The sequence below is a fragment of the Dendrobates tinctorius genome, unplaced genomic scaffold (genome assembly GCF_039654945.1).
Source record: "Dendrobates tinctorius isolate UK_male_01 unplaced genomic scaffold, ASM3965494v1 ptg000144l, whole genome shotgun sequence".
In the NCBI taxonomy this organism is placed as follows: Eukaryota; Metazoa; Chordata; class Amphibia; order Anura; family Dendrobatidae; genus Dendrobates; species Dendrobates tinctorius.
The window spans coordinates 7,129,143-7,190,787 of NW_027361811.1; the positions used below are offsets into that span (position 1 = coordinate 7,129,143).

The following is a 61,645-nucleotide window of genomic DNA, read 5'->3' on the forward strand; positions in this document are numbered from 1 at the left end:
TCCTAGGAAAGACACATGATCAGGGATTCTAGACATGACGCGAAGATCACAGAAGGCAAAGCAGAAACACAGGCATCTTGCAGCTTAGCAGACATGAGGTGAGTGTGCACACCGCTCCAGGGTCATGAGGTAAAACAGACATGGCGGACATAACGGACATGGCGAGCATGACACCACCGATGTTATTACAGCAACGAGTTATGTAATAATACGCAACACAATCCGGTTCCAATGGGTGTCGCGGTCCAGTAAGGGGCCTCACATTTTCTACTGAAGCCGTCCTGCTTCATATATCTCTGTGACAATTACCAGCGCCAGACAGGACCGCGACACCCACTGCACCAGACCGCGCACCCTGGCAAGTATAATATAAATTGTCGGGCCATTATCTACAGCATTACAGAATGCATTACAGAATGCTATAGATAAGCACATGGCAGGGACAACAGCTGATAGGTGTACAAATAGTTGTCGTATTCACTTTTAATAGAACCACAAACCGAATCCCAACCCTATCCCTAATCCCAACACTAATGACTACCATAAACATTCTTGCAATCCTTAAAAAATGACATTGGGGGTCCCCCTATATTTCATATTCACAAAGGCTACGCAGACAGCTGCGGGCTGATATTACGAGCAAAGGAAGGTGTTAATATCCATCTCCCCTTTACCAAGGCGATGAATATCAGCCCAAAGCTGTCTGTGTAGCCTTTATGGCTATAAAATATAGGGTGACCCCACAAACAAAGACTTGTGATTCACAATATATTTCATAGGCAGAAAGGCTATGCAGACAGCTACGTGATGATCTGCATAGCCAGCCTCGGAAGGGGCTTTGTATTGCCCCCCGGATGTAAATATCAGCCCGCATCCGCCAAAGAAAGGCCGCATCTATAAATGCGTCAATTCTTGCGCCTAGCCACTCTCTTCCCACTCCCGTGTAGCGGCGGGATATGGGATAATATAGGGGTTAATGTCACCTTTTACTGTTAGGTGACATTAAGCCCGGTTAATTATGGAGAAGCGTCAATAAGACGCAGATCCATTTTAATTCAAAAAGTGTGAAAAGGACCAAAAAAAAACAAACCTTTTAATAAAATAAAGACAAAGGTTTTATTAAACGGCCAGAAAGACTTAGCAAAAACCTGCAGTAAGATATTTACAGCCTTGGAAGGGGTTAATATTCATGTCCCCTTTCCCAGGCTATGAATAGCATGCTGCAGCTGTCTGCGTACCCTTTCTGGCCTGAAAAATCAGGGGAGCAGACAAAAAAAAATGATGTGGGGTGCCCCTATATTTTATGGCCAGAAAGACTAAGCAGACAGCTGAAGTTTGATATTTTGTCACGGGGGCTTAGTTCAACTAAGGCTGAAATACCCGGGGCCCCTGTGGTGTCCCTTTACTAGGGGAAACCCTGTCTGACCCTCAACCCAGGGTTTTTGCTGAAGGTGCAAATGCCTGAGCCTCCGACCTTTCCTTATCTCCTGCTCAGCCCTGCACTTAACCCTCCACCCTCCACCCAGTGAGAAGTCACCACCAAAGCTCCCACACAAATAATGACAGACAGGGAGAACTTAAACTGCACTGCGCCGCACACACACAGGAATAAACAGTAATGTGAACAGGGCACAACTAAACACAAATAAGGGAAGGAGAAAGGATAACGACGGATCATACGACACCAGATATGAATCTCTCTCTCTTGAACACCTCCACTCCAGACCGGAACCACTTGGTATGAAACACAAGCTATAATCGGCGACGCCCATAGGCCAGCATGACTATTTAAAGACCGTGGGCGTGACTAACCATCCAACCTGGTCTCCAGCAGGATTAACCCCCGAGAGCCTGAAGATCAGGCCGGCGCCACTGAGGCTATAGTGGCTGGAGGTGGAACTACCTCTGCCTGCCGGATGCTGTGGTGTGAACAGCGTCCGACATGACAGTACCCCGTCTTCTACGAGGGACCCCAGGGCCCTCAAGACTCATAGGACCCGGCTTGTCCGGATGACGACGGTGAAAAGAACTGACCAGCCGATCCGCATGTATGTCTGAGGCTGGAACCCAAGACCTCTCCTCTGGACCATACCCCCGCCAGTGCACCAAATACTGAAGAGTACGGCGTACTACTCGAGAGTCCACTACCTTGGCGACCTCGAACTCTAACTCGCCATCCACCATGACTGGAGGTGGCATCGGCGTCGTGTCCACCAAGCCTACCACCTTTTTCAATAAAGCCCTGTGAAACACGTTGTGTATCTTGTACACCGCGGGAAGTTCCAACCGATAAGCTACTGGGTTAATGATGGCAGAAATCCTAAAAGGCCCAATAAACCTTGGACCCAGTTTTAAAGAAGGGATTTTGAGTTTTATGTTCTTCGTAGCTAACCACACCCATTCACCCACACACAGGTCCGGACCTGGCATGCGTCTACTGTCAGCCACCCGTTTGTACCTGGCACTCATGCTCAACAAACGCTGTTTCACCCGCCTCCAGACTGATGACAATTGGGCTCCTAGCTGATCCTCCTCCGGGACACCCCCGGAGTCACCTGTAACACCTGCCTAACATGCTGCAAATGCCTGAGCCTCCGACCTTTCCTTATCTCCTGCTCAGCCCTGCACTTAACCCTCCACCCTCCACCCAGTGAGAAGTCACCACCAAAGCTCCCACACAAATAATGACAGACAGGGAGAACTTAAACTGCACTGCGCCGCACACACACAGGAATAAACAGTAATGTGAACAGGGCACAACTAAACACAAATAAGGGAAGGAGAAAGGATAACGACGGATCATACGACACCAGATATGAATCTCTCTCTCTTGAACACCTCCACTCCAGACCGGAACCACTTGGTATGAAACACAAGCTATAATCGGCGACGCCCATAGGCCAGCATGACTATTTAAAGACCGTGGGCGTGACTAACCATCCAACCTGGTCTCCAGCAGGATTAACCCCCGAGAGCCTGAAGATCAGGCCGGCGCCACTGAGGCTATAGTGGCTGGAGGTGGAACTACCTCTGCCTGCCGGATGCTGTGGTGTGAACAGCGTCCGACATGACAGTACCCCGTCTTCTACGAGGGACCCCAGGGCCCTCAAGACTCATAGGACCCGGCTTGTCCGGATGACGACGGTGAAAAGAACTGACCAGCCGATCCGCATGTATGTCTGAGGCTGGAACCCAAGACCTCTCTAATGGACAAACTGAGCGCAAATGTCACGGGGGCTTAGTTCAACTAAGGCTGAAATACCCGGGGCCCCTGTGGTGTCCCTTTACTAGGGGAAACCCTGTCTGACCCTCAACCCAGGGTTTTTGCTGAAGGTGCAAATGCCTGAGCCTCCGACCTTTCCTTATCTCCTGCTCAGCCCTGCACTTAACCCTCCACCCTCCACCCAGTGAGAAGTCACCACCAAAGCTCCCACACAAATAATGACAGACAGGGAGAACTTAAACTGCACTGCGCCGCACACACACAGGAATAAACAGTAATGTGAACAGGGCACAACTAAACACAAATAAGGGAAGGAGAAAGGATAACGACGGATCATACGACACCAGATATGAATCTCTCTCTCTTGAACACCTCCACTCCAGACCGGAACCACTTGGTATGAAACACAAGCTATAATCGGCGACGCCCATAGGCCAGCATGACTATTTAAAGACCGTGGGCGTGACTAACCATCCAACCTGGTCTCCAGCAGGATTAACCCCCGAGAGCCTGAAGATCAGGCCGGCGCCACTGAGGCTATAGTGGCTGGAGGTGGAACTACCTCTGCCTGCCGGATGCTGTGGTGTGAACAGCGTCCGACATGACAGTACCCCGTCTTCTACGAGGGACCCCAGGGCCCTCAAGACTCATAGGACCCGGCTTGTCCGGATGACGACGGTGAAAAGAACTGACCAGCCGATCCGCATGTATGTCTGAGGCTGGAACCCAAGACCTCTCTAATGGACAAACTGAGCGCAAATGTCACGGGGGCTTAGTTCAACTAAGGCTGAAATACCCGGGGCCCCTGTGGTGTCCCTTTACTAGGGGAAACCCTGTCTGACCCTCAACCCAGGGTTTTTGCTGAAGGTGCAAATGCCTGAGCCTCCGACCTTTCCTTATCTCCTGCTCAGCCCTGCACTTAACCCTCCACCCTCCACCCAGTGAGAAGTCACCACCAAAGCTCCCACACAAATAATGACAGACAGGGAGAACTTAAACTGCACTGCGCCGCACACACACAGGAATAAACAGTAATGTGAACAGGGCACAACTAAACACAAATAAGGGAAGGAGAAAGGATAACGACGGATCATACGACACCAGATATGAATCTCTCTCTCTTGAACACCTCCACTCCAGACCGGAACCACTTGGTATGAAACACAAGCTATAATCGGCGACGCCCATAGGCCAGCATGACTATTTAAAGACCGTGGGCGTGACTAACCATCCAACCTGGTCTCCAGCAGGATTAACCCCCGAGAGCCTGAAGATCAGGCCGGCGCCACTGAGGCTATAGTGGCTGGAGGTGGAACTACCTCTGCCTGCCGGATGCTGTGGTGTGAACAGCGTCCGACATGACATATTTATAGCCTTGGAAGGGGTTAATATCCATGTCCCCTTTCCCAGGCTATGAAAATCATCCCGCAGCTGTCTAAATATCAGGGTACCCCCACAAAAAAAATGACGTGGGATCCCCCTAAATTTTATGGCCAGAAAGAGTAAGCAGACAGCTGACGCCCGTTTCGATGGTTATCTTCCTCAGAAGGGGTGCTCATGTGTGTCAGGGGGATCCTGGGTGATACTTTACTCTGGTAAATATATTTTGTATGCATCAGTTTTCTTATTTGCAGCCATGAGGTGCACTTCTTCATACCTGGTCCTCTCTTTATATTCACATCATGTATTACAGGTTTAAGGGTTTTTCTTTTTTTCCCTTCCTGAGGAGACCAGATATGGGGGGAAAAAAACTAGCAATGCCAGCATATGATCAACTTTTTCTATGAGTATGATTTGTGTATTATGAACCAATATATGAAAATAAAATGTACCATTATGGATTTATTTAAACATTTTTGGAAATAATAGACATATTACTCAATAATACCTTTGCACCAAGCACTTTATGTATTTTTTCATATAAATCTCTTTTCATGTGCTTTCTCATGTGTTATAATTAATGTAGTTTTTTTACTTGATATTTACTGTCACCCAGTGTGTTTGTTCGTTTTTTGCTATTCCATTTCTGTATGGTTTCCCGTTTCTCATTTTATTATCATGTATTTATTTGAATAAAAATATAACTTTTCAACCTTCATTGGAGGACCTTTTCTCTTGTGGTTTTGCCCCTAAGGAATTTATCTAGATGTCTGGTGAGAACTTTCAATCCCAAAGTGTTTCACTAAACTTTATAATGCCCGTGCGTGAAAATAAAAAATCCTATTTTTCTCCCACAAAAATGATCTTTTAGTCCCCAATATTTAATTTTCCCAAGGGCAACAGGAGAAATTGGACCACAAAAGTTGTTGTCCAATTTCTCCTCAGTACACTGATACCCCATATGTGGGAAAAAATACTGTTTGGGCACACGTTGGGGCTCGGAAGGGAAGTAGTGAAGTTTTGGAATGGAGACTTTGATGGAATGGTCTGCGGACATTATGTTTTGTTTGCACAGCCCCTGATATTCCCAAACAGTATTAAAAAAAAACTTAAGTGACATCATTTTGGAAACTAGACCTCCAAGGAACTTATCTAGATATGCGCCCTTTTTGGAACTAATGTTTCCTGTAAATCTAAGTAAATTAGTAGTGCATGGAGGTGTAGTACAATTTGAAGCAATCTTTCTTACACAGGCCAGGATTTTCGGGGCAGATGTCGCATTGATAAATGGTGTCCTTGCGTATTCCCCTTTTGTAACACACTCGGCACCTTACCTTTTTTTCCAGTTTGCGGGACCACCCCCGGGAAATGCTGACCTGGTACAATACGTACACCTTCAGTTCCGGAAGTACTGGGGCCCGCTCCTTCCAGAGTGCCAAACATCAGGGCCTTAACCACTACCTCCTGAAACTGAAGGTACTATGAATCAGTGTGGCGTGCACATCGTAACAGCAGGAAAGCCTTGAGCATTGTCATTTGTATGATGTGCAAGGCCAGCTTTTTGTACCACACCCTGGCCTTTCGCAAAGCTCTGCATGGTTAGAGAAGTTGATCAGAGAGATTAACGCCTCCCATGTTTTTATTGTACCCCAGTACACAGTCCAGTTTGCTGACATGTGTAGAGGTACCTCGTACAGTGCTGAGGGTGCTGCCATCACCGTGCATGGTGATCAAGGACATCCCTCTTGTCCTTGATCATCAGTAGGTGGTCGCTACATTGGGATCTGCTGTCACCGCTTCTGAGCATCTGCCCAAGTAGCGTCTTCGGGAGGCCTCTCTGATTATTGCAGACAGTACCGCAGACTGCGGTACCTCATGCAGAGAATGATTTGAAGAGTGGCATGCTGGTATAAAAGTTATCGGTGTAGAGGTGATAACCTTTATCCAGCAGTGGGTGCACCAAATCCCACACAATTTTCCCACTCACTCCCAAGACAGGAAGACATTCAGGGGGTTCAATCCTGGTGTCCTTTCCTTCATAAACTCTAAACCTGTGGGTGTACCCTGAGGAACTCTCACACAGCTTATAGAGTTTGATTCAGTACCTGGCCCTCTTACTGGGCAGGTACTGACAGAATCTGAGCCTTCCCTTAAAATTAACTAAGGACTCATCCACGCAGATGTCCCTTTGGGGCATGTACACTTCAGCAAACTTTGTGTTGAAGTGTTCGATGATCGGCCGAACTGTGGACATAGTCAAAGTTGGGGTCATCTCATGGGGGACACTGTGCATTATCGGTATAATGCAGGAGTTTGCGGATGGCCTCAAAACGCATCCGGGCCATGACCATTCAGAACACTGGAGTGTTGTATAAAACATCAACATTCCAATATTGCCGAAGTTCTGACATCTTCAGGATCCCCATGTGGAGGACTAGGCCTCAAAACTGCATCATTTCAACTGCGTCTACAGGAGACCAGGTCAGGAATACTAAACAGTGTCCGGTACTTGATATGTAAATTCGAGGATGGACTAAGTCAAATATCAAAGGGAGTAGCTTAAAGCAAAACAACAAATCCATATTAGGTGGGAGTTAATGTGTTTGGTTTCTGGGCAGAATCATCTAACAGAATATCCAATCCTATTTCTCTAAGGCATCATCAAACACACATACAACGCCCCTCATTCATTTGAAAGTGTCACCATGTTTCTATTAAAATCTAAATTACAATCCTGGTGCGCCCTGCTATGTTGGCGCACGCCGCTCTGGCGAGTGGGAGCCAAAGCATCTCAGGCCGTGACAAGACCCAGCGCCCCGGCCGCAAGTCAAACCCCGCCCACGTGATCACATGGACGGGGCCGAGTCACAAGATCGGGACGCGGGACCGAAATTCACGGCCCAATATAATCTGAAAACACACCGACAGGTGCGTGCCCACAGCGGGCGCCACGGATTGTCTAAACCAGGCTGCAATATATCATTCTGCTAAATGGACGTAGCAAAAGGAAGCCTGAACCATTGAGCTATAAAACGTCAACACGCATCGAAAAACCTTTAGATGCCAAAATATATGGACCCATAGTAGGTAAATAGTGAACTTATAAGACAGTGTACAAACAACAAGTAAGAATAAACATCACTCTAATCTAAATAGTAACCACAAGAGTATTAGGCTTGGATACCCTATCATCAGAACAAGGTAGAGTGCAGATCCTAAATATATAACATACTATGCTTTATACAAAAATACCAAAAGACAATTTCCCAAATATTTCAATGGGTACCCAGTTTGCAAGGTTTTTCCAACAGGGATGGGGAGTAGATCACCAGACAAAAAGGAGAAATTAGTTCCGGACACAGCTTAGTATACCTGACCATTTAGAAACAATGTTAGCAAACTGCATTTTGTTATCTGGTCTGATTGGTGTGCCACCCCCAGAAGAAGGCTGTACGCCGAAACGTGCGTTGGGGCTGGCTCCATCACCCACAGGAGGTAATTATTTCTTTGCACTTTATTGGTTATTTGTGGATTGTTTCTATGTACTTCCTTTGGAAAACTGTGACACCATGGTGTGTCCCCCCCCTCTTTTTCTATTTAGCTTTATAGGAAGTTACTTATAGGATATATTTGTTATGTGCGGCCTCCATTTTGTCATAGTGTGGGTCATGGTGCTTTTTGTGGTTTCCCACTTTTTAAACCTTGTCTATGTTTTATGTGTGTTTTTTGAGAATAAAAATTAGACCTAGGGGCTGTCTCTTTTGAAGCACTCACATTATTTTTTAAAGATTCCAAAAGTAGTCAGAAATCCATTTAACCCTTTCAGAATACAACAGTTATTTGTTTTCATTCTATTACTTTGATGATATTGTGAGAATTGGCAGGAACATGGAATGCAGTGACGAGCAGGAGGCAGAGCAAGATTTAACGGGTTTATTACAGGGGATACTCCACGCGGGGAGAGGGTAAGAGGTATAGAGGGTAAGGCTCAGCATAGTAACAGAAAGAGAATAAATGTTCATATAACAGGTAAACTTGTCAGTCTGATGTTTCCGGATGATGAAGGCATGAAATCCCACGGTGGTGCCGCAAGTGACGCGTGAAGTCTCTGGCCTGGTCTTGTAGGAAAGTGAGGCACTGTCTCCTGACGGCAGCGGTGTATCCTGGCTCTCCTAGGCGCAGCCTCGCGGTCTCGGGCAGAAGCACACAATGCGGAGTAGTCTGTGGCGCTGCCGTGGAGTGACTGGGTTCAGAGGCGGGGGCCGAGGTTATGCTACCTGGCTCTGTGTGTTCCACCCGGTCAGAACTAAGTCACGTGTCAGCAACAGTCAGCGGAATGGGACGTCTTCTCTGTATCCGGGGTTGAGCCGGCACAGTCAGTAGGCGCGTGGGGTGGTAATACGCAGCACGGTCCTGTACTGTGGCATCGCTCTGCGGAGAGTGAATCAACCTTCTCCTGCTGCGCACTCTGTCTTCCCACCAAGAGTCCTGCACTGGCGCGAACCGTCCCTTTAAAGTCTGACCCGCCCCCTAAAGTCGAGTGCAAAGATCTGTCCTGGTCAGAAAGCTCTCCCCCCGGCAACAGTGGTGACAGCCCCAATAATTCTGGGCCTGACACGAGAGCGGTATCACTGGCCCGGTTCATAGCCCTACAATATAACCACAGCAGTTTAAATGAATTGTAAAAAGGAACACTGAAAATTCTCTCTGTTTTCATGAATAAGGAGGAATATTTTATTGTACAGTTTACTCCTTGTTGACATACGTTACCAGCCACTAGTGATGAGCGAGTATACTCGTTGCTCGGGTGGTCTCTGAGTATTTTGGCGAGCTCGGAGATTTAGTTTCTGCACCGTAGCAGCATGATTTGTGGCTGCTAGACAGCCTGAATACATGTGGGGATTGCCTGGCATTCCCCACAAATGTATTCAGCCTGTCTAGCAGCCACAAATCATGCAGCTGTGTCGACAAACACTAAATCTCCGAGCACGCCAAAACACTTGGAGCTCACCCGAGCAACGAGTATACTCGCTCATCACTCCCAGCCACCTCTGCAGTCTATTAGGGGTGCCCAGTTTCCTAAGAAGCAGCTATAGAGCTTCCAAGCACTGCTCTCAATCTGTCCAGCGTCGGCCTCTGATGCTGCGGAGGTAAAGCGGCCTCTGTTAGGAGCCCTGGCGAGCGCAGTGTTCAGACCAGTTACTCAGCCAACAGGCCAGCTCAGCAATCGTGAAGCCTGGAAGGCAGAATACTGGTGCGCTCCTAAAAACACATGACAAGCCATTCATTTTTTGGGTCACTGTAACCATATGGGGGATTATTTTTTGAGGGACAAGTTGTTTTCTTTAGAGCAAGCGCCGACAAACAGAATTTCGGTCCAAGTGCGATAGGACAAAGAATCAACTTGGACCAATGTTGGTCCATGGGGTCTTTTTCCATGGATAGACTGTCCGAGGTGGGGGGTGGGATCACCGCATACCTGAGTTTGAGCTGATATTCGGATTGCACCCCACCATGCAAGTCAGAGTCCATGGAAACCATCACACTGCACTGCAGTCTGATGACATCTGAGTGCAGGCCGATTTCTGATCACTGACACAATGTGCCCCATTCACATCATAGATTGCACTGAGATGTAGAAGAGTTTGTGTTGTGGCCAAAGTCGCGGTGTAGCCGCTGCCCTCCTGCACTATTGGGGGCGACATACATGGGGACAACCCCTGCTTCTTCCAGGGCTCCCTGTGCTGCATACAGCATGCCCTCTCAGTGCTGCGCGCAGAGCTTGGCGAGTACACGGCTTTATTTCAGGCTTCAGAGTTGGCACCGGTACATTCACCCCCTGCGCGTTGTGTAACAAGGACACCGAGCTCCGCCTACTGACGGCTGCGCAGGCGCACTGGCAGCTCACCGCCGGATGTACAACGTTCGTCCAATCCGCAGGGCGTTAGGGGGCGGAGTCTCAGTGAAGTCACCGCCTCCTCGGCTTGTCCTGTCTGTTATTGCTGGGAACTGAGACTCCTCCGGTTCATGGGGGAGAGGGCGAGAACGACAACAACATGTCCGCCTCGCTTGTGAGGGCGACCGTCAAGGCGGTCAGTAAAAGGAAGCTGCAGGCGACCCGGGCGGCTCTGACACTGGTGGGTAACGCGGCCTGTGAGGGAGCAGTGTCCCTCCAATATGTCTGTCATCCGCTCGTTATAATGTGTGAGGAGAGAACAGGCTGCCCGTTAAGAGCCTACCCTCTGTAAGGAGTCCTGTCGGCACTGCCTGTAGTGTGCTGGTTCCCCCTGGCACGGCCACTGCCTGTAGTGTGCTGGTTCCCCCTGGCACGGCCACTGCCTGTAGTGTGCTGGTTCCCCCTGGCACGGCCACTGCCTGTAGTGTGCTGGTTCCCCCTGGGCACCTCCTGGCACTGTCTGTAGTGTGCTGGTTCCCCCTGGGCACCTCCTGGCACTGCCTGTAGTGTGCTGGTTCCCCCTGGCACGGCCACTGCCTGTAGTGTGCTGGTTCCCCCTGGCACGGCCACTGCCTGTAGTGTGCTGGTTCCCCCTGGCACGGCCACTGCCTGTAGTGTGCTGGTTCCCTCTGGGCACCTCCTGGCACTGCCTGTAGTGTGCTGGTTCCCCCTGGCACGGCCACTGCCTGTAGTGTGCTGGTTCCCCCTGGCACGGCCACTGCCTGTAGTGTGCTGGTTCCCTCTGGGCACCTCCTGGCACTGCCTGTAGTGTGCTGGTTCTCCCTGGCACGGCCACTGCCTGTAGTGTGCTGGTTCCCCCTGGCACGGCCACTGCCTGTAGTGTGCTGGTTCCCCCTGGCACGGCCACTGCCTGTAGTGTGCTGGTTCCCCCTGGCACGGCCACTGCCTGTAGTGTGCTGGTTCCCTCTGGGCACCGCCTGTAGTGTGCTGGTTCCCCCTGGCCTCCTCCTGGCATGGCCACTGCCTGTAGTGTGCTGGGTCCCTCTGGGCACCCCCTGGCACGGCCACTACCTGTAGTGTGCTGGTTCCCCCTGGGCACCTCCTGGCACTGCCTGTAGTGTGCTGGTTCCCCCTGGCACGGCCACTGCCTGTAGTGTGCTGGTTCCCCCTGGGCACCTCCTGGCACTGCCTGTAGTGTGCTGGTTCCCCCTGGGCACCTCCTGGCACTGCCTGTAGTGTGCTGGTTCCCTCTGAGCACCCCCTGGCATGGCCACTGCCTGTAGTGTGCTGGGTCCCTCTGGGCACCCCCTGGCAAGGCCATTGCCTGTAGTGTGCAGGTTCCCCCTGGCACGGCTACTGCCTGTAATGTGCTGGCACCTCCTGGCACGGCCACTGCCTGTAGTATGCTGGTTCCCCCTGGGCACCGCCTGTAGTGTGCTGGTTCCCCCTGGCCTCCTCCTGGCATGGCCACTGCCTGTAGTGTGCTGGGTCCCTCTGGGCACCCCCTGGCACTGCCACTACCTGTAGTGTGCTGGTTCCCCCCTGGGCACCTCCTGGCACAGCCACTGCCTGTAGTATGCTGGTTCCCCCTGGGCACCTCCTGGCACTGCCTGTAGTGTGCTGGTTCCCCCTGGCCACCTCCTGGCATGGCCACTGCCTGTAGTGTGCTGGGTCCCTCTGGGCACCCCCTGGCACGGCCACTACCTGTAGTGTGCTGGTTCCCCCTGGCACGGCCACTGCCTGTAGTGTGCTGGTACCTCCTGGCAATGTCTGTAGTGTGCTGGTTCCCCCTGGGCACCTCCTGGCACTGCCTGCAGTGTGTTGGTTCCCTCTGGGCACCTCCTGGCATGGCCACTGCCTGTAGTGTGCTGGGTCCCTCTGGGCACCTCCTGGCACGGCCACTGCCTGTAGTGTGCTGGCACCTCCTGGCATGGCCACTCCCTGTAGTGTGCTGGCACCTCCTGGCACGGCCACTGCCTGTATTGTGCTGGTTCCCCCTGGCCATCTCCTGGCACTGCCTGTAGTGTGTTGGTTCCCTCTGAGCACCCCCTGGCACGGCCACTGCCTGTAGTGTGCTGGTTCCTCCTGGCACGGCCACTGCCTGTAGTGTGCTGGTTCCTCCTGGCACGGCCACTGCCTGTAGTGTGCTGGTTCCCTCTGGGCACCTCCTGGCACTGCCTGTAGTGTGCTGGTTCCCTCTGGGCACCTCCTGGCACTGCCTGTAGTGTGCTGGTTCCCCCTGGCCACCTCCTGGCACTGCCTGTAGTGTGTTGGTTCCCTCTGGGCACCTCTTGGCACGGCCACTGCCTGTAGTGTGCTGGGTCCCTCTGGGCACCTCCTGGCACGGCCACTGCCTGTAGTGTGCTGGTTCCCCCTGGCACGGCCACTGCCTGTAGTGTGCTGGTTCCCCCTGGCACGGCCACTGCCTGTAGTGTGCTGGTTCCCCCTGGCACGGCCACTGCCTGTAGTGTGCTGGTTCCCCCTGGGCACCTCCTGGCACTGCCTGTAGTGTGCTGGTTCCCCCTGGCCACCTCCTGGCACTGTCTGTAGTGTGCTGGTTCCCTCTGGGCACCTCTTGGCACGGCCACTGCCTGTAGTGTGCTGGTTCCCTCTGGGCACCTCTTGGCACGGCCACTGCCTGTAGTGTGCTGGTTCCCCCTGGCCACCTCCTGGCACTGCCTGTAGTGTGCTGGTTCCCCCTGGCCACCTCGTGGCACTGTCTAGTGTGCTGGTTCCCTCTGGGCACCTCCTGGCACAGCCACTGCCTGTAGTGTGCTAATTCTCCCTGGGCACCTTACAGATCAAAGATGCCAAAGCAAGTTTATCGGTCCCTGAAAAAAATCAGCACTCACATGTCATCCATGAGAATTTGTTTTGTTTCAAACAAGTTATGCAACACTGATGATTTATACGCTGATGACAACACTGACCCAAACACTGGTGGTATATACGCTGATGACACACTGACCCAAACACTGGTGGTATATACGCTGATGACACACTGACCCAAACACTGGTGGTATATACGCTGATGACACACTGACCCAAACACTGGTGGTATATACGCTGATGACACACTGACCCAAACACTGGTGGTATATACGCTGATGACACACTGACCCAAACACTGGTGGTATATACGCTGATGACACACTGACCCAAACACTGGTGGTATATACGCTGATGACACACTGACCCAAACACTGGTGGTATATACGCTGATGACACACTGACCCACACACTGGTGGTATATACGCTGATGACACACTGACCCAAACACTGCTGGTATATACGCTGATGACACACTGACCCAAACACTGGTGGTATATACGCTGATGACACACTGACCCAAACACTGCTGGTATATACGCTGATGACACACTGACCCAAACACTGCTGGTATATACGCTGATGACACACTGACCCAAACACTGCTGGTGTATACGCTGATGAAAATTGGTGTTCATTGTGTATGAGAAAGTCCCAGCAGTCTGAGGGAAGACAATGATGCTCTCCATTGTGTCTGGTGTTGAGGCTCTTCCCTATGTAAAGAACCATGTTGAGGCCAGTAATTTGTGCCACATAGGGCCGCCCTTCATCAAGACTCACATTTTGCATGCCAGACTTGATGAGCAAAATTCTCGCACCAAAAGTCTTGCACCAGCCTGTTAAGTGCATTTGTATTGAAATGTTTGCCACTTTTGTGGTGTAAATTTTGATGCATCTGATGGGATTTCCTTTTCATTAAATGGGTATTCCCATCTCCCTGATCCTATCCCAATATGTAGTATGTGTATAATTACTAATACTGGCAAATGCCTTCAATTAGAAATGTAGTATAGTTTTCCTGATTTGCTTTGCCACCTAACCCATGTGCAGGGCATTGCAGTAGCATAGATATCCAAGATTATGGCCACTGTTAACTAACTGTTACTATGTTAGTGGGCGTAACCATGTATCTAAGCCACTGCAATGCCCTGCACATGAGGTAAACAATATAGTGAATCAGAAGAACTATACTACATTTCTAATTGGAGGTATTTGTGATTATCATTTATAATTATTCCTATATATTACTATTGCTACATATTGGATAGGATCTTTACGATGGGAATACCCCTTAAAGAGTTGGCGGCTCTCGTGTAAATCATCAAAAAGCTACACAATTTTTCACAACCGAGTGGCAAAAAAACCCCTCATATTTGTCCAGTTTTTAGACCAGACAACTTATGTAAACTGTTTAAGTGCATGTGCAGAAATTTCTGCATCTGTTTAAGGGAAAACGCAGCCGCAAAAACATTGTGTTTTTGGTGCATTTTTGCCTGCTTTTTTTTCTCCGTGCATTCAATGGGTGAAAAACGCAGGGCAAAAATGCACAGAGAACTGACATGCTACTGATTTTCTGCACCAAATCTGAACGTCAAAAATACTTAACATGTGCATGACACGTCAGGTTTCTCATTCGCTTTGCTGTTATCAGGTTTTGCTTCAGTCTTTGTCACAAATTCGTTCAGGAAAAAAAAATCACCAAATTTGCAACATGTGCTCACCTCTCCACTGGAAGTATTGCCCCAATGCCAGCATCCCGTGCATTTCTATGGCCGGTACAATTACAGTGAATTCGATGTTTTATGCTGCCATTTTGATCCATGCTAGAGGTTGTCTGAGGTTTTAGAAAGTACAGGTATAAATAAACACTGGCGCTTCTACGGATCAGGTTCAAGAAATATGGTACAAGAACTCGGAATAGCTTAATGTGGAGAGCTGCAGGTGATAGAAAGACAGGTTCTGTACGTGCCTGTCACGAACTAGGTATACAAGAATAATGATATCACCGCGCTATTGGTTCTGAGAGTGGTAGAGATATATACTTCCTCCCAAAATCGTGGCTAAGGAAAGGTCCACTGGGACTCTGGGGTGAACTAGGTAGAAAGAATTGTATATAATTAAGGAGGGAGCCCAAAAAGTAGGCTTTATGGATAAGCGTACTTAGGCTAGTTTCACACTAGCGCTTTTGAGCGCAGCGACGGCCTGCGCACGGCTGCCACTAAGCCCCGCCCCCTGCCGCACCTCTGCCGGTAGCTCCGCCTACCGGCGCATGACGCTGCATGCGTCCTGCGTCCCCTATCTTTATCACTGGGGGCGTAGGCCGTGCGCAGTATGCTTTTGGCGGCGCATGAGTCCTTTTGATGGTGCGCCGTCCTGCGCCAAACGCAACCTGCTGCAGTTTTAGATTGCAGTTTGGGCACTCTGTCTCTGAAAGGTTCGCCATCACTGCTCTGAGTTTCACTTTTTGTAGTGAACTGAAATACATTAACATTTTGACATTTTAACTTAGTGAGAAGCACTTGTGTATATATTATGAAAACTAGGGGGCAGGTCAGTGAGGGATCACCTGTCAGCAGCCTTCTCTATGAATAGCTAATCAGAGCACCACTTGAACCCCCCCCCCCCACAGGCTGCCCCAGGACATGAGCATATAACTAACTCAAAACTGAAGATAAAGATTAAACATCAATAACAAGACAGTATAATGGCGCCAACCTGACAATGTCTGTTGGTTACTGTGCACAATCCGCAGTGCTAACAGGTTCCCTTTAAGCATCCCCCTTCTCTCTTGGCATCATTTGGACAGTGTAATTGAAGAATTCAGTGTATGTATTTTACATTTACTTCTATGTTTTTCTTGCTGTAACTAGTAAATCGTCCTTCCAGGATATTTTCCTACCTGATGCATAAGTGGGTTGGGTGGAATAGCAGACTACCAAACAAGTGTTTATCTGGGAGTTATTGAATAAGTATGAGCACCTTCATACTGGATATCCTTATCTCCCCTATAAACATACATGCTCAGACTTGCTGTCTGTGGAGCTTTACTTCAATTGGGAGAGGAAGATAAGCCTCTGCCAGACAAAGGATCAACTTGAAGGCCAGAGAGCCCAATCTGTTTCACTTAACTGTGTGTGTGTGTGTAATATACACTGCTCAAAAATAAAGGGAACACTTAAGCCCCCTTTACACACTGCGATATCGCTAGCAATATCGCTGTAAAGTCACCGATTTTGTGACGTTGCAGCGATATTGCTAGCGATATCGCTGCATGTGATACTTACCTCCGACTGGCTCCCCCGCTGGCTATCGCTGATCGTGCGAGAAGCTCCTGGACCATTCCTCGTTGGCCACTTCCTGCTGGGCTTCCTGTGGCGCCGACGAGCGACGCGTGGAGCCGGGCGGGAGGACGCAGGATCGCCGCGTCTGACAGGTAAGTAGCGATCCCCGTCCCCTGCGATGTCGCTGGTGAGATCTGCCTATGTGGCAGCTCACTAGCGACCACCTAGCGATGCACCAGCGATCCTGACCACGTCATATTGCTAGCTATATCGCTATGTCTGATATTCACCTCCGACCGCTCCCCCGCTGGTTATCGCTGATCGCGCGAGAACGTCCTGGACCTTTTCTCGTTGTCAGCTTCCTGCTGGGCTTCCTGTGGCAGCGACGTGTGGACGCGGGCGGGAGGACGTCAGGATCGCCTCGTCTGACAGGTAAGTAGCGACCGCTTCTATGTCACTGGTGAGATCTGCCTGTGTGTCAGCTCACTAGCGACCACTTAGTGATGCACCAGTGATCCTGACCGCGTCATATCGCTGGTCGGGATCGCTAGGGCATCTCTAAGTGTGACAGTACCTTTAGGAAGCAACACTGATTGACAGTCAATTTCACATACTGTTGTGAAAATGGAATAGACAACAGATGGAAATTATTGACAATTATCAAGACACCCTCAATAAAGGAGTGGTTCTGCAGGCGGGGACCACAGACCACATTTCAGTACCAATGCTTTCTGGCTGATGTTTTGGTCTCTTTTGAATGTTGATTGTGCTTTCAAACTCGTGGTAGCATGAGACGGATTCTACAACCCATGTGGCTCAGGCAGTGCAGCTGATCCAGGATGGCACATCAATGTGAGCTGTGGCAAGAAGGTTTGCTGTCAGCGTAGTGTCCAGAGGCTGGAGGTGCTACCAGGAGACAGGCCAGTACATGAGGAGACATGAAGGGGGGCCGTAGGAGGGCAACAACCCAGCAGCAGGACCGCTACCTCCACCTTTGTGAAAGGAAGAACAGGAGGAGCACTGCCAGAGCCCTGCAAAATGACCTCCAGCAGGCCACAAATGTGCATGTGTCTGCACAAACGGTTAGAAACCGACTCATGAGGATGGTCTGAATGCCCGACGTCCACAGATGGGGGATGTGCTCACAGCCCATCAAATCCACATCGTGTGCACATAGCCTCAGTCTTCAGTCTATGGCTCCATGTAAGATCTCGCCTCTTGGGGTAAGGATGATTCTGAGAAAGGTGAGGAATCAACCCATAACTACACGGGAGGACCTGGTCAATGACCTGAAGAGAGCTAGGGCCACTGTCTCAAACATTACCGTTAGTAACGCACTACCCCGTCATGGATTAAAATCCTGCAGGTCACGCAAGGTCACCCCGCTCACGCCAGCACATGTCCAGGCCCATTTGAAGTTCACCAATGACCATCTGGATAATCCAGAGGAGGCATGAGAGAAGGTCATGTGGTCAGATGAGACAAAAATAGAACTTTGGCAATCAGCTTCACTCGCTGTGTTTGGAGGAAGGGTGATGAGTACAACCCCAAGAACACAGTGAAGCATGGATGGGTAAACCTCATACTTTGTGAATGCTTTTCTGCAATGGGGACAGGATGACTGCACCGTATTGAAGGGGGGATGGATGGAGTCATATATTGCAAGATTTGGGCCAACAACCTTATTCCCTTAGTAAGAGCATTGAAGATGGGTCATGGCTGGGTCTTCCAGCACGACAAGGACCCGAAACACACAACCAGGGCAACTGATCAGCTACATATGAAGCATTTCAAGGTCCTGGAGTGGCCTAGCCAGTCTCAAGACCCGAACTCAATAGAAAATCTTTGGAAAGAGCTGAAATTCAATGTTGCCCAGTGACAGACCGGAAACATCTGGAGAAGGATATGTATGCAGCAGGGATTTTGACCCACTCCAGTGTGTGCAAACTTGGTCAAGAACTACAGGAAACGTCTGACCTCTGTAATTGCTGAAAAATGTTTCTGTACCAAATATTAAGTTCTATTTTCCTAATTTATCAAGTACTTACTTCTTGCAATAAGATGCAAATTAATTATGTAAAAATCATACAATTCGACTTTCTGAATTTCTTTTAGATCCTGCCTCACAGTTGAAGTGTACCTATGATAAAAAAAAATGACAGACCTCTCCATTCTTTGTAGGTGGAAAACTTGCAATATCGGCAGTGTATCAAATACTTATTGTCCCCACTGTATTCTTTACCATGTCTATGTGACCCTAGTCACAACCCACGGGCAGGCCGAGAATCAGCGCAGTCAGACGTTCCGGGGTCAATACTAAAAGATCACGTAGTAAACCAAGGGAAAATGCGAAGTCGTAAGTTAGGTCATATAGCAGAGAAATGGCAAAGGGGCAATAACAAACGGGTAGTTTGAACACTGTCTAAAGGTCCACAGCAGAAGAAGATCAGAACTTACAGCACAGGGTAGAGGCGAACAAACCAGCGAGCACCCTGGATACCAGCTTGCTCGCTGGTCCTGATCGCTGGTGAGTCTGCCTATGTGACAGCTCACCAGTGATCAGCTAACTATGTCCCAGTGATCCCATCCACGTCGGATCGTTGGTGGGATCGCTGGGACATTGAAGCGTGTAACGGGGCCTTAAGACTGTTTCACTTTTGTGTGACCAACAATAGTTACACTCGCATATGAGAAGCACATTTTACTAAGTGGTATATGTATTTAATACCTTCCTGACATGGGATATGTTGGTATAGGCGGCTTCATACTTGATAGGTGTCAGCTGTGTTATACAGCTAGAAACTGCTGCTATCAGAAGCCAAAGCTAGCTCCAATTGCTGCTGTTTAACCATTTAAATGGAGCATTTATGTGACTCAATCGTTCTTATGCCCATCTGTGGGCCTACTAAAGGCCTTTTGTTTGCCATTTTGGTACCTTTTTAATCCGTTGTGCAGTTTGTGGTGGCTATACTTTTACAGGTTTAGAAATGCAGCAGTACCATACAGTGGATATAAGCATTCTACACACCCCGTTAAAAATGCCAATTTTTTTGTTATGAAAAAAAAAAAAAAATTTTAAGAACTTTCGACTCATGCAATTCAACTGAAAAAATAAACTGAAATTTTACTGGGAAGTCGGGGCGGTCCTGGCCTGTCTGTACCTTGTGTCAACCGACCTTAATGTGAGTAAGGAGCCCTGACAGTGCAGTCATCTGTCCATAGGAAACTATATAAATAAATGCCAATCTCAGAAAGGGGGTCATGCCTCTGTACGAAGTACAAAACACTACAGCAAAAGTTGAGACCACGTCCAAATGGTCAGCTTGTCTGATATTTATTTATTTATTTATTTATTTTCCCTTTATAGGGATATTTTTGAGTAAGCCTGAGTTCACACGTCACGGTTTTTTCGCGTTTTCATGAAGGTTTTAAACGTGCGATTTTTGCAGCGAAAAATAAGCATCCCATGCACTCCAATGGGATTCCACAATGCTGTGCTAATGCTGTGTTTTTTTCCGCGGCGGAATCGCTTCGCATAAAGAAACACAGCATGCTCATTAATTTAGCGGAATCGCGGCGATTCCACCCACATAGGAATGCATTGTTCCGCTTCCCACGTGTGGCTGTACCCACCATGCGAAAAGTAAGCAGAACATTTGCGGATGGTACCCACTGTCCGGAGGAGAGGAGACCGTCCTCCGGGCTGTGGGTACCATATCCCTGTAAAAAATAGAAATAAAATAAATATTGTTATTCTCACCTTCCGGCATCCCGCGCAGCCTTCCCGCCTCTCTCCACGCTCCTGGCAGCTTCCGGTCCCAGTAATCCTTTGCGAGAATGATCGTGATGACGTTGCGGTCTCGCGGGAAATGACTGGCCCGGTAACAATAGGAAATTTTTCCTATTGGTTCATTTTGATTACTGTGATAGACAGACACTTTTTTTTTTGTGAACAAATGTTCATTTTTTTTCCTTCCACACTGCTTTAGTTCTCGTGAAGGGTTAATAAACTTGAATGCGTTTTTGAGCACCTTGAGGGGTGCAGTTTTTAAAAGACTGATGTCACTTTTTTGTATTTTCTGTTATATTGACGACCCCCCCCCCCCCCCCCAAACTCAGTTCAAATGTGAGGTGGTCCCTTAAAGAAAAAAAAAAAGCTTTTGTAAATTTTGTTGTAAAAATGAGAAATCGCTGGTCAACTCTTAGCCCTTATAACGTCCTAACAAAAAAAAAAAAAAGTTTCCAAAATTGTTCTGATGTAAAGTAGACATGTGGGAAATGTTGTGTTCAAAAGCACATCATACTTATGTCCAGAAAACGTTCTTATGCATTTCTTTCGATTGTATAGAAGGCAATGTGTATGCCTAAGTGGTAAATGGGTATAGGGCAGGTGCAATGGATTTTTGATGGATATAGGGAAGGTGCAATATGAGCTGGTTCTAGGAATGGTGCCTGCTTTCTAAGTGTTTGCATTTCATGAACATAGGGGTGCATGGTGGCTCAGTGGTTAGCACTGCAGCCTTGCAGCGCCGGGGTCCTTGGTTCAAATCCCACCAAGGACGACATCTGCAAGGAGTCTGTAAAGCGCTGTGGAATTAATAGTGCTATATAAATCAGTAAAATAAACATAGGAAATTCTTTCTACCTATGAGATATTATTTGGAAGCTTTAGCACCATCTGGTAGTCGGTCCATGTAATAGCAATTTTTATTTAATCTTAAATTATTATTATATTTATATATAATCTTTGAGAAGTCGTATCTTCTGTGGCACTGTGCACTTTAAAAATGTGATTTATGATACAAATTGGAGATTAATTATAGCACATAAGCACTTTTTGACATTTATATTTTGGACTGTAATAAAGCTTTGTTTTGTGATTTTGAAACTATCATCCTGCTGTGAATTGAATTTTGACAGATATGTTGTCATAAAAAGTCAATTGTGGACCCTATTTAAAACCTCCATTTTTCCTGTACCATCTTTTCCTGTTTTCTAAAAAAAAAAAAAAAAATTAGCAATGAATTAATTTCAACATTTTAAAAATATTTTTGTCACTTCAATTTTTTTGTTCCTCTAATCTGAGGTATACAACAAAAAATCGAGTGTATACTGTGGGAAATGTTACTTATTAACTATTTTGTGTGACATATAGCGCTCTTATTTAAGGGTGCAAAACTTAAGTTTGAAAACTTCAACATTTTTGCCAAATTTCCGTGTTGTGTTTTTTTTTTTTTTGTTTTTTTTTCATAAATAAATGCAAGTAATTGTGTTTCTACAGACGCCACCTGCTGTGAACAAAGTAAAGCAACTACTAAAAGAGAAGCCTGACCATGTAAGTAGGACAATGATTTGTCATCTATGTTTGATAATAGAATTTGGCAGACGGCAATTCGGGAACCTTATGTTGCCAATGGTATAGCATTTACTCAGGCGCCTCTCTGGAGATCATGACACATCCATGTGTTAAATACAGTCCACTGATGTGTATACTTCTTTATCTTCCCTGTAGTAAAGTTGTACAGTTGCTGATTATTCTCCAGGATATCACCGGCTTTTACCAATGGCTCATTGCAGCATGACACCCTGTGATCAGCTTCTTGGGAAACTTTTAGGCTATGTGCCCACGTTGCGTGTTAAAACGCACACTAAAAACCGGACTCCTTCCCAGAAATCGCGCGGTTTTTTCCTTGCGATTTCACCACGATTTTACCGCGATTCTGTTCGCGATTTTGCCGCGATTTTCTCAAGCACTTTCCAAGCGATTTGAAGCATCGCTTGGAAAGTGATTGACCGGTTGGTCACACTCGTCAAACAGTGTTTGACGAGTGTGAGCAGCTTTTTCCTATTGAGGCCACCTATGCGGCATCAATAGTAAAAGATAAAATGTTAAAAATGATAAAAAAAAATAAAAAATCGGGGTATATTTAGGCTGTGTGCACACGCTGCGGATTTTGCTGCGGTTCCGCAGCGGTTTTGGCCGCTGCGGACCCGCAGCAGTTTTTGCTGCGGTGTACAGTACAATGATTCCCTATGGGAATCAAAAACCGCAGTGCAGACGGTGTGGAATTTTCCGCGCGGATTATCTGCGGTTTTCAATCCGCAGAAAGAATTGACATGTCAATTCTTTCTGCGGATTCTCCTGCGGTTTGCCATCTCCTCCATTGAGGAGATGAAAAACCGCAGGGCAAAACCGCAGAGCAATCCGCAGGTAAAACCGCAGGTCTTTTGACCTGCGGTTTCACCTGCGGATTGTACAAAATCCGCGCGGATGAATCCGCACCTTTTCCGCAGCGTGTGCACACAGCCTTACCTTCCGACATCCCAGGCCACAGCGTTCCCAGTAATGCCTTGTGAGACCTGTGATGACATTGGTCTCGCGTTACTATAGCGATCTCGCGAGACTACGTCATCACAGGACCTTGCCGCAAGGCATTACTGGGAACGCTGTGGCCCGGGAATGCAGCACGGGACGTCGGAAGGTAAATATACCCCGATTTTTTTTTTTTATTTTTTATTCTTTTTTTTTTTTTTTTTACAGGGGTATGGTACCCAGGGCCTGGAGGACAGTCTCCTCTCCTCCACACCGTGGGTACCATCCGCACATGAGACGCTTAACTTCCCGCATGGTGGGCATAGCCACATGCGGGAAGTAAGCGATTCTCATGCATTCCTATGGGTGCGGAATCGCGGCAATTCTTTGTGATTCCGCACAAAAGAATGACCATGCTGCGATTTTTTTTTTTTTTCCGCGATGCGATTCCGCCTCGGAAAAAAGCGCAGCATTAGCACAGCATGTGCGGAATGCCATAGGAATGCATGGGGGGAGTTCTGTACACTATTTTTAAACGTTTTAATCGCAGCAAAAACGCTTAAAAATCGCATCGTGGGCACACAGCCTTGTGGATCCGCAGCGGATTTGGCTCTGCGGGTCCGCAGCAGATTCTGCTGTGTTGTACAATACATTTTATTTCCTATGGAAAAAAAAAACGCAGTGCACATGCTGCAGATTTGCTGCGGGTTACAATCCGCAGCATGTCAATTCTTTGTGTGGATTTCACTGCGGTTTCACACCTATCCATTATGAGGTGTGAAACCGCAGGCTAATCCGCAGATAAACCGCAAAATCCGCACAACCTAAAAACTACGTGTGCACTTACCCTCACAAGGACTGAAATACAAATCTTACAAAATTTCTTCCTAAAGGACTTTACATTAGCTCAGCTCCTCCTTCTCTGAAACATTTATCCGGGTCCACTTTTGAAACGTTGCCAAATGTGTCACTGAAACTAAACTGAACAACCCCTTTAACAAGTGGTGTTTTTTGTGTGACAGGTCATCACTATGAGATTGGTTTATGATCCCATTTACAGTGGTGGGGGGAAGCATTTAGTCAGCCACCAATTGTGCAAGTTCTTCTGATGTCCTTCGACAGCTCTTTGGTCTTCACCATAGTGGAGTTTGGAGTGTGACTGAGGTTGTGGACAGATGTCTTTTATACTGATAACAAGGTCAAACAGGTGCCATTACTACAGGTAATGAGTGGAGGACAGAGGAGCCTCTTAGGCTGTGTGCCCACGTTGTGTTTTTTTAAGCGTTTTTGATGCATTTTTCGGGGTCAAACCGCATCAAAAACTCTTAAAAGAAGCATCCCATTCATTTTAATGCATTTTGGCCTTTTTGTGCCAATGGATGCGTTTTTTACCGCTAAGGCAACGCTTAGCAGTAAAAATCGCAGCATGTTCATTAATTTCCGCTTAGGTCCGCGTTTTTGACTATTTCCAACAGTCCAAAAGACGCGCGGAAAAAAAAGCATCAAAAATGCGCGTTTTCTGGGAAGGAGACCCGTTTCCTGAGCGTTTAAAAATGCTACTGTGGGCACATAGCCTACAGAAAATGTTACAGGTCTGTGAGAGCCAAAAATCTTGAAAGTTTGATGTGACCGAATACTTATTTTCCACCATAATTTGCTAAATAAATGTTGCCAAATCCGACAGGGTGAATTTCTGGATTTGTTTTCTCATTTTGACTCTCATAGTTGTGGTCTATCTATGATGTCAATTACAGGCCTCTCTCATCTTTTTAAGTAGGAGAACTTGCACAATTGGCGGCTGACTAAATACTTTTTTTTCCCATTGTATCCCCTTCATTTGAGTAAGAGAATAAACATCAGTGCTCGGCTGATGTGTCTGCCCTGTACGTCACTTACATCCATCAGAAGCAGATTTCAACTCATTGGTGGGGTTGCCAGTTGCTGCAGCTCTCCACTCTCATATTGAGCTATTCTGTGGATTGACAATCACATTTAAGTTTTAAAAGGAACCTGTCAGTACTTCAAGATAGACTCCCTGATTTTAGCCAGTTGCTTGAATTGACAGATCTATGCAAACACCTGAGCACGTGTCTCAAGCTATGTTTTCTCTAAAAAGCGGGAGGAAGCGTGTCTGGATTTCATGCTTCCTCTGGTGTGGACGGCAAGAGACTGCTGATGGATTCCCCTTAACTTCAGAGTTAAAAAGAAAGAAAAATATTTCAACCTATGTTTTTTCTTCCACCATAATACAATGCGGTCAGTGAAATAAAAAAATATACATTCATTTTCTTGGGTATGATAAAATGAGCTTGGGATCTTGACATTGTACCAAAATGTCATGTTATTTGCATTCAAGGAACATATAGCATAAAGCAATCTATTCTGAGTCTACCCCAGTCTTGTAGAAGATAAGATGGTGGTCCTCTTGTATGCTAAGAAATTGACTCCCCAAGATTGACAACTACAATGAGATCTATAATCAGAGAGCTGGTCATAGATGTTCTATAACAAGACTTTCTTTTCCAGATTGGCCTGAAAGTGGGTGTCCGTACAAGAGGCTGCAATGGCTTGTCATATTATCTAGAATATGTAAAGGCCAAGGGAGTTTCAGATGAGGAAGTAGTTCAAGATGGTAAGCCTTTATGTATCTCTTAAAGGGCCAGGGATATGTATCTCCTAAAGGGCCAGGGATTTTTTTTTTTTTTAGTTTTTTGCCTTGTTAGAACATTTTTTTTTTTTTTTATTCTTAACTCAACGTAGACAAATGAGGGCTTGTTTTTTTGCAGGACAAGGTGTATCTTTGAATGGCGCCATGAAGTGGTTGGGGAAAAAAAAAAAAACAGTTCTGCCATTGTTTTTGAGGTTTCTGTTTATAGCATTCATTAAGAGTTAAAAATGACCTGGAAGTGTGTGTGTGTGTGTGTGTGTGTGTGTGTGTGTGTGTGTATGTATATCATATAATATTTTTCAAGCACAAAATTTCCCAAGGTGCTCACGCTGACAACAGAAAGATCAAGTGAGTTCATTGGCAGTGAATTCGCAGGACCTGTCTGATGGCACCGCGAGCAGGAGAACTTTCGCAGCCTGCCATCTACATGTAGCAGAGCTAGACCCGTCGTGGGACAAATGGATTAGCAGCACCTCTGCGTAAAGGCGAGGAATATTGTTTTGTTTTGTTTTTTATTACTTTTTGTCAGATTACAAGGACATCAGGGGAATGGGTGAGGTCCTAAGAATGGTTTAATTATGATTTTTTAAAGGAGTCTGTCATTCTTTCAATAAAAGGACTTTATTCTGGGTGTCTGTGTTTTGATACAGTGTGACTATGGGGTTAGTAATGGGAGCGTCTTATTGACGCCTCTCCATTACTAACCTCAGGGCTTAATGTCAACTGACAATACAAAGGTGACATCAACCCCCCCCCCCCTTCCTTTCACAACTATCACCCTACTTGTCACCACTACAGAGCATGTGACAAGAGCAAGGCTAAGTGTAAGATGTGTCTTTTCTGGGGCGGCTGAGATCTGATGTTTTTAGCCTGGAGAGGGAGTAGTATCCTTGGCCCCTTCCTAGGCTATTAATAGCATCCCGCGACTGCCTGCATAGCCTTTGCTGGTTATTCATTTTATTTATTTTTTTTAAGGGTCCCCCATTTTAATGGACAGTAAAGTCTAAATATTCAGTTGTGAGTTGATATTAATAGCCTGGTAAGCTCCATAGGTATTACCCCCTTCCCAGGCTATAAAACATTGGCGGGAGCCCACACCATTTTTTTTTCATCTTTTAATTAAATACATGTACAGTAAGCTGCACACACTGTACTAATTGTCACAGACATCTGTATATCTACCTGTTCTATGTGCGTTTACTGTATGTAATCACTCTTCTATCCTGTCGGCTCCTGCTGTGATTTTACACTATGCAGCTGCTGAAATGCCATCTATCTGTGTTTTGACAAATTTTTCCTTTGAAAACTGTCATGATCCAGGTCGGGGTTTGCTTTCTGCTTTGCTTTCCCTGTCCTGGTCATGTGGGGGTTAACCTTCTCTGCCTCTTTCTGGTTTGCTGGTGGCTATTTCTCTGTGCTGCCGCTGATAAACCTTTGTCAGTGATAGTTTTGGACCTTGGCTAGAGCAGCTGACCTAGTAATACCCAGTGTATGTCCTTTGCTCAATGACACCCCGCATTCGTATTTTCCCCGCTCCGTAGGCCCGTCTGAATGTTTCTCCTTGTGCCTGAACCCTGCAATGTATGACCCGGCTTCATATCTGACCTGCTCTTCTGGTTTCCGTTTCTGTGTTGTCCTGTCTGGTTCTGACCTTTTTGCATGTTTCTGACTGTGCTCTCGTCTCACCCCTTGGACACCGCGCTCCCGACCGGCTTCTGACCCTTTGGCTTGCTTCCGACTCTACCTGTCATCTCCTTTTGGTGCCGTGTTCCTGGCTGTTGTCGACACGGCGTGTTTGACCTCTCTACTGCCACCTTGCGGTGCCTGCTCTGCTCTACTACAGATCTCCGCTTGTGGTGTGCTCCTTCGTTTTCTTCACTTTACCGCTCTCTAGTGGTTGCTTCCGGTATAGCGTCCCTGGTGTCACGAAAAAAACGATCTGTAAATGACATGGAGCAATTCTCTATGTAAGAGCTCATGTTAAAATCACAATGCAATCGGATTGTTCTCGCATGACACTTGCATTACACTCGTGTGACTCTGCAGGGAGACCCAGACCGATGTTTCATTCGTTTAGTGTGACTCTGGCCTTAGTTTGCTACACTTTTTATCTATCTCTTCATGAAGCTTCTTTGTACTGATTTATGATCATTTGAAAGAGCTGCTTCCTTTTGCTGTGGGTTGTGGTCATGAGTAGAGATGAGCAAATTTGATCGGGTCCCTGCTTAATCGTCAAGCTATAGAGCGTACCGAATAAGCTGCAGAGGGAACCCGGATACCTGGAGCGCGCCGGCTGATCAGCTGTCTAGCTCCGCAGCTGTAAGTGTGGCGGCTGTATTACTGTCACAACACATATATGGAGATCCTGTTTCTTGGAATCTCCATGCATGTGTCATGACTGTCACACAGCCGCCACACATGCAGCTGCGGAGCTGGAAAGCTGATCAGCCGGTGGGCTACGGGTATCCGGGTTTCTTCTGCAGCTTATTCGGTAAGCGCTGTAGCTTGCCGAATAAGCAGGAACCCGATCAATTTCGCTCATCCTCTATTCATGAGTAAAGGTACTGTCACACTTAGCGATGCACCAGCGATCCCGACCAGCGTTATGACTCGGTCAGGATCGCTGGTGCATCGCTAAGTGGTCGCTAGTGAGCTGCCACACAGGCAGATCTCACCAGCGACATCGAAGGGGTCGGGGGTCGCTACTTACCTGTCACACTAGGCGATCCTGCGTCCTCCCGCCCGGCTCCACGCTCATCGCTCGTCTCTCCACAGGAAGCTGACGACGAGAAACAGTCCTGGACGTTCTCGCGCGATCAGCGATAACCAGCGGGTGAGCGGTCAGAGGTAAGTATCAGACACAGCGATGTCGCTAGCAATATCGCTATAACATCACAAGTTATAGCGATATTGCTAGCGATATCGCTAAGTGTGACAGTACCTTAAGCTCAGAGCTTAGTAATTCCAGCTCAATGATGGATTCTCTGTTAACTTATTTTGTAGTTAACTATGTGTAGGAAGCAGCCTTATAACCACACAGTGATAAATCTTTAAAGAAAACCAATTTCCAAAATGTATATCTAAAACTAAATTGAGTACAGTAGCGAAGGTGTCCATATCCTATACATTAATGAGTTTTTTTCTAGCTTAATAATTCTGTTTGTCGGCTGAAACGGCTTTCCAATGTAAGGGTTGTGTATTACAGCTACGGTTGTGTAGTAATGAGGGGAGTGCTCCTGGACATACATTATTTACCCATCTGTTGTTTGAACAGAGTGCTGAGTTTTTGTAGTTTGTGTTTTTTGTTTCTCCCGACTGACCCATTCTCGCCTGGAATAGCGAGTTCTGTTCTCAGAATGGGTCAGAGCAAGACATGTCAGACCATCAGTCGGCAAAAAAAAAAAGGACTGACATAGCCCCAAGGAATATAATGTGTCCATATGTTGTCAATGGAGAACCTTACCAGCCAACAGGTGACAAACACGGACTTATAAATAAAACCTTATGGCGGTGACTGTATACAGGTATACACAGACTGATGGGTAGTACTCCCTCATGAATTCACTGGACACTGCCCTCCTTTCTAATGGGGAGAAACGTTCCCTGTTTGGGTAGTAGCAGTCTGACCCCCCACCAATCAATAAGTTATCGCGTATCCTGTGGAGAGGTGATAATTGTTTTCACTGGACATTTTAACTATTATCTCTTATGGCTGCCAAGTGAATTAGTGTCATATTGGTTATTAGGTGTACAGATCTCAAAGCTGTGATATACAGTTGTGGCCAAAAGTATTGACACCCCTGCAATTTTGTCAGTTAATACTCCAGTTTCTTCCTGAAAATGATTGCAATCACAAATTCTTTAGTATTATCTTCATTTAATTTGTTTTAAATGAAAAAAACACAAAAGAGAATGAAGCAAAAAGCAAAACATTGATCATTTCACACAAACCTCCAAAAATGGGCCAGACAAAAGTATTGGCACCCTCAGCCTAATACTTGGTTGCACAACCTTTAGCCAAAATAACTGCGACCAACCGCTTCCGGTAACCATCAATGTGTTTCTTACAATGCTCTGCTGGAATTTTAGACCATTCTTCTTTGGCAAACTGCTCCAGGTCCCTGATATTAGAAGGGTGCCTTCTCCAAACTGCCATTTTTAGCTCTCTCCACAGGTGTTCTATGGGATTCAGGTCTGGACTCATTGCTGGCCACCTTAGAAGTCTCCAGTGCTTTCTCTTAAACCATTTTCTAGTGCTTTTTGAAGTGTGTTTTGGGTCATTGTCCTGCTGGGAGACCCAGCTTTCTCACACTGGGCCCTACATTATCCTGCAGAATTTGTTGGTAGCCTTCAGACTTCATAATGCCATGCACACGGTCAAGCAGTCCAGTGCCAGAGGCAGCAAACCAACCCCAAAACATCAGGGTACCTCTGCCATGTTTGACTGTAGGGATCGTGTTTTTTTTTTTTCTTTGCCTCTTTTTTTCTCATGTAAACTCTATGTTGATGCCTTTGCCCAAAAAGCTCTACTTTTGTCTCATCTGACCAGAGAACATTCTTGCAAAACGTTTTAGGCTTTTTCAGGTAAGTTTTGGAAAACTTCAGCCTGGCTTTTTTATGTCTCGGGGTAAGAAGTGGGGTCTTCCTGGGTCTCCTACCATACAGTCCCTTTTCATACAGACACCGACGGATAGTACGGGTAGACACTGTTGTACCCTCGGACTGCAGGGCAGCTTGAACTTGTTTGGATGTTAGTCGAGGTTCTTTATCCAACATCCGCACAATCTTGCGTTGAAATCTCTTGTCAATTTTTCTTTTCCGTCCACATCTAGGGAGGTTAGCCACAGTGCCATGGGCTTTAAACTTCTTGATGACACTGCACACGGTAGACACAGGAACATTCAGGTCTTTGGAGATGGACTTGTAGCCTTGAGATTGCTCATGCTTCCTCACAATTTGGTTTCTCAAGTTCTCAGACAGTTCTTTCGTCTTCTTTCTTTTCTCCATGCTCAATGTGGTACACACAAGGACACAGGACAGAGGTTGAGTCAACATTAATCCATGTCATGTGGCTGCAAGTGTGATTTAGTTATTGCCAACACCTGTTAGGTGCCACAGGTAAGTTACAGGTGCTGTTAATTGCACAAATTAGAGAAGCATCACATGATTTTTCGAACAGTGCAATACTTTTGTCCACCCTCTTTTTTTATGTTTGGTGTGGAATTATATCCAATTTGGCTTTAGGACAATTCTTTTTGTGTTTTTTCATTTAAGACAAATTAAATGAAGATAATACCAAAGAATTTGTGTTTGCAATCATTTTCAGGAAGAAACTGAGTATTATCTGACACAATTGCAGGGGTGTCAGTACTTTTGGCCACAACTGTATGCAGCATACTCCGCTGACAAATCTGTGTTAAAGGACTATCCTCTGTAAGGCATGTATGTACACAGCATCTCTTTCACGCTGATTCCGCCTGAAAAAGCGCTTAAAATGTCCACTTCCACTTGGAAGCTGCCACTATAATATATATATAAAGTTATAAAATAAATTAGCGCCAACTTCAAATCCACCACAAAACTCCCCCCAAAAATCAGAGGAAACTCTTCAACATCTTTTGTTTAAAAAACGATGCTGGTGTGGCATTGGTCGAAAGATGCCATGTGCATGTACCCTAAGTTTTATGTGACAATTGTGGGTTGTGATGCTGGAGTTCCTGCTTGATTCTGCTCTACCTAAAGTCTTTTTTTTTTTTTTTTTGTCTTTTCCAATGGCAGGAGTGAGAGTGTTCATAGAGAAGAAGGCTCAGCTTACTCTTTTAGGAACAGAAATGGACTATGTAGAGGACAAACTTTCCAGCGAGTTTGTATTTAATAACCCAAACATTAAAGGAACTTGTGGATGTGGAGAAAGCTTCAACATTTAACACAAAAGCACTCAGTCCGCTCTCCAGCTCCCGGGAAATGCTTTCCATCATATCCGAGTATTGTAAGGCACTTTGTTTGACTCAGGTTTCGTGACATGTCGCTAACTTAATTTCACCGAATAAAGGTTTGGAATGTTTCATGATCTAAAACCCATTTATATGACACAGATCATTTAGTTCTGGCTGCCTATTTGTTTTCTCTTTCATATTTGTTCTAGGTCATTTAACAAAAGGCTTTTAAAGGGTTCATCTTTGTTTAGTGTCATTACACTGTAGACAAAAAAAACAACATAAAAATGTATCTGTTTTTATCCTTTAATTAAAACTCAAAAAAAAAAACCCCACATGTCATTTTAGTTGCTGATGGTGTCTCCTCATGCTTTATAACCAGGTGTGGCCATCACAACTATTGCCTTTGTTTAAAGGGAATCTGTCACCCTATTTTTCGCTGCCGGCACCGACATCAGGGGCTTCTCTACAGCATTCTGTAATGCTGTAGATAAGCCCCAGATGTAACCTGAAAGATAAGAAAAAATAGTTAGATTATACTCAACCAGGGGTGGTTCGGGTCCGATGGGTGTCACAGTCCGGTCTGGCGTCTCGCATCTTCTAACGGTGACGTCCTCTTCTTTGCTTCCCATCGTTGCTCCTGCGCAGGCGCAATACTCTGCCCTGTTGAGGGTAGAGCAGAGTCCTGCAGTGCCTCCACAGGGCAGAGTAGTGCGCCTGCGCAGGAGCCGTGACGGGAAGGAAAGAATAAGAAGTCCCCGTTAGAAGATGGGAGGCACCGGACCGCAACACCATCGGACCAAGACCGGACCGCCCCCCGGTGAGTATAATATCTTTTTTTTTTTTTTTTATCTTTCAGGTTACATCGGGGGCTTATCTACAGCATTACAGAATCCTGTAGATAAGCCCCTGATGTCAGTGCCGGCAGCGAAAAATAGGGTGACAGATTCCCTTTAAATTGACCATGGAGAAATGGAAATTTTAAAAATTGTCTACTGCATGCAATGGATATGAAGTCTTAGAACAAAAGATGTGGGGTGTCCCAGAGTAAATAATTTTTCCCTGTCTTCTGCTACATTAAATTCTATTATAGGTAAATTGATTACTTCACTTTAAACTTACAGCTAAATATGTATAGTGCCATTTGCCTTGTTACATTTTAGTGATGGGGTTAAAAATCCTTATCCCTAAATCTTTTCTTTCTTCAGTACTACCTTCCACTCTTCACTTTCCTTCCAATTATTGCCCTATGGCTGGAGTCACGCTTCCATATAACACGGCCAAGTGCTATGTGATAAAACATCACCCACTTTCATACTATGGGGCAGCTCGGATCCGCGATTAGTTTCTCATGCCAATTCGGCATCGGAGAACAATGGCAGCATGCTGCGATTGGCAGCTAGACTTGGCTCACTCGCACCCGTACAAGTGTGTGGGTGTGAGTGAAACATCGCACTGCACTCGGATGTCACCTGAGTGCAGTGCGATTGACACCAGCAGCAGTGGAGATGGAGAGATTACTTCCTCCGTCTTCAGCTGTTCTCCGATCCTGTCATGCGAGAGGATCAGAGTACTGACAACTCGGCTCAGACTCGCATCATAGCCGGAACCGAGTGTCATTAGCATATCGCATCCGATACTATACCCTGGTGTGACTCTGGTGGTTTTTTTTGTTTATTTCAGCTCTGGAGTGGTATCACTAATCCATGTTGCCTGCCCCTAGTAACGTACTTGGCACCCACTGTCTTCAGCTCTTCCCAACTCCAGTCCTGATCTGCCATCTTATGATCGTAGCTCCTGACTGACCGGAAGTCAGGGGTAATGGTCACAAAGATTGCAATGTAAATCTATGAAATCCTTGTTTTGTCTCTCATAGACTTGCATTGAGACATGACCTCTGGGCTCGCCCAGCAAACACTGTAGCTATCTGGCAGGTCACAACTAGCAGAAGACGACCAGAGCGGCTCAGAACACAGAAGAAGACAGCGGCTGGTAAGCGTCTTACTAGGGGCAGGGAACAGACATTAGTTCAGCGGAAAAACATGAAGGGGGGGGGGAAAGCCCTGGAGTGGTGTTTAACAATATCTTCCTCTTCCCTTCACCATACTTCTTATAAAGCAGTCTGTCATTTCAGTCCTCTAGCAGAGATGGCACACTGTATATGATTGTGTTTTCTAGACACGCACTGTCCTTAGAATAAAAATGTACATCCTCTCGTGACGTGCTGTCCCGTCCCAAGAGCTCAACTCCAGGTCTTAGATTGGATCACTAAGGTTATGAACTGTAAAGAATAATGTCACATGTACTCCTTCAGTTTTCGCTGTACACTTTAGATGCTCCTTTCTACTTCTATATCCATGTACAACAAGTAAACTGATGCTTCCTACGAGCAGTTCAACCTCAGACTACCTGCTTTTCTGCATTTTTCCCATGACTTGCCAAGGGATATGTGAAAATATGCATAATGTGTGTATTATGTAACATCTGTCAGAGGGGTATTATGGTTTGTTTACACAGACCATGGCGATATACGGAGAAAATATACACTCCCCTAGGGGTCCGCTCCTCACTCGAGTGCTACTTTTGCCACTGTTTTTGTCACACCATTAGCGATGGCCTCACGACCTCCCGTCGCCTGACAACTGCAGTTACTCGTTGCGTGATCAGGTGGTCGGGGTGTCATTGATGGTGGTTTCGAGGAGACTCAGAACGGCAGTGCCGGATTAGGGAGCTGATTCCTGGGATGTATATATCCTCTTTTCTACTTGTATTTCCATAGCTTGCTGCTGTAAGTGTTTCATACAAACCCCAGCACCCTTTTAACGTGATACTGAAATTTTGTTCAAGGACTCCCGAAACGCACAAGTAGATTCTTTAACTTGAACAATGATGGTATGGAATGATTTTTTGCCTGGAAAAGTCAGTTGCTTGTTTTATGCACATTTTTTGGTTTGGAAAATAAAATACTAAACATCGTACGGCTTGTGTTGCTTCTATTATTTATTTTTTTTTTTTTATTCACACACACACCAATACACCTTTATTGCATGTGATAGGGAATGTGAGGAAGAAAGAGAAAATGGGCACTTACACATTTTTTTTTTCCCCTCTCTCTCTATCTTTACGCCATAAGTGTTAAAAAGGACCGTATCGCCAATGACACAGACCCCAGGGCTTCATTACTTACTCTTTTCTTGCATTTTTATAACCACAGGGTTTTATCTCCTGCAGCGATACGTCTGAGAAATCCTGTGATCCCTTTACAATAACTGCACATTGCCAAATACTACTTGGTAATCTGTTAGTGTGCACAAATAGAAACTGCATATATAAGTCCACTTCTAACTACTGTAATTGATCATCGTGGTTTTTTTTTCTATTACAGTGCTCATGCATCGCCTTATGAACATCTGTGATGGATTTTTTTTTTCAGAATTAACTGTTTTCCCTCTCCAGTGTCATGTGCCTCATATTAGGCTGCTTTTACACATGCCGGGTTTTTTGCGGCCAGTTTTTATGGGCCGTATTGCCGCGATTTTTGCGGTCTCCCACATAAACGGGCCGCAAAAAACCTTCTCGGTTCGCCGTTTATCCCTTTTATAACAAATGGCAGGGGAAAAACCGGCAATCCTCAAATACGGTGTATCACAAAAACAAGCAAATGTTGTTTTTGTGGTATCATTGAAATGCATTGCGGATGTGTCGGTAAGCCGTGAAAAATATCGAGCAAGCTCGATATTTTTTCACAGCTGCATATACGGCCGTACGGAGCACGGCCCGCCTACTAATTTTTGCGGGCCGATATTAGGGCCACAGAAACGGCCTGAAAAAATATGGCAAGTGTAAAACCAGCCTTAGGCTATGTGCCCACGCTAGCGTTTTTAAATGCTCAGGAAAAGGATCCCCTTCCCAGAAATCGCGCGTCTTTTTCCGCGATTTTTGACGCGTTTTTTGACACACAATTTCTGGGATCATTGGGGATGGCTAAAAACGCTCAGCAATGTGAAAATTAATGAGCATGCTGCGCTTTTAGCCGCTAAGCGATTCCTGAGCGGTTAAAAACGCATGCATTGGCACAGAAAGCCAAAAATGCATGCTAATTAATTTGATGCATCTTTTAAGCGTTTCTGCAGCGTCTGAGCCGGCTCAAACGCTACGGAAACGCTTAACAAAACGCATCGTGTGCACACAGCCTTAGTGTTACAACAAGTTCTCAGGTGGGTTAAATTTGGTGTTATCGCTCTCACACTTTCTCATACTGGTCACTGGAAGTTTAACATGGCACCTTATGGCAAAGGACTCTCTGAGGATCTGAAAAAAATGCTCTACATAATGGCAGGTGCGGTCCTGCGTAAGGAGCACGCCTCTGACTGTGGAGCCCATGTAACAAAACAATAAAATACTGCCAGTGCCCAGTCCCCTCTCACACCAATCCCCTTGATGCACTAATTGGGATGCCCCTGCCGGCCAATGGTTCTTAAAGGGGAAGGGTCCTACGGCCACACCTACAGGGGTTAAAGCAAGGTGTCCGTGCCAGTAACTTTCTCTTTCCCCCCTCGGCGGACACCTGGAAGCTTTTGTCCCCCGACACACAACATAGTAACGGACGTAGACGCCACACGTCCTCCCAATCTACCTCCAGCAACTCCCGTCACCATTCTCGCTACCCCTTTAAACGCCCTTCCCGTTACCATCGCAGACACAGCTTGCATAGGAGCTGCCGCAGATCGCAGGCTTCAGGATGGCTTTCATCAGCCACATCTGAAGGGTCCGACACAGTCCAGAGTGCCGATATCGGGTACGCAGCAAACGCACTAAGTCGCGCGCACCCTCCAGGGCTATCAGCCGGGGAGAATCATCCCCCACGGCTTCCAGCCACGCCAGCTGCCATGCAGTCACACAAGACAGAGCCGTAATTCTGCCATCACATGGTTGTAATTAGGCTCGAGCGAACGACAATCCGTCAAGCGCTCCATCGTTGACTAACAACCAGGAATACGCATCTCAAGCTGCCCTGGTTTCCAGTCAACACATCGGCCAGTCCATCACGATAGCGGGAGCCAGAGTTTCCCCATCCTGTGGCAACACCCCATCAACAGCAGGAGCCGGGGTTCCTCCAGGATCGGTGACCACTCCTCCAGAGTCACACAGCGGTGAGTTTTCAAAAACTAACGGGGAACTGTTACACTACGGGGGTAACTTAAAAGAAAGGGAGCTAACCTCTGCGATAAAGGACCTAATTCTACACCTATCGCATCCGAGCGGTACAATGGGGAGCACTACAACAATACAGTCAGCGAGTCTACTCAAAGATGCCTTCTTCTGCGGGATCAGCCCGCTAGGTGCTCGCATAGATCAGGAGACTAGGCAAAAAATCTGGAACAACGATTATGTTGACATATGGTCACTTATCAGCTGACCAACAAACGGTGGATAAAGCTAACGAACGGGGATATGATAGGAATAGAAAAAAATAGCATTAACTATGAATAATTGGCTTCAGGCATTCGCAGTATTGGGCTGTATTATGGGCCAGAAGCCTCTGGAACGCTGCTCCGAGTTATTTATATATTAGGACAAGATACATAGTTCATACAAATCGCATGGCGGTTCAGCCTAGCGGTGGTATGACAAGGAGTTCTGCAGGCGGCTGGCCCTACAGCCTGAACTAGACTGGGGAGTTAAAGCGACAGATGTGTGGCTGCGTCTGATGCTGTCGCAGAAGCAGCCCCCCTTTTCAGCTACAACCACTAATTACTCCGCAGCCACAGGTCAAAACTCAGTGGTCGTACGACAACCCGGGGCCTGCTGGCTGTTTAACGAGGGAAACTGCCGTTTCCATGCGCTATGCAAATTCAGACATGATTGCTCAGCTTGCACTCGACAGCCATACAAAGCGCCTGCAAGGCAGAACACCAGTGAGCGTAAATGCGATGGCCCCCTGGCTAGATCTCTACCCCAATAAAAAAGCAGCACAACTACTATCAGGTTTTACACACGGCTTTTTTATTCCTTTCAAGTTTACAAGAACGCCAACCCTATCTGATAACCTAAAATCTGCTCTTGAATTCCCTGAAATCCTAAGACAAAAAATACAAAAGGAGGTGGAATAGCAGGTCCCTTTCAGTCACTGCCCTTCAAAAATATCAAAACATCACCATTAGGTATTATCCCAAGAAAGGAACCCGGTAAATATCACCTAATCCATCATCTGTCTCATCCAAGGGGCAAATCGGTTAACGACGCTATCTCCCCAGAAGAAGCATCTGTCACATACGCATCTTTCTATAATGCGGTAGAACTAGTCTGGGCAGCCGGACCCGGCGCCCTGCTGGCTAAAATCCGACATGTAAATGGAATGCCGATTCTTACCTGTGCACCCCGAATGTTTCTACATACTGGGCTGCAAAGTGGACCAGCACTATTATTTTGATACTAGCTATGAACGCGTTCTAGGCCCGGGTGGCGAGCATTTTTATTGGTATATGGTCTCCCATTCTGGTATGTGCTGTCCCCCTCCCATCCTGGTGTGCATGGTACCTCACCCCCCCCCCCCCAAGCATGGTAAGCATGGCACCCTATTCCTCATCCTGCTATGCATGGTACCCCCTTATCCCTATCCTGGTACGTTTGGTCCCCTCACCCCACAATCCTGGTATGCATGGCCTCCTCACCCCCCAATCCTGGTATGCATGGCCCCCTCACCCCCCCTATCCTGGTATGCATGGTCCTCTCACCCCCCCTATCCTGGTATGCATGGTCCTCTCAACCCCCCCTATCCTGGTATGCATGGTCCTCTCAACCCCCCCCTATCCTGGTATGCATGGTCCTCTCAACCCCCCCCTATCCTGGTATGCATGGTCCTCTCACCCCCCCATCATGGTATGCATGGTCCTCTCACCCCCCCTATCCTGGTATGCATGGTCCTCTCGCCCCCCCCCCCCATCCTGGTATGCATGGTCCTCTCGCCCCCCCATCCTGGTATGCATGGTCCTCACCCCCCCATCCTGGTATGCATGGTCCTCTCACCCCCCCCCAATCCTGGTATGCATGGTCCTCTCACCCCCCCCCAATCCTGGTATGCATGGTCCTCTCACCCCCCCATCATGGTATGCATGGTCCTCTCACCCCCCTATCCTGGTATACATGGTCCTCTCGCCCCCCCCCATCCTGGTATGCATGGTCCTCTCGCCCCCCCATCCTGGTATGCATGGTCCTCACCCCCCCATCCTGGTATACATGGTCCTCTCACCCCCCCCCCCAATCCTGGTATGCATGGTCCTCTCACCCCCCCAATCCTGGTATGCATGGTCCTCTCACCCCCCCAATCCTGGTATGCATGGTCCTCTCACCCCCCCCCTATCCTGGTATGCATGGTCCTCTCGCCCCCCCATCCTGGTATGCATGGTCCTCTCGCCCCCCCCCCATCCTGGTATGCATGGTCCTCTCGCCCCCCCCCCATCCTGGTATGCATGGTCCTCTCGCCCCCCCCTATCCTGGTATGCATGGTCCTCTCACCCCCCCCCCCTATCCTGGTATGCATGGTCCTCTCACCCCCCCCCTATCCTGGTATGCATGGTCCTCTCACCCCCCCCCATCCTGGTATGCATGGTCCTCTTACCCCCCCCCATCCTGGTATGCATGGTCCCCTCACCCCCCGCCCCTATCCTGGTATGTATGGTGTCCCCCTCACCCCCCAATACTGATATGCATGGTCCCCTCACCCCCTTATCCTGATATGTATGGTCCCCCTCACCCCTATTAAACTACACACATACAAAAAAAAATTTTATACTCACCCCTTCTCCAGCGCTAGCCCGTTCTGCTGGAGGCCGGGGGAGGAGTCTGGCGCTGGAGTACGCGCATGCCCATAGCGCTGTCCAGCGCCATATTGCTGAAGACACACTGCAAATGTGGCTTCAGTAAAATGGCACCGGAACGTGCTATGCGCATGCGTGATTCCGGCCGCACTCCTGCCCCGGTCTCCGGCGGAAGAGAAGCGCCGTGGCAACGCTTCTCCCGGTCAGGTAAGTATGGCGCCCGAAATCGCAGTATGTACGCATACCGCCAACTCCCGGCGCCATACACACTCCTCACCGCTGGATGCCTCATTCTGTCTGGAACCAGCCTGCGCAGGTGCGTTGTGCTTGCGCAGTCTATAAAGTCTTCTGACAGAGTGACGCTTAGCCCGTTATAGATGTGCTTACCAATGGGATGTTCCATTTCATGTCACTATTTCGAGTTATTCAGTACCTTCTTGGATTGGGTAGTCCAGTACGAAACAGGCAGCAAATCCCTAATTCACTACCTCGACAATTTTTTGTTCATCGGCCCCAGAAAGACTGCAGAGACCTGCGTGTCGTAAGCAGTGCCTTTCCTGCCTTCTGGGTTGAACAGGTCGGTCACAGTTTATTAATAAGCAGAGAGAGGCAAGTACAATTTGCAACGGTCTCATAGCTGGAAGCCTGTCACTGACCGCTGGGCAAGGAAGCTGATGAGAGGTTACGATCCTTGCCCCCCTCTACACCACCGCTGTGACATAATAACAAGATAACGTGAATAACAAATTTGCGCAAAACAAAATATAATTTGTTTTTTTTAAAAATATAAATTTAAAACAACACATCCGCTAATCTATAAGGGAGGGAGGGTGGGTCAAAAGCTTCTAGGTATCAGCCGGGAAGGAAGAGGAAGACCCCCACCCCAGAACCTGAATTTAACCCCTGAGGGTCTGGCCGGACGCCCCTTCCTCTTTCTTCCCGTTGGTCAGTTGGGCGTCCTAATTATGGCATCACCTGGGGGGGGGGGAGTAGTACTACACAGAGTTCCCTTATAAGTTATGTCCATGGGGGCTCTACAGTCAGATGCACGTTCCTTAAGCAGTACCGTGCCTCCCAGACTGCAGAGACCTGTGTGTCATAAGCAGTACCTTTCCCGCCTCCCACCAATCCCCTAATAACAAAACACAGACAAGCATGGATGGGTTGAACAGGTTGGTCACAGTTTATTAATAAGTAGAGAGAGGCAAGTACAATTTGCAACGGTCTCATAGCTGGAAGCCCGTCACTGACCACTCAGCAAGGAAGCTGATGAGAGGTTTCGAACCTTGCCCACCTCTACACCACCGCCACGAAGGATCATGTGTATGACCTACACAGGACTCCGACCCCCACACAACATCATTAAGGCCTGTTCAACGCCATCCTGCAAATTAGTTAAAAATATGTCTAGCCCGATATCCATTAGATGAACGTCGTCCGGTCTCGGGAAGAATGAGATGTCTTTTTCCAGATTGTCGTGGTGAACCACGATGCCATAGTTCTCCTTGACAAATTTTGCCATCTTCGAGTTTATCTTTCTTCTTGATTTGTCGATTGGCTTTAGGGTCTTTAGCTCCATGCCAGACCGCTCGTGTTATTATGTCCGACCACACCACCACCTTATCTGGTATAAAACAAACCGCTTTATGTCCGTTTTCATTGTGAAGAGCTCCGTACCTGTTTGCTTGCACAGATCATTACCACCAGCATGTAACAAAAATATCAGCGGCCCTTTGGCCATTTTAGTAATTTTTACCACCTCTGGGAAGATTTGATCCCATTGGAGCCCTCTGATGCCTCTCCATTTGACCTCTAGACGTGGGAAGTAAAAAATGTTTCCGCCAGGGCGTATTTCGGCTCTTTTGCACGCCCAATATATAAAAGAATGTCCCAAAACCCAAACTGTGGGCTTATGACCTCCTGTAAGAGACAAGATGTGTTATAGCAGGTCTGGTCTTATGTATTTTGCAAAGCATGCGGATTTCCAACGACCCAATCTCTGTACTTCAGCTTCTGCTACACCGGCCATAGCAGCTTCAGTGGCCGCTCCGATTCTAAAAGAATGCGTTCCATATTCTTTAGGGTATACACCGACAGCTTGTAGACATTGCTTAAAAATTGTGTGAAATTGATATTTAGTAAGCTTGTCTTATAGCCGTGTAGTGTCTGACGATTTTAACAGGGCATATGGGGCAGTCTATGGGTCACATTTGGATTTCTGCACTCTAATGCACAAAGCGTCGCTGCATATTACAAGGTCCTCATTAATTAACCTGCCTACTGCTGCTGTTTTTGACCGCGGCACTAGTTCGCTGATTCGTAGCGCCTCGAAGAATGCGATTAAAAACGCTGTAGAAATTAGGGTTGACTCGTATTGTGACCTGCATAACGTTTTAGAGATTGTGATAATATCGTGTAACAGACTTAAAGAAACGGGGCAACGACATTCCTGACTAGGTTGAAGCCTTTTCCAGCCTTTAACGGCTTGCTTAATGAAAAAATATTTAGTTACATCGGCCCATCCCATTAGCTTGAAGAAAAAGGCTATTCCCGATAAATGATGCTGCGCTAATGTACCCGACGCGCCTCTACTCTTGAGCTGATTCAGGAGTTCAACTACCACATCGCATCTCGCCCGATCACACGTATCGACTGGCTTCCCTTTAATTAGCGAGCACCACTCTTCCCATGCCTTACCATAAACCTGCCAGGTAGCCGGTGTCACTGAGGCGCAGATCAAGGGCATCAGTGATTGGCCACTGTGTCCCAGAGGGAGGGAGGACACAGTAGGCTAGTTGTTTCTGCGCTGGGAAAGAATACTTTGAAGGCCTGCCAATCAGAAGACAACAAAGAGTTAACCATTTATCATCCACAGTAGACGTCACTCTGGCTCGGCACCAGATGTGTCTAAGGCATAATAGTGCTAGGCGGCGCAACAGCGCGAGAACCGGTGGCGATGAGGAAGACATGGAGATCAAGCATTTGGCGGTTCCCGGTTTTTTGATTAAGAATCTGATGTTTGTATTTTTTAATTTGTCGCCCCCAAAGTTCTACTGATGTTACTATTGCAAACATGCGGCTGAGGTCCATAGGTCCGGCCAGCTGCTTTTGCACCATTGGTGGTTGTAGATTGCGACAAAACCATTTGTGAGATCCGCACCCACCAGTTACCCTAGGGCATTGTTTAGCGTTTCCTGAGACATGACACGTGTGCCCATTGTAGGATTCCAAGAATTTTTTCCAGACTGACAAATCCGCTTTCATTGAGCGATTAAATCTGATTCTGTGGCTCGACTGCCCTTCGTTGCTAATGATAATCTGCAGGAAAAAGCTCTGCCAACCGGCATAACTCGACAAGCAAAGTTGAGTAAACCTAGTAAGGACTGCATTTGCTGAAGGGTGACATTCTTTTCAACGAGGAAATTTTTAACCGTTTGGAGTGTTTTTCTAATTTATCCACTGGTAAAAGAAAAATCATTTCATTGGTGTCTGTTACCGAGGAAAGGGAGCACATTGCACTGACCGATCGTTTTTTCCGGCAATAGTGGAACGCCGAAACGCCTAGCAATAAATTTTAAACTTCTGAAGAAGGAAGGAGCAGAGTTTAGACTCCCTTGGTCCAACGAACAAAAAATCATCGAGGTAGTGGATTGTAGAATTGCTGCCTGTTTCGTGACGCACTACCCAGTCTAAAAAGGTGCTGAAAAGCTCGAAATAGTGACAGGAAATGGAGCAGCCCATTGGTAGGCACATGTTGAAATAAAAAAGATGGCCCACTTTACAACCTAACAAATGGAAGCATTCAGGGTGCACGGGTAAAAGACGGAAAGCTGACTCGGTGTCTGCTTTTGCCAGTAGGGCGCCGTGCCCCGCCGCGTGCACAAGTTCGACTGCTCTGTCAAACGAAGCGTAGGTTACGGACGAGTCTTCCGGGGGTATTGCGTCGTTCACCGATTCGCCTTTTGGGTAGGAAAGGTGATGTACTAGCCGATATTTGCAGGGTTCTTTTTTGGGCACAATACCTAAAGGTGAGATTCTGAAATTTTTGAATGGTAATGATTTAAATGGGCCCGCCATCCTGCCTAGTTCGACCTCCTTTATGATTTTTTGCTGTAAAATCTCGGGGAACTCTCGAGCTGATTTTAGATTTTTTGCTGATGTTGGTGTTCGGTTAAATTTGAAGGGGATAAAAAAGCCGTATTTAAAACAGTCATATAATTGCTGAGCAGCTTCTTTATTGGGATAAAGGCTTAGCCAGGGGCCGATGGCGGCTACGCTCACTGGTGTTTTGCCTCGTAGTAATTCCGCTTGCGTGGAGTGTACACCTTGATGCAGGCTGAGCAGTCGTGTCTGTATCTACATGGCGCCTGGAAGCGGCAGTTTCCGTCATTATATAACAGGCAGGCCCCTGGTCTCCATACGACCACTGAGTTCTGGCCTGTGGCTGCTGAGAAACTAGTGGCTGTTGATGAAAAGGGAAGATGCTTTTGCGTTAGCACTGGTCACAACCAAACATCTGTCGCTTTTACTCCCCATCCTAGATCTGGTTGCAGGGCTAGCCGCCTGTGGAACTCCTCGTCATAGCGCCTCCATGCGACACCGCCTTCAGACTTATAGGAGTTATATATTAAATCCTGGTATATGAATATCTCAGAGCAGTGTTCTGGGTGTTTTTGACCCATAATACATCCTAGGACAGCAAAGGCCTGCAGCTAGTTGTTCATTGTATGCGCTATTTTTCCTCTATTTCTATCAAATGACCATTCGCCAGTCCTCCTTTCCTTATCCATTGACTACTGGTCTACTGATAACAGCGACCATATGTCTACATAGTCATTATTCCAAATTTTTTCTTTTGTCTCTAGGTCTATGTGTGTAACTAGCGGACTAATTCCGCAGAAAAAGGCGTCTTTGTGTAGACTAGCTGATTGAGGTTTATTCCTGGTGACGGTTTGACCTCCAGGATGATTTAAGTGGTGGACTAGCTCCCTAATGGCAGATGCTAGTTCGCTTTCTTCTGCGTTGTGTGCATTGTTAAGGTTGCTGATTACACAAAACTCACCGCTGTCCAACGCCGATTGAATGTCTCCTGGTGATGGAGGTACCCCGGCTCCCGCGGCAGCGATGTCCCGCTCATGGCTGGAGGCCTGTGATGGCTCTGAGATCCCCTGACACGTGGAACGTTGCAGAACTCATGTTTCTGTGCAAGAACTGGGTCGATGTGATGGTTAAAAGCTTCTAGGTATCAGCAGGGAAGGAAGAGGAAAACCCCCACCCCAGCACCTGAATTTAACCCCTGGGGGTGTGGCTGGACTCCCCTTCCTCTTTCTTCCCGTTGGTCAGTTGGGCATCCTAATTATGGCATCACCTGGGGGGGAGTAGTGGGAGGAAAGGCACTGCACAGAGTTCCCTTCTAAGTTAAGTCCATGGGGGCTCTACAGTCAGATGCACGTTCCTTAAACTCTGCTCCTACCTACTAGAGAAATTCAAAACTATCTCACGGCAATTTGGCGTACCATTATCGCCCAAAAAACAGAGGGACCATGCAATATTTTGCCTTTCTTATGCATCAAAATAGACACCAATTCCATGGTTTTCCGCTTACTGGCAGATAAAATATAAAAAACAGCAGATGTTGGAAGGCTTCTGCAAAGTTAACAAAGTAACACTCCAGCAAATGCAGGCATTATTGGGTCTACTGACGTTCGCCTGCCGCGTAATGCCGGTTGGCAGGGCATTCTCGCACAGACTATCATTGGCAACAAAAGGCGCTTCTCAGCCCGGCCATAGAATTAGGCTCACTTGCGTGTTAAAAGCAGATTTACTAGTATGGTGGAAGTTCCTGCAATCGTACAACAGTCACACGTCTCATGGCTAGAGAGACTGCAAGCAAGGACTTAGGGCTGGCAATAGGGTGGAGCAAAAAAGAGGGTTTAACAGCAATCTCAAAAAAACAATGGTGCAAAAACAACTGGCCGGAGCTGTGGACCACATCAAACAGGGGGCGTGACCCAGCCCTAGGGGAGATATTTCCAATAGTGGCGGCTGCTGAGATGTGGGCTAATCAGTTGAAAAATAGCAACATTCCTTTCCCACCAAAAAATACGAAAACAGCAATCACTGATGCCCCTGATCCATGCCTCCGTGTCGCCAGCTACCTGGCAGGTCTATGGTAAGGCTTGGGAGGAGTGGTGCTCATTAATTCAGGGTAAGTCAGTCGATAAATGCGACCGAACACGAGGCTCAGTGACGGCGGAATTTCTAGTACGGCTGTAGGAAAGCGGGTCATCGGGGATGTCGGCGCAAGGGAAATTATCGGGGTTAGCCTTTTTCTTTCAACTAATGGGATGGGCAGACGTAACAAAGTTCTTTTTCATTAAGCAAGCCATTAAAGGATGTAAAAGGCTTCAACCTAGCTAAGAATGCCACCGCCCCATTTCACTGAGATTATTGCATGACATTATTTTGATATCCCCATCAGTCTGCACATCGCAATACGAGGCGGTCCTCATATCTGCAGCTTTTGCGAAAACTACCACGGTCAAAAAACGCATCGGAAGGTGGCCTAATTAGCGAGGACATAGTCATATGCAGCGACGCTCTGCGCATTCGGGTGAGGAAATCCAAGCGCGATCCCACTGGTAGGGGCTCATGGGTTCTGGTTAACGCAACAAATGGCCCAGTTTGCCCGCTAAAAATCATCGAAAGATACGCCGTAATAAAACACGCAAGTAGATTTTTTTTCACTCATACATATGGGTCCCTTCTGACCAAGTACCAATTCCAAGCAATTTTCAAGCTATGCTTGGAAAAAAACGGCGCAAATCCAAAAGAGTATGGGACTTATTCGTTCCGAATCAGGGCAGCCACAGAAGCAGCTAGGGCAGGAGTGTCAGAGGCCGAGGTGCAGAGAATGGGTCGTTGGAAATCCGCATGCTCTTCGCCAGATACATAAGACCTGATTTGCTGAATTAACATGCTATCTCTTACAGGAGTTGAAGTTTGGGTGGTAGGACATTCCTATGTCTATTGGGCGGAAAAAAGGGCCAAACTGCCTCCGGGAGGAAGAAATCTTGGCCTCCTGGGCCTAGAGGTTAACTGGAGGGGTATCAGAGGCCTCCAATGGAAACAGGTGTTCAAAGAGATGAGATGGTTGACACTTCAAGGAGGGCAAAGCGCCCGGTGATAATGGTGTTACATGCGAGTGGCAATGATCTAGGCAAGCAAAAGGTAGCGGATCTGTATAAGTGGATCACAACGGATATGGAACAGTTCACCTGTTTATTCACAAATATGATACTGGTGTGGTCAGGGTTGACACCACAGGCCATCTGGCGTGGCGCAAGAGATAAAAAAGCCATAGAGCGCACAAGGAGGAAATTCAGTGCCCAGATGGGAAAATTTGTGACAGGAAAAGGCGGTATCCTTATCCCTCACCACCAGCTGCAAGGGGATAGCACGAGACTATTAAGACCTGACGGACATTGGCCTCGATATTTTTCTGCCTGATTTACAGGATGGGGTTGAACAGGCCCTAACGCTGATGGGTGGGGGTCGGGGGTTTAACAAAACAGTTTCCACTCAGAACAGGCCTTGCCATGGTCGACAAAAGTTAAGTCCATGTGCTCAGCGTCGTATCCAGAGGTTGTCTTTTCAAAATAGACCTTGGAGTGCTGCCAGCGTTGCTGCATAGGTTTAAGGGGTGGAGGGGTCAGTCTGTCAGTGCTCAGAGCATACAATGCATCAAATTGATCTGCATAGCTGTAGTCAACTCAAGATGATCACTGCCTTACTAAAGAAACTGAGGATAAATATCTCGCAGTGAATTGCAGTGAACTCGCTGAGCTCGGTGCTGCACTGTGAGACTTTAACCTTCACAAAAGTGTAAAAATATTAAAAAAAAAACATTAAAAAAATGCAATAAAAATATACACAATGTCCATGGTGCCTATTCCACTCCCTAAAATCTTCTTTACATCCCTCAGAAGAACTATCTCACAATACGTTTGGAAGTTCAAAAAATCAAGACTTTCCCATAGATTTCTTACTCTCCCGACTTCATATGGGGGATTAAACCTCCCAGACTTTACTTCTTATTACAAAGCCATTCACATCAATAGGTGGCTAAAGGGCCGTTTACATTTAGCGATGCACCAGCGTTCTGACCCGGTCAGGATCGCTGGTGCATCGCTAAATGATCGCTAGTGAGCTGCCACACAGGCAGACCTCACAGCGATGCAGCAGCGACGCAGCACACGATAGTCACCTTTCACACACAGCGATCCTGGCGTCCTCCCGCCCGCCTCCGCGCGTCGCTCGTCGTCACAGCAGGAAGCCTCAACAGGAAGCGGACGACGAGAAATGGAGCCGGACATTATCGCGCGATCAGCGATGGACAGCGGGGAAGCCGGTCGGAGGTAAGTATCACACATAGCGATATCGCTAGCACGTCACAAAATCGGTGACGTTATAGCGATATCGCTATGTGTAAAACCCCCTTAAGACTCGCGCGTGCCTACCAATCCCTGAATCACAATAACCTGGAACTACTCCTCTTTGGGAAGAATGCACACCAGTGTATCTGGAATGATGTGTCCTCCCCCCGCCCATCTAAAAATGGACCCAATTACCCTTACTACTTTAAAAACCAAAGCTGACTTAAGTAAAACTTGTTCGACATCCGAAGGGTTATCCGCATTAACACCCACCGGTGTTACACCCTACCTTCTAAACCCCAACTATGATGACATTTTTGATATGTGGTGCCGACTCCCAACTCAGACCATTTCCCAACTAGACCTGGGAAATGTTTCTTTATCAGATATTTGGCTGGAAGGCGCCAGCATGTAACCGAAGAACTTTATACAAGCAGCCCACGCCTCTGAAATCTTAAAAAAATTCAATGCTAAATACACTAAGACCAGAAACTGGTCCTGGATGGATATGCTGTTGAAATTACCCATGCCTATCCCTGGGCTGCTCTCCAGAATATATAAAAATATTGTTTCCTCTTCTAGTTCATCGAAACCAGTTTGCCTACTTTCATGGGAAAAAGAGTTAGGCATTACATTATCAGACTCAGAAGTACATAAGGTTCTGTCTAACTCAAAAGGGTTCTCCAGATGCACCTTGTTACAGGAAAACTCTTACAAAATCCTCACGAGATGGTATAGGACACCCGAGTTTCTGCATCATCTTGGATTAATTGAGTCTAAATTGTGTTGGTGCGGTCTGGGATTAAGCAACATGTCACATATATTCTGGACCTGTCCCCTTCTAAAAGACTTCTGGTCAGGGGTCAGCAAAACACTTATGGATCTAAAGATGATATCCAGAAACCTCTCTCCTAAGGAAGTACTACTTTCGTGTCCCACTTCGGACTGCAGGCTAACTAAACATGGCCCTCTGGCTCTAATGTTGAGCGCAGCTAAGCATTTAATCTCATCCCACTGGAAGAGTTCATCTCTACCTCCCCTTACCGAATGGTTTGAAAAAATCAAACTAATTTATAGAATGGAGTAACTCTCTAGTTGGGAAACTCACTCACACCCCTTCTTCTTAAAAGTTAGGGCCTCCTGGAGGCAAAAATTTGCCCCTACTTAGCCTCCCAAAGCCCCCAGGTCCCTCCGGTCCCCTTTTTCTAAAGGTGACCTCCCAATAATAGGTCTAAAATCGTCAGTCTGTAGATATTATCAACTTTCACATTTCTTATCCCTTGTCTACAATCCCAACGCCTCATAAGACCCTTCGGTCTTCCACTATTATGACAATCGTTCTTCTGTCTTTGTACCTCTCTGCTCCAATGCAAAGTATTAACATTGTTGACTTTGTTGTATTTTTGTTGTACCTTTTTGTTCGACTCTGTTAGCCGAACATATTATTCTCGGAATGCACTGCTTATCTTATTGTATGTTTACCTGAAAATGTACTTTTTAGCTGTACTATTGCTACTATTTTCTTCAATAAAGAAATAAATTACAAAAAAAAAAATCCAATAAATACACTTATTTATGTCCGAAAATAAATAAAGTTCACATATTTGGTATTGCAGCGTCCGAAACGACGCGCTCTATAAAAGTGTCCAACTAGTTCACTAGTCATTCAGCTCTGTCAGCAGAAAAATAAAAATCATAGCTCTCAGAATAAAGTGATGCAAAAATAATTATTTTTTCTATAAAATAGTTTTTATTGTATAAAAGCGCCAAAATATAAAAAAAATATAAATGAAGTTTCACTGTAATCGTACTGACCCAAAAAATACAGCTGGCTTATCAATTTTACTACATGCAGAACGGTATAATAAAAAAACCCAAAAAACAATTCCTGAATTGCTGGTTTTATTCATTCCAACTTCCAAAAATCGGAATAGAAAGTGATCAAAAATGTCATGTGCCCAAAAATGGTACCAATAAAATCGTCAACTCAGAAAAGTCATGTGACTGCTTTTCGGACAAAATGTGGAAAATTTATAGCTCTCGAGATATGGGGATGTGAAAACTAGTTTTTGCAATAAAAAGCGTCTTTTAGTGTGTGACAGCAACCAAACACAAAAACCCAATATAAATCTGGTATCGCTGTTATTCCACCGATCCAAAAAATAAAGTTGCCTAATCCCTTACACCGCACAAGGGACAGCATAAACAATAAAACCAATTCTTCACCTACTGTTATTTTTTTTTCCATTCTGCCTCTCAAAGATCGCAGTAAGGCTCGGAATATATATTTCTCCTGTGCTCTGTGCTGAGCGTTGCATCTGGGTTTCCATATAAATCTCTGAAATACGTGTTTCAGACGGAACCATCGGCGGAAGATTCTCTGTAATGAGGCGGATGGAGGCACTGTGGATGCTTCTGGCCTGTGATACACCGGTGTCTGTCTTTTAGGTGACTATAAAGCGCAGTCCCCCACAGTTTAGTACACATGTGAAAAGGACACCACTGAACAGAGGCCAGACAGAGTCTAGAGTAACTCTGCTGCCTCATTATAGTGAATGGATCCATTGGGGGTTTCATACGTCACGTCTCTCAGAGATTTGGATGGAAACGCCAAAGGTAGTGCTCGGCGTAGAGCGCCAGATAAATATGAACCCAAATGTTTTGTAAAATGTTCCAAATAAAAGCTTCAACTTAATCTACAAAAAAAGCAAGTCCCCACTCAGGTGTGCCATCTGTTAATGGAAATATAGAGGGATTCCATGTTACTGGTAGCACAAAGGCTCTGGAAAAGTGAAATTGCTCCACGCCCCAAAAGTATTTCATCAAATTCTGTGCTCCCAAATCCAAATGCCCCCCTCCCTTCTGAGCTTAAATCACATATAGCGTCCGCATGTTTGGCATTTCTGAAGCGATGAGAGCCTGCCTAATTTACAGGTGCATGTCTGGCGCCCCTGAGGCTCAGTCGCCACAGAGCTACTGCACCTTCTCCTAAGGTGTAGTGCCCCACCAACTAGGTAAGTTGGGAACTCCTTTCCACACTCCAACACTCGCACCCCACACACAGGGTAGTTCTGCACAACCACATTGAGGTGTCTCTCTCCTCCTAGACATTAGGAGTGCCTTGGTGGTTCCCTGCATGGACCACTGGATGTGCTGGGAGGTGGGTGGAGTTGAGATCCATACAAAAGTTTGGGAAGGTTTAGAATTACAGATCAGTCTGGAGGTCAGTCTGAGGGGAGTCTGGACCGTTAGGAGAGTCTGAGGACGGGTTCGAGAGGAAGGAGATCCCTAGAAGAGAGAGAGAAGAAGGAGTGCTGCAGCTGCTTCAGTGATCTGAGCCAGCTGGCACGGGGGAGGAACAGAAGGAGAAAGACGTAGAACTGCAACCTAAGCTTCCCTAGGAAAGAGGAGTAGAGAGAACAGAGAGGAGCTGTGGGTCGGAAGAGGAACCCTGCCTATAGGTTCTCAGCGCAAGGCCGGGGCCTGGTCCCTGAGGTTGTATGGACGCTTATGGTTCTGCAGCAGACACCGGTGGAGTAGTTGGCTGTAAATGCACTACTCCCATCTAAGACTTGGGGCACAACAGCAACTGAATAGAGAGCCAGGACTCCGGAGAAGGGAGTCCCCGAGAGAGGCTACAGCTGCCATACAACTAGAGTTAGGAACATCTGACAGGAGGAACTCCAGAGTACTACGGTACTGGAGTTCTTCACACCTTAAGGCGCAATATAGGAGTCGTTCAGGAAAGGTACATGTTGGCGGAGTGTTGGAGAGGAGAATCCTGACTTGCCCGGGAGGTTGATTGAGTCTCTGCCCCGGAGGACACGGCACGGATGCAGGCACCAGTGTGTACCACGGACTGTGAGTAAAGCTTTGGAACTGCAAGCCCTGGTGTCTTCCATTCATTTGTGCGCTAACTCCGTTAGCACAGCTACATCTGAGTACCAGCATTCCTCACACTGCCTGCGCCTATTCTCATCTATTGCCATTACACTGCCCTGGGGTTACAGCTTTACCTGTGGGGAGCTACACCATCTATGCTGCAACACACCATCAGCCCCAGAGGATCTGCATGCAGCGTTGGCTTAACATCTTGCTTGCCAAACACCACAGGTGGTGTCACGAACTACCACATAAACTATATCACAAACCACCATTGATTTGGGCGCCCAGGACCACGGACCGGGTCACCACTGCTGTGACACATTTCCCTGACACCGGCCCGGTACCGAGTACCCCACAGCCCTGGGAGGGCGACCCAATTTTGGCATCACGAACAGGATGACGAGACCCGATACCATCGGGTTCTGTGCGCCTGAAATTTGTGACACTTTGAACTTTTGAAAATGTGCAGAAGACCTGATTTAATAGACTGTAAAATGGACATTAGAAATGGCCGCTGGCACGGAGAAGAAGGGCGTGACGAGATGGGAGGTCCTAGGAAAAGACCGCGAAGAGCATTGGGCCTTCCCTGCCTGAATTACTATGTGACAGCGACATGGCCCACCCCCCGAGGGGTTCGTATACTGTCTTGGTATGGAGGCGCCAGAAGAAGACACCGCCCCCGGAAGGAGGGGCAGAAGAAGCCAGTGGCGGGAAAGGGGCCGAGGCAGGAAGAAGAACGCCATTTTGGAGAGTGAGGGAAGGAGGCCTGAGGAGCGCGGGGAAACGGATCTCCCCGGCGCCATGGCTGAAGGCTCGGACCCGATCTCAGGGATGAATCAGCAACAGCTGGAGGACGAGATTATCCAGCTGCGACTGAGGCGAGAAGCGCTATGGACATTGAACTTGCAGCGCGCCCATGAAGGGCCTACACCTGCGGTACCCGTGACACTGGTACCCGCCGCTGCTGCACCAGACCTTTCCCTGGCAGTCCCTGTGGAGCTTGGAGCCGCTGCCATGCCACCAGCAGCGTACTCTGTCCCCTCTTTGCCGCTAATACCGGAGGAGTTGTACACAGCCCAGGGAGCTAAAGCGGAAGACAAGAGGCTCCTCCTCGGACCTTACGCGGCTCGCAGGTCCCGCCAACGACCCCCGCGGAGCCGGAGCGGCTATGGGCTCCACCGTCGTCCCCGGTGTCTCACCGTGCAGCGCCCGCTGCTACTATGCCTGTACCGGAACAGAGGCCGCACCACCAGGAACTCCCAGGTATATACCCCGGCCTTCCTAATGGGTTGATGGGGAGGCGGAGGAGGTCCCTGCTGCTAGGGGTATGGTTGGAGCCGGCATGCCCGATCCGATATCTTCAGGGAAGAGGGGGGACTGGATCGTTTTGGGACGGTGATCTCGGAATCCCTTCACTGCCAAGCCCCCAGGTAGTCGCAGTGCCGACAAGCTGCAGAAGCCCTAGGAGCTAGACCTCGTACCAGGAAAGCGGAACCACCTATCGAGGAGGAACAGTTGATGGGCATTGAGATACATCATGGGTTCCATTTGCCACAGTTTCAAGGCCCTGTAGCGAGAAACCAGAATCAGGATGAGGACAGTTCCAGTTCGGCTTCCAGAACCCCAGGAGGGGATCAGCAATAAGTATTTTCAAAATCTCGTTACCCAGGAGGGTTTGTTTGCACCAGTTGTGCCCTTTTGTTCATCATGTTTTGTTTTTCTGGTAGCACTTTTGTTGCCTAGTTTTTGCAGTGGCAGCATTCTTCAATTTTGAACTACAGTGATCATGAACTTGGAGTGTATCACAAACTCTCTTGTAAATAGTTTGCACCTCTTTAGGTGCTCTCTCTTGATTTTACAAAAAAGACACTTTGCGAAGATGATGTTTTACATAAGGACACTTTGCAAAGATGATGTTTGGCATGGACACTTTTCGAAGATGATGTCTACCTCAAAGGACACTGCAAGAAATCCCAGCTGGGAGCGGTGTCCAGCACTTACAAGAATAATTGTTGAATGTTTTACTGTAAAGTATTTGATAATGTGTTTTATAAGAGTATTAGTAACTGAGAAATGGCTTTTATAGAGAATTGAGAATGTTTTGATACAGAATTAAGAATAAAGAATTGAAAGTAGACAGGTGACGGACCAGGTACTTGCGGTCGGCGTCTTGAGTCTTGAAGAGACAGTGAAAGTAGGAAAAATGATAAAGAAATGTGTACTAGAGAAGGAAAAGCTGAATAATACTGAAGTGATAGTGAGTCACAGATAATGGCACTTAGAATGAAAAATTGCACTTTTTGACTTGAACCTTAGATAGTTAAATAAGAATTGTTTGTAACGTTCAAGAATAAGTACCTCATATACTAGGAAGTTTAGTATAAGAATTGTTTATGCAGCATTATAAAATTTTGTATGTTCCTGTACTGTCAACTTTGTTGTCTTGCAGCCCGCGGACGTGCTGTGTTTAATGGGGGGGTATGTGGCGCCCCTGAGGCTCAGTCACCACAGTGGTACTGCACCTTCTCTTAAGGTGTAGTGCCCCACCAACTAGGTAAGTTGGGAACTCCTTTCCACACTCCAACACTCGCACCCCGCACAACAGGGTAGTTATGCACAACCACATTGAGGTGTCTCTCTCTCCTCCTAGACATTAGGAGTGCCTTGGTGGTTCCCTGCATGGAACACTGGATGTGCTGGGAGGTGGGTGGAGTTGAAATCCATATAAAAGGTTGGGAAGGTTTAGAATTACAGATCAGTCTGGAGGTCAGTCTGAGGAGAGTCTGGACCGTCTGAGGACGGGTCCGAGAGGAAGGAAATCCCTAGAAGAGGGAGAGAAGAAGGAGTGCTGCAGTTGCCTCAGTGATCTGAGCCAGCTTGCACGGGAGAGGAACAGAAGGAGAAAGACGTAGAACTGCAACCTAAGCTTCCCTAGGAAAGAGGAGTAGAGAGAACAGAAAGGAGTTGTGGGTTGGAAGAGGAACCCTGCCTATAGGTTCTCAGCACAAGGCTGGGGCCTGGTCCCCGAGGTTGTATGGACGCTTATGGTTCTGCAGCAGACACCGGTGGAGTAGTTGGCTGTAAATGCACTACTCCCATCTAAGACTTGGGGCACAACAGCAACTGAATAGAGAGCCAGGACTCCGGAGAAGGGATCCCCGAGAGAGGCTACAGCTGTCTGCCATACAAGTAGAGTTAGGAACATCTGACAGGAGGAACTCCAGAGTACTACGGTACTGGAGTTCTTCACACCTTAAGGCGCAATATAGGAGTCGTTCAGGAAAGGTACATGTTGGCGGAGTGTTGGAGAGGAGAATCCTGACTTGCCCGGGAGGTTGATTGAGTCTCTGCCCCGGAGGACACGGCACGAAGGCAGGCACCAGTGTGTACCACGGACTGTGAGTAAAGCTTTGGAACTGCAAGCCCTGGTGTCTTCCATTCATTTGTGTGCTAACACCGTCAGCACGGCTACATCTGAGTACCAGCATTCCTCACACTGCCTGCGCCTATTCTCATCTATTGCCATTACACTGCCCTGGGGTTACAGCTTTACCTGTGGAGAGCTACACCATCTAAGCTGCAACACACCATCAGCCCCAGAGGATCTGCACGCAGCGTTGGCTTAACATCTTGCTTGCCAAACACCACAGGTGGCGTCACGAACTACCACATAAACTATATCACAAACCACCATTGATTTGGGCGCCCAGGGCCACGGACTGGGTCACCGCTGCTGTGACACATTCCCCTGACACCGGCCCGGTACCGAGTACCCCACAGCCCTGGGAGGGCGACCCACATGTCTCCAGAAGCATGAGCTGAGCATAATGTACTGGTTACTACAGTGTACTGGTCACTACAACGGCAGTTTGCAATTTTCAGTCAGCAACATTCACTACAGCTTGTTTCTGGAAAACACCCATGGAGTCAAAATCATCACTACACCTATGTATTTCTATGTAGCCACACGCTCCGGTCCAAGTGCCGGCAGCAGTTTTCATGCGAGAGACTTGCACGAGAATTGTGCGAGTCTCTTGCAAGTGAGTATGGGCCCTAAAAAGTGAAATGGCGCTCCTTCCATTGCGAGCTCTTCCGTGTGCACCAACAGTGGTTTTCCCCACTCACATGGGCTCAGGAGAAATTTCACACAACAAATTTTATCTTCCATTTTCTTCTGTTACCCTTGTGAAAGTAAAAAAAAAAAAAATAGGTGTAAAGGAAAATTTTTGTGAAAGAACATTAAGGCTATGTGCCCACGTAGCGTTTTTCATACAGAATATTCCTGAGCGGAAACGCACACCCTCTTCCCGGGAAAACGCATGCGTTTTATGAAGCGCTTTTGTAAGCCTTTTTGATGCTTTTGTTAAGCGTTTTCGCATGCGTTTTCCTATGCGTTTTTGCAATACAATTGAATGTATGAAGAAACGCACGTGTTTCCGCAAAATTAATGAGCATGCTGCGTTTTTTTCCGCTTAGCGTTTAGGCAGCGGAAAAAAACGCACCATTAGCACAACATGTGCGGATTCCATTATGATAACATGGGATGCTTTTCTTAAGCGTTTCCGCAGCAGAAACGCTTGTCTAAAAGCGCTGCGGCACACATGTCTAAATGTCTTTTTCCTTCCACATTCCATTAATTACTATGAAGCACCTGAAGGGTTAATAGACGTCTTGAATGTGGTTTTCAGCACCTTGAGGGGTGCAGTTTTTAGAATGGTGTCACTTTGGGGTATTTTCTTTCCTTCAAAGTGACTTAAAATGTGAGATGGTCCCTAAAAAAAAAAAAAGTTTTGCAAATTTTGTTGAGAAAATTGTCAAATTTTAACCCTTATAACTTCCTAATGAAAAAAATGCTTTAAAAACTATGCTGATGTAAAGTAGACATGTGGGAAATGTTATTTAATAGCAATTTTGTGTGACATGACTGATTTAAGAGCATAAAAATTAAGTTTGAAAATTGCTAAATTTTCAAAATTTTCACCAAATTTCCATTTTTTTCAAAAATAGATTTAAGGCATACCAAAGAAATTTTAACACTATCATGAAGTGTATATTCAGTCATGGAAAAACAGGCTTGGGTTCCCCAGTGTTTTTGATTACCAGCCAGCCAAAACTCACAGCTAGGGGCTGCAACCGTCAGCTGTCAGCATTATCAAGGCTGTTTATCAAGCATGGATGGGTCCCCATGTTGTTGTTTTTTTTATTTATTTAAATAAATAATTGAAAAGAAAACTTTGTGGGGGTCCTCGAATTTTGACAACCAGCCAAGCTAAAGCAGACAGCTAGGGGCTGGTATTCTGAGACTGGTAAGGAGCCATGAATATTAGCCCCCCAGCCTAAAAATAGCAACCCGCAGCCACCCCGAATAGGCTCTTCCCATTTGCCATGTAGCGGCGCCCAGTGGGGTTCATATCTGTGGGGTTGATGACACCTTTGTATTGTCTGGTAACATCAAACCCACGGCTTCAGGCCCCGTCACACATAGTGATCTCGCTAGCGAGTTCACTGCTGAGTCACAATTTTTGTGACACAACAGCGATCTTCCCAGCGAGATCGCTGTGTGTGACAGCGATCAGCAACCGGCCCCCCTGCCGGTATTGCTGATCACTGCAGAAAAGGCCAGGACTTTTTTTTGGTCGCTGGTCTCCAGCTGGCCACCACGCATCGCTGAGTGTGACAGGCGGGAGACCAGCGATCTGTTGGTAACTAACGTACACATCGGGTATCCAAGGGACGTGCGTCCCTTAGATACCCGATGTGTACGTTAGTTACCAGTGCGCTGATGCAGGGAGCTGGTAACTAACGTACACATCGGTATCTAGGGCGCTGGGCGTCGCTGTGCTGATCGCTGGTGAAGCTGTCTGTTTGACAGCTCACCAGCGATCACATAGCGATTCACCAGCGATCCTGACACATTGATATCGTTGTCAGGATCGCTGGTGAGTCGCTATGTGTGACTCCAGCCTTAGTAATGGAGAAGCATTGATAAGGTGCCTATCCATTACTAATCCTATAGTTATATAGTAAATAAAGGACTTTATTCTGGCTGTGTTTATTTGAAAGAATGACACAGACTCCTTTAATGATTCTAAATTAAACCATACTCCTGTCAATACCCATTCCATTGAATCCCTTGTCTCCTATAATAAAACAAAAATAAATAACATCAATATCCCTCACCTGTCTGTCGGTCTGTCCCACATCGTAACCCATGTCTGGGGGATAAACCGTTTTCAACCTTCATGATGCCAAGATGTGACCGTCCAGGCTGAGAACCGCTGATGAATGAGCTGCCGTGAGTGCAGCATCAGTGACTAGCGGTGACATAATCTAGATTACTACCGGTGACTGAGGCTGCATTCTCAGCCAGGCCAATGAACTGCGGTGACCTTGTTGAGATCACCGCTAGCACAGTGAGAAAAAGTCTCATGGTGCAGAGGCAAGTTCACTGGGAAAATTTCACTGCAGTGAGTTTGAACTGCGATGAACTCGCCTCTGCACTGTGAGATTTTTTTTCTCACTGTGCTAGCTGTGATCTCACCAAAGTCACCGCAGTTCATTTGCCGGCTGGGAACGCAGTCTCAGTGACATGGAATAACCTCGATGACGTCACCACTAGTCACTGAGGCTGAGCTTGCAGCAGCTTATTCCTTCGTGGTTCTCAGCCTGGACGGTCACATCTTGGCACTGTCCAGGTTGAAAACAGATTATCCCCAGACATGTATTATGACGTAGGACAGAGCGATGGACAGGTGAGAGATATTAATGTTTTTTATGTTTGTTTTATTACAGGTGACGAGGGATTCAATGGAATGGGCGTTAGGTGAGTACAACTGTGTTTGTTATTTTTAAATAAAGATGGAACAGTGTTTTGTTTTATTTCAGATAAAGGACTTTAATCTGCCTGTGTTTATTTACAATACAACTATACGATTAGTAATGGCTAGGTGTCTTATAGACGCCTCTCCTGTGGGCTTGATGTCACCAGACAATACAAAGGTGACATCAACCCCACAAATATGAACCCCAATTGCCAATGCTACTGAGCAAGTGGGAAGAATCAGGCAAAGTACCAGAAGTGGCCATCTAATAGAGGGCTTCTTTCAAATCCTATATCCTTAAGGCCTCCTTCACACATTTGTTTAAATAAAGTGCACGTGAGATGGTCCGTTTCTACTATCCATGTGATTTTTCTCGTGTGTGTAATATCCGTGTGTACATGTGATACATACAGAAATAGATTGCAGAATAGAAATCACAGATTTTTAGGTGTTAAAGATGTGCAAAAATATAGATAGATATCCGTGAGATATATAATTAGTGCCTTGTGTGTAGTTTACTGTACATGTATTAATCTAATAAATTAATTACACCCTCAGCTTTCTGCTTTACCTTTGCTGGTTACAAAAATAGAGGGGACCTCACATGATTTTCTTCATTTATTTATTAGGTTAATACATGTACAGTAAGCTAAACATGCAAGGCACTAATTATATATGTCATGGATATCTATTTACGATCAATTTACCGCAAATCTAGCTATCTATATTTTTGCACATCTTTAACACATAAAAATCTTTAATTTCTATTCTGGTACGTGTGATGGACAGCACACGAATGTCATACTTTGTCATCTGTTTGAGCGTGTGCAGTACGTCGTGTCATACGTGCTCCTGGAAAAAAATGGACATGAAAATACGGACAAGTGTGCAGCCCCATAGGTTATAATGGATGCGCGTGTGTACATGTCTTTGTTATGTGTGAAGGGGGCCTACATCGGTTAGTCATGCTGTACAAGATAATTAATAAACATAATTTCCTATATGGCTACATCTACATAATTTTTCAAACCTTATTTTGTTAATATTTTAAAGGGTTAAAAGTTTAGCAGCAATGTCTCATTTTTTCAAGAAATTGACAAAACCTGCTTCTTTAGGGATCTATTCAGACTTAAATGGACTTTGAGGGGCCTATATATTGTAAACTTCCCAAAAGTGATGAGATGTTAAAAATTGCACCCCTCAAATACTTCAAAACTGCTGCCAGGAAATTTTTTAACACTTCAGGTGCTACACATGAATTAATGCAAAGTAAAATGGAAAAAATTAAAAAATTAGATTTTTCCTCTAAAATGTTGCCTTAGGCTAGTTTCAGACTAGCGTTTTTGTCAGCAGCACACGGCGCTGCTAAGCCCCGCCCCCTCTGGTCATCTCCGCCTAGTATCGCACATCGCTGCATGCAATCTGCACACCCTTTCTTTAGCATAGGGTGTGCAAACCGTGCGCTGGCCGTGCGCTAGTAGGATTTTGCGTGCGCTGCGCCCTTTTGACGGTGCGCCGAGCGCACCAAAATGCAACATGGTGCATTCGGCGCACGTCGGCGAACCGTCAAAAGGGCGCAGCGCACGCAAAATCCTACTAGTGCACGGCCAGCGCACGGTCTGCGCACCCAATGCTAAAGATAGGGTGTGCAGATCGCATGCAGCGATGTGCGATACTAGGCGGAGATGACCGGAGGGGGCGCGGCAGGGGGCAGGGCTTAGCAGCGCCGTGCGCTGCTGGCAAAAACGCTAGTCTGAATCTAGCCTTAGATCCAATTTTTTCACTTTCACAAGGAATAGCATCAGAAAATAGACCACACAATTGTCACCCAGTTTCTTATGACACGTAGTCAGAAAGCCCTTTTTTGGCAAATAGCAGGGCTCAGAAGGGAAGGCGCACCATATGAATTTTGGAACTCAAACTTGGCTGAAAAATTGTTGGTGCCATGTTTCATTAGCTGGTCCTCTAAGGTGCCTAAACAGCAGAAGCCACTCACAAGTGACCCCATTTTGAAAGTTATATCCCTCAAGGATTTTATCCATGGATGTAGTGAACCCACTGGTACTACACAGAATTTGATAACATTAGGGTGCCATATTGAAATTTTTTATTTGTTTTTCACTAATATGTTACTCTATCCTCAAATTTTTCTCTTTTGCAAGACAGAACATGAAAATGTGGACCACGCAGTTTGTTTTCAATTCTGAGCATGGCGATACCCCACATGAAGGCAAAAAGTTGTGTTTGGGCACCCAGCGGGGGGCTCAGAAGGGAAGAAGCAATATTGGTACTGGTATTTGGAATGTAAATTTCGCTGGAATAGATTGCAGACACCATGTCTCATTTGCAGAGCTTCACACAAGTGACCCCATTTTGGAAACAAGACCCCTCAAGGAATTCATCCATCTAGGGTTGTACGGACAATTTTTTAACCTGCAGGTGATTCACAAAATTTTACACCATTTAGTTTGTGTAAAGTACTGTTTTAGCATCAAATTTATAATGAGCGTTGAAATACGTCCTATGTGGCTGTACATTACTGTTTGAGCACACGGCCTGGATTGAATGTGAAGGAGGGCAACTTGACTTTTAGAACGCAAATTTCATTTGAATAGATTGTGGGTGCCATTAGCCGAGCCCATGAGGTGCCAGAATAGCAGATTGGAAACTTCACTGCTTAAGGAATTCATTTAGGGGTGTAGTGAGCATTTTGAACACATAGGTGCCTCAAAGTATTTTACAACATTGGGATGTGGAAATCTATTTTAGTGGTATCATGTAGAGGAAATGCCCCAATAAATGTATTTATTGAATATTTGAGATATATAATTATACACCTATAATATATATCCCTCAGACAGAATGTTTTTCCCTCCACACAAATAAAGGTCCTCATATCTATATTGTTCCCTAAACCAGAATGTCCAGTCTGGGCATATCAAAGAAGATGGACAGTTGTCCTCCTGCTCCAGCCTCAGCCCTGCTCACCTCCAGCACCATCTCCCTCAAGCAGGGTCTTCCGCCAAACCAAGTCTCAGGAAGTGCTAAGTATCATTAACCCCGTGTTCTCTGTAGGGATGGTGATAGTCGGGAGGGCTGTAAATATTGTGTGTATGTTTTAGATAAGTGGGTGGGAA

General features: G+C 46.7%; 1 protein-coding gene and 1 long non-coding RNA gene across 2 annotated transcripts; one reads left to right on the forward strand and one right to left on the reverse strand.

Annotated features, from left to right (window-relative positions):
* Window positions 1-8,522: 8,522 nt before the first annotated feature.
* LOC141049492 (uncharacterized) lies at window positions 8,523-10,404 on the reverse strand. The gene is made up of 2 exons (XR_012220368.1): window positions 10,083-10,404; window positions 8,523-9,252 (listed from the first exon to the last, which is right to left on the reverse strand). It is a non-coding gene; the product is annotated as an uncharacterized lncRNA (long non-coding RNA).
* A 136-nt stretch (window positions 10,405-10,540) lies between these two features.
* ISCA1 (iron-sulfur cluster assembly 1) lies at window positions 10,541-34,525 on the forward strand. Its single transcript, XM_073545992.1, has 4 exons — window positions 10,541-10,740; window positions 21,912-21,965; window positions 25,470-25,575; window positions 31,390-34,525. Exons 1-4 carry the CDS (start codon window positions 10,660-10,662, stop codon window positions 31,536-31,538), a joined length of 390 nt encoding a protein of 129 aa, XP_073402093.1. The 5' UTR covers window positions 10,541-10,659; the 3' UTR covers window positions 31,539-34,525.
* The last annotated feature ends 27,120 nt before the right edge of the window (window positions 34,526-61,645 follow it).

Bases quoted from the DNA above. Each gene is read 5' to 3' on its own strand.
- ISCA1 (XM_073545992.1), top strand. From the start codon at position 10,660: ATGTCCGCCTCGCTTGTGAGGGCGACCGTCAAGGCGGTCAGTAAAAGG. The intron at 21,966-25,469 runs GTAAGTAGGACA...TTTCTTTTCCAG, and splicing joins TAAAAGAGAAGCCTGACCAT to ATTGGCCTGAAAGTGGGTGT. The intron at 25,576-31,389 runs GTAAGCCTTTAT...TTCCAATGGCAG, and splicing joins TGAGGAAGTAGTTCAAGATG to GAGTGAGAGTGTTCATAGAG.